Below are 72,089 nucleotides of genomic sequence, written 5' to 3' on the forward strand. Positions count from 1 at the left end.
TTCACCCTTGGGCTAAACCTAATAGGATTAGGGCTTGACCACATTAGGGCAATGCAAACCCTAATGTGGACTAGGGTTTACCAAGAGGGAGGGGCGCAAGCCCCTCCCCCTTGATCCATTGGTGCGGCACAAGAGAGGGGGCCGGCGCCCCCTCTTTGGAAAGATGTCTAGGGTTCCTACTTAGTAGGAACCCTAGATGGCTATAAAAGGAGGTGTGAGGCCGGCGCCCTAAGTATAGAAGAACTCCTCCTTCTCCTTGCCGTGAGCCTCCCTCTCCTCTCTTCTTGTGATCAGCCGCAAGCAAGGAAGACCAAGGCCAAAGGTTGGCGGCATCCTCTTCCTCCCTTCTTCCTTCCAACGCAGGGAAAAGAAAGAAGGCTGCGTGGGGATTCTTCTTCTTCCTCTTCTTCAACCTTCTTCTTCCTCCTCTCAAGCACTTTCAAGAGTTGAAAGAAAGAGAAGAGATCAGCCATCAAAGGAGTCTTTGCAAGGGAGCTAGCACCCCGGGAAGACAAGAAAGCTTTGATCGGTTCTCTACTTCGTGTGGATACCCGTAGAGGCCGGACGTTTGAACGGCTTCAAGCGAACCCTCTCCCATAACCACGAATTCAGATTCGCGGTGATCGTCTACCCGCGCAAGGTGAAGATTTGATCTTCCTATTGTTTTAAAAGCTTTAATTCTTACCTAATTACGAAAGGTCTCGAAACAAGCGTTCATGCGATGAACGTCGAACCCGTGTATGCCGATTCCGCTGCCATCTGAAAAAAATTTTTGAAATATCAGCGGCATGGGCGGGTTCCCAACAAAAATATCTACATCCAAATACTTTAAGATATTTAGCAGTTGGTTTCTTATTCTTTCAAAGTTCATAAGGAGTTTTCTTGGTTATAGGTCGTATTAGAACCCGATTTAGAATATGGCAAGCAGTACTTATAGCTTCTGCCCAAAAGTACTTTGGAAGATTTGACTCGCACAACATTGTGCGTGCCATTTCTGCCAAGGTCCTATTTTTTCTTTCAACAACCCCATTTTGTTGAGGCGTTCTAGGTGCTGAAAATTGATGTGAGATACCATTTTCATTACAAAACTCTTCAAAGTGTTGATTTTCAAATTCAGTTCCATGATCACTTCGAATTGCTATTAAGGTAAGCTTCTTTTCAGTTATTATTTTTTTATAATATTTCACGAATGCTGAAAATGCTTCATTCTTATGTGCAAGAAATGAAATCCATGTATATCTTGAAAAATCATCTACTATAACTAGTCCATATTTCTTCCCTCCTAGACTTGCGGTTCTAGTGGATCCAAATAGATCCATGTGTATGAATTCAAAAGGCCTAGTGGTTGATACTAGATTCTTTGATTTGAAGGATGATTTTGTTTGTTTTCCTAATGAGCATGGACCACAAATTTTGTCCTTTTCAAAGATCAATTTTTGCACATCTTTTATCAAATCCTTCTTGACTAGTTTTGATATTAAGTCCATACTAGCATGTCCTAGTCTACGATGCCAAAGCCAACTTGTTTCACTTTTTCTTTCTTCATTAGTAATTAAACATAATCCATTTTTCTTGCCTAATTCATGAAGATCTACCATGTAAATATTTCTTTGCCTTTGTCCTACAAGTACAATGCTATTATCTTTAGGATTTGTGATTATGCATACTGAGGCTTCAAATGTGACTTTAAAACCTTTATCACAAAATTGACTTATGCTAAGTAGGTTATGTTTCAAACCATTAACTAATAAGACATTTTCTATAAAGGTAGATGGAGTAATAAAAATTTTACCCTTTTCAATGATAAATTCTTTTCCATTGTCTCCATAGGTTACTACTCCACCCTTCTTAGATTCCAAGATGACAAATTGTTCTACGTCACCTGTCATGTGTCTTGAACAGCCGCTATCTAGATACCATCGTTTATCCACCTTATTAGCTGCAAGACACTCCTCATCGTCATTGGCCATATGACAGATTTGGGCCGTCTCTTGTTGATCTTCCTCTTCCGAACTTGACTCCTTACTTTCACTCCATTCAGCCATGAAGTTCTTCTTCTTAAGTTTTCTTGCCATCCACTTCAATTCCGGACAATCTATCTTGAAATGCCCGGGCTTGTTACACTCATAGCAAATTGGCGTTTTCTTTTCCTTTTCTTTGTCCTTACCCTTTTCTTTGCTTGAGCTACCTTTGAAGAAGGGCTTCCTTTTATGAAATTTCTTCTTTCCTCTCATGAACTTTCTGAATTTTCTTCCAAGCATAGCCATTCCTTCTTCATCATATTCCTCCTCATCATCAGATTCTTCTGATTCAGTTTCCTATTTTTGAGTAGTAGACTTCAAGGCAATGGTGTTTCTTTTCTTGACCTCATCTTCTGAATTTTGCCTCATGGTCAACTCATGGGTCATGAGTGATCCTAGAAGTTCTTCCAATTGCAATGTATTGAGCTCCTTTGCTTCTTGAATTGCTGTTACTTTGGCCTCCCAAACTCTTGGTAGAGATCTGAGAATTTTTCGCACTAAATCAGAGTTAGTATAAGACTTTCCTAAACTTTTTAGCCCATTTATGATTTCTGTGAATTGAGTAAACATTTTAGTTATGGACTCAGTGGACTCCATTTTAAACAACTCATACTTATGAACTAATATATTTATTTTTGACTCCTTGACTTGATTAGTTCCTTCATGTGTGACCTCCAGTTTATCCCAAATTTCTTTCGCGGAGATGCATGTAGATATTCTATTGAATTCACTTACATCTAGTGAACAGTAAAGTACATTTATTGCTTTTGCATTTAGTTGTGCTAGTCTTCTGTCACTCTCATTCCAATCCATTTCTGGTTGGGAATGATTGTGCCCTCTATACTAATTGTGGATGTGTGTGGTCCTCTAGTTATGATATTCCACAATTCATAGTCTAGAGCTTGAATGAATATCCTCATCCTAACTTTCCAGTATGTGTAATTTGAGCCATTAAACAGAGAAGGTCTATTTGTGGATTGCCCCTCACTCATAGAACATCCTACTTGGGTTGTCATGATCTTTGTCTCTTGATTGTGAGATCAACAAATACTATGTGAGCACCTTGCTCTGATACCACTTGTTGCCCAAGGTGACAAGCCAAGAGGGGGGGGGGGGTGAATTGGTTTCTCTAAATTTTTTACTATCTTAATTGAGTCAATTGAAGAGTTAGTGAAGTTAAGACAATACACAATGCAAACACACAAGAAGTATAGTGGTTCGGTACTCTCCTAAGCACCTACGTCCACTCCCCAAGCGACCCCTTGGAAATTCACTATAATCCCGCGGATTACAGTTGGATTATTTTCCGGGCTCACAATCCAAAAACCTTTACACTTTGGTTTTCCGAGATCACCAAAAACCTATATTGGTTTTACGGGCTTACCAACGAACCTTCATAATTGATTTTACAGGTTCACCAATGAACCTACACCGTTGGTTTTACGGGCTCACCAACAAACCTTTACAAGATGATTAAAAAGAAGAAGAAAGTTGAAACTTCTAGATGAGCAAATATAACAATTATAAGCTACAAAGAAGAGTTTAGAATATAGTTATCGCTTGATGAGACTTCTCTCTTCTTTGTCAAGAATGCTTCACTCTTCAAGGGTGGATGGAGCTCTTAATGTCTCTTGGAATCTGCTCAACCACTTTCTTTTGACTCTTTGAATGAAGCACTTGGGTGAAGAAAATTAGGGCTCTTGTCTTTCTTGTGTAAGCCTTAATATTTTGCAAAAGGATTCTTTTTCTGATGAATAGTGTCACTTTAAATAGTTTTCCTCACCCATTGGACACCTCCCATTGGTTAGATTTCAAAAACTAGCCGTTACTTACTGTTGGGAGGATAAAAAGTACTTCTGCAGAACTAGCCGTTATGCTTCTGCCCGTGCTGGGGTCGACCCAAACTTTCCTGGGGTCGACTCAAACCACTGTTCATCAGACTTGGGGTCGACTCAACTTTCACTGGGGTCGTCCCAACTTTTACTGGGGTCGACTCATGCTATATTGGGGTCGGCCCTCTCAGGAAACACAAAACCTTATATTTCAGCCGTTTTTTCATTGGGGTCGACTCAACTCTTTTTGGGTCGACTCAAGGTACAGTGGGGTCGACTCAAGTTCCATTGGGGTCGATCCTCTCAGGGATTCCAGAGATCCAGTTTTGAATGACACAGCCTTGGGGTCGACTCATGTTCAGTTGGGGTCGACTCAAGGTGGGGTCGACCCTCTCAGGGATTTCAGAGACTTGTTTTCCTGAGGCTTGAAGATGGGGTCGACTCAACTTTCACTTGGGTCGACTCAAGTACTGTTCATCCGTGTCATTTTTGCAGAAATGTGCCCGATGGTTCCTTGATGTGCCGGGGTCGACTCCACCAATCTTGGGGTCGACTCATTCCACACTTTGCTGCAACTTAAGGTTAGATTCATCCATATAATCAATGAAATATACTTCAAGCAATTTTGAATATATGTCATGGTGGTGCTACATACTCTAAACAATGAAAATTACCATTGCCCCCTTAGGAGTACGTTTCACTTGAAACTTTGCCGAATTAGAATTTAGAATTCACTATCCCTTTTCTATCGCAAATTTTATCTCATTGGTTATCATTGAAGTACATCTTGATCTCATTCTTCTAATGTACCGTGGGTGACGAACTTAGTAATGATGTATCATATTTCCTTGTAATTTTTAATTAGATATTCCCTTAATGGTTGTGTTAATCATCAAAATACCACTATCATCCTCAAGGGGAAATGTAAGACCCCAGAACTGGGCCCGGTCCAAATGATCGGCCCAGTCCCAAAAACCCCGGCCTCACGTGCGACGCACGTGAGGCAACGGGATGGATCTTTCCATCCCGAAGAAGAAGGAGGAGCCCTGTTTTAGGGCTTCCTTCTCCTTCTTCTTCTCCTTTGAGCCCACCGAAGGAGAGCCGCCGCACGCAAAGGGGGGAGGGTCTTCTTCGTGTGGCCACCGAGAGAGGGAGAGAGAGAGGAGCCACGGCACCGGGTGGCGGGTGGTCTCCTTCTTCCTTGCCGCCGGAGAATAGAGGCGCCGGATCTTCGTCGGGGGCTAAGGTAAACTTCTCCTTCTCCTTGCTTGATGCTTAGCCACGGTGTGTGGAGATTTAGAGCCGGCCGATCGCCGGATTTTGGTCCAATGCCCTGTTTCGGCTGAGTACTCTTGCCGTCGGCCTCGTTCGCCGTCGTCAGCCGCCGGGGGTGGTCGGGTTTGCTCCGCCGCCTCCTGCCGCCGTCGGGGCCGGCCACCATGGTCGCCCCGGAGTCCGACCGAGAGGGAAGAAGAAGAAGAAGGGGGGTCACGGGGCCCCCTGTTTCACCGAAAGGAAAAGAGGGGAGTCGGGAGAGAATAGAAAAAAAAGAGAAAAGAAGAAAAAGAAAAAGAAAAGAAGAAGGGAAAAAAAATGAATAAGGGAAGAGGATGGCCTACGGGTATGAACCCGAACCCGAAATCAGGGTGCTAGGCACTCCTGCAGGGTCGGCCATGGGGAAATATTAAATTTAAGTTTTTATATATATTATGATTAATTTTGAAAGAAAATATGATTTTTGGATATTAGGTCCTGCGAGGAATTTGTGAGATTAATTGGATTTACTGTGGATCGCGTTCAATGTAAGTAATGATCTGCCTTCTCTAGACTCTTCATTTATATAATATTATTTTTGCATCGAATAAATTGTTAATGAATATTATATGTGATTTATGAATTTTACGAGATGATGCTTTGAATGAAAAATGGATATGTGAATTGGAATAATATTTTTTCGGACTATTGTTATATTACTGTTCTTGCATCGTATATGCATATTTAGATCGGATTATGACATATCTATTATGTTACAAAAGAATTTTGATGTGCATCAGATTTAGAACTCTCAGCCTGGCTATGTTCTGGACCCTGCCAATAGGGGATTATGCATTGGCAATTCTGGCCCCACCACAGGGTATAAATGTGGTATTCTGGCCCACTCCGCAGGGTATAAGTGCGGTATTCTGGCCCACTCCGCAGGGTATAAGTGCGGTTCTGTTTCTGGCCTAGCCACAGGGTATAAGTGTGGTCGTAGCTAAAGGCTGATGAGATGAATGTGATTTGTTTCGAATCAGATTTATGATTATGTATGTGGATCTTTGAAAGATACGGATTTCAATGAATTTGTGCTTGAAAAGGAATTGATTATGTTATTATGTTGATTCATCGTAACTTGTATTTATATTTTATGTTATTGTATGAATTGACTAGTTAAGGTGTTTATTACTTACTGGGCTGTCTAGCTCATTATACAATTTCTTGTTATTTTACAGATTCTGAGAACTAACCTATCGGGGATTTAAAATGGGAGAGCGACTAGAAGAACTGAAGCAAAAGTTATCCTAGATTAGGTTTTATTTAAATTGATGTTTTATCTTTATTGTTCCGCTGCGTATTTAGACTTGTGAAACCCTATGACTTGAGTTAGTCAATGGAATAAGATTGCATTTATTTCAGCTGAATTATTTTAGTTATATATTTGAGATATTTGGTTTAGATGCCTTGCATGCTTGTAGGGAGAGTTCCCTACGGGTGTGCGGCGATTGGCGCGGACCCCCGGCTCGCGATCTCGGGCCGGGGGCGTGACAGGAAAGAGGGAGATGGGAGGAGAGAAGAGAAGAAGAAGAAAAGGATGAAGGGGAGAGGAAGAAAGGAAGGGTGAGAGATAGATGGAGAGAGGGAGTGAGAGAGCGAAAGCGGGGAAGAGAGGTGGTGAGAATGAGAGAAAAAGGCAGTAGGGTGCAAGAGAAAGAGAACATGTGGGTGATGGGATAAGGAGGGGTGCGGTGGATTTTTTGGAATAGGGGAATTCTTCTCTATTTTTCCATTCGAGTGGAGAATATCGCTATCTCAAAGGCGCGCCTGATGAAGGCCTAGGCCATGGGCCTAGGTATTACATCATCCCCCTTTAAATAAAATTTCATTCTTGTAATTTGCACATTCTGAACTAAAATAATTAGGATATAATATGCTTCCTTTAATTTTATCATTCTCAAGAGATTTCCTCTTCTGAAAGATCACACCATTATACTTGAAGTTTCATGGACAATGACCGACTAGCGGAAGTGAAACAGAAAAATAAAGAAATAGGAGATGAACGTAAATTATCTTTGCTCACAACCGACTCACTAATTGGCGGCCAATGTCTTATCGTGTGGCCTAGGAGCAGGGGAGATGGTGGCCTCAACAACAAGCAGTAATCGTTGGGGCTAAGTGCCACCTTGTGCCATCGCAACCTAGAAACCGAGCCTCCCATCCTCTTCCTCTATTTGAGAAAGAGAGAGATTCCACGGTCTTCTCTCTATATGATTCTCTCCTCTCTCTTCTCTCTCTTTCTTTCTCTCTAATTAAACCAAAGGGTTTGTGAAGGGGATTCAGACGATTGAACGATGGACCTTAGTAAACTTCAATAGAAGGTTTTAGGTTCTTGATTTCCGCTTTATATATTTTTTTTTTATAAGTTTGATGTTTGAGCTTGATTTTGTAGGGGAGAAAAGTTCTAGCTAAAAAGATGTGGAGCACTCTACATTCTTATGTTGAGGTGCGGATCCGCAGCTGAAATCGGGTGGGTTATAATCGACCGTACGATTACAGATACTTTGATTTCCTTTGGATATTCATTTTAATACATATGGCGCATAGGCTCGGTCCGGATCCAGGCAAACCCGATCCGCGTTCCACCGACCCTATTCAAGTTCCCTCGTTTTCCTCTTCGAAGCCATGGGGTGTTGAAGCTGCTAGGGTTCGTTCCCCTTCCGCGTTACTTCAACTTGTACATTGGGTGCATCTCACATGATTTTCTCTTGTTTTAGACCGTAGTTTTTGTTAAAGTGGCTCAGATCGAGATCTCCGGCATCTACCAGCCATGAACAACGGCGGCAAAAGGAGGGAAAGGTCCAGCCGGAATCCATCAAAGCAGAAGCTCCGCCTGAACGCTGAGGAGGTTCTTGAACGCAAGCTAGGGTTCGATCTCTTCACCGAGGGTGAAAAGAGGCTCGGATGGTTGCTCACCTATGCACCGGTAAGCAATTCCTGCATCTTCCTATCTTCTCATATTCCTTTCCTTTCTCTGCTCTTCCGTTCCCTCTTTAATTCAGTTATTTTTTCTTCAATTTTTTGCCTTCCTTATATCTTGGAAATTATATGCCAGTTTTTTTGCTTAAGAACGATCTTTTTATGCGTCTTTTATTCAATAACTACCTCCTTGTCAATTATTGAGTTTTTTTATTCGATCACGATCTCATCTGTTTTCCTTTTGATCCATTGTCTTGCTTTCCATTTCTCTACTTTCCCTTGATCTTGGCAAATTCTTGTAGTATTTCGTTCAAGAATGCTTCCTTGATCGTTCTTGTTTCCCTCTTGGGTTTTGTGTGTCAGATAGCACGATCTACTCTTTCTCTTTGTCAATTCATGTAGTCTTTTATTCAAGAAGAGTCTTTTGCTTGGGCCATGCTATTGATCTGTTCTGTTCTTTATAGTCATCATGGGAAGATCAAGATACCAACAAGATCTACAGCTGCGTAGATCTTTACTTTGTTACTCAGGTGAGTTATTGATCCTCCTTCTGTTTTTCTTTACCCTACAAAGACATCATGTTCTAAACTGTCACTGAAGTTTCCCCCACAGGTCATTCCTGACTTGTTATTCAACTGAATTGTTTTCTTTTGGTTACAGGATGGATCCACATTCAAAGTAAAGTACAGGTTTCCACCTTATTTCTATGCCGCCGCCAAGGTGGGTGGCCAATCTGCCCATTGCGAAAGATACTGTTTTATACATCCACGTATTCTTGTTAATGGATGTTTGGAATCCGACAGTCTATTTTGGTTGGCAGTTTATCATGGTTTCCGTTCTGTTTCAATAGTTATTTATGCTTTCATGCATTGCTGCAGGAAAAGATGGGGCTTGAAGTTGAGGCATATCTCAGACGTCGATATGAAGGAGAAATTGCTGATATAGAGATTGTGGAGAAAGAGGACCTGGATTTGGTAAGCTACTATAATACATTACATGTCTGCTACACCTATCAGTTTCACATGCTAACCTTTTGATTTTGGTCAAACCTATAATTTAGTCCTATTAAATGTTTGGACATCAAATCATTTTTGGAATAACTTCCATATCTTATTACATGTCCCTGTAATGTGGATTCATCTTCTTATTGACCAATTAATTGATAATTGTATGTTATATATCTGCCAAGATATTCAATTGTATGTTATATATCTGCCAAGATATGTGAATATCTTGGCCTCCTAAGCTATTTCGCTATAAACCACCAATTTGAGTCAGACCAAGTAATGTCCAAGTCATATTGTTATTGGTTGCCTACAAAGATTAATGAGACATGGAGTTTGAAAACCTTGTGCGGACACAAAACAAATTCAATAATGATTTATATATCATATCAGGGAGGTCTAGTTATAGAGCTGGGTGGGGTTGACTTGGTGACATGAGGTACACACTGAGAATATATCCAAGTTTTAGAATACAATTAACTTGATTTTACCTTTTGTTTTAGTATTGTTGTGAGAAAACCATTTTGATTCTTTCCAAGCAAAAATACATGTAAGTCTGTTAGTTTGGTAGATCATTGTTTTGAAACATGTATGTGAAATTTAGATATGGTTTGATGGCAATTTCTTTTCATTCTTCTTCTTCTTTATTTTTTTTAATCAAGAGAGAGAGCTAAACTGCTTCACTTAAATGTTTGTTTTATCTAGTCTATTGTTTGGTGAAAGTTCTTTTCATTCTTCTCCTTCTTTTTTTTTTTGAGAAAAGAGAGAGAGCTAATCAACTTCAGTTCTTTTATCTTATCGGGTCTTAAGATGTATGGACTTGTTGAAGCTGCCGTGATCTCTCCAGTAATTTCTAATGGAAAAAAAAACAATAAAACATTCTTTTTTCACCTAAGTTTGTCATGTTGATCATATGCTACATACTATAGATAGTGAATTTTTGAGAACAGTGGTGGGAGTGCCACCACTCATGTAGAAGAATTATCCATGTCAATCATTTCGAAGAACCATTTAACACATGATCTAATACCATGTGGTATAGAACAGTATATACAGTTCATACAATGATACATGTATATCTCTGCCATATATGTATTGGTATATGTCTATGGGAAATGTGAATTCTATGGATTTGCCTCATGCACTACCAGATGGTCATGTCTGTCTCACTTGTGACATGCCCCTTTTAGATGTATCTAGTGTTATATGATATCCCCTTTGGAACGTTCTAACATCTTTTATTATGACAGAAAAACCATCTCTCTGGCTTACATAAAGCATACTTAAAGCTTAGCTTTGATACTGTCCAACAATTGATGCATGTAAAGAATGACCTGAAGCATGTCGTTGAAAGGAACCAAGCAAAATCAGATGCTGCTGAAGCATTTGAATCGATGTATAATGGGAAAAGGTAATGGGAGTCGTAGATATTTTCCTTCACTATTCATTTGCTTTTTTTTTTTTGCATGTTTCTAGAAGGAAGTCCCCACTCTGTGTCCAGGTTTCTTTTCAGACACTTCTCTTCATTGCTAATATCTTGGCTTCATTTTACATTTTGCAAATGCTGATTGTGTAATCTTTTGGCATTTACAGCAAAGAAAGGCCACAAGATTGTATAGATTTGCAGCAAAGAATGTGTATATAGATAATATAGATTTTACATTTTATGTTTTGGCTTCTTTTGGCATTTGCAGCAAAGAAAGGCCACAAGATTATATAGATTGTATCACTGATCTACGTGAATATGATGTCCCCTATCATGTTCGTTTTGCAATTGATAATGGTGGGTTCTAATTCTTAGTGCACTTCATTGCTTGCTTTTCATTAAAAAAAAAAAACACTTCCATGCCCACCCCAATGTTATCATTAATATCTGGAACTGGCTCATGTTATGCAGATGTTAGATGCGGACAGTGGTATGATATTAATGTATCTAGTTCTGGAATTTTGCTTGATAAAAGGACTGATCTTCTTCAGCGTGCGGAAGTTCATGTTTGTGCATTTGATATTGAGACAACAAAGCTTCCTTTGAAATTTCCGGATGCCGAATATGATCTGATAATGATGATATCATATATGATAGATGGACAAGGTTACTTGATAATCAATCGAGAGGTAAGATAATACTTCTCAATATTGCTTTTGTGTATCCCTATAAATTTAGTTTCTATTTCATGCTTTTCATTATTATAATCAAGGTCCACAATCTTGGTACGGGGTACCGTATTAGTACCGGATACCGTATCGATGCCTTGTCGGTTAGGTTCGGTATGGTACTGTATGGTACGGTACACCTTGTATTGAAATAGCTCTATAACCATTTTTTGTCAATTTTTATTTCGGTACGCCTCGATACAGGTCGGTACGCCTCGCTACGAACCGTTCCGCACCTCAGTATGCCTTAGTACAGTTCGGTATGCCTCAGTATGGAGTGGTACGGGGTTTGTACTGACTTGAAGTTAAGTTTCGTACCGGTTTTCTCCTGGTATGGTACAGTACGTTTTGTATCGGGCGGTATGGGTAGTACGGAAGACCATGATCAGAATAGTTATGATACTTAATTTAGATGTTTATATGTTGACCTATCTACATTATTGATGCACTTGAATTGTTACAAACAACTGAAGCTAAGTCTGACCGTAGCCTGTTTGCATCGCTGCCATTGTTCGGTTTCGGGTCTTCATTGATGAAAACATGGAGACTGAGGCTGGAAATTTGTTTAGTTGCCCTTTTGTGTTTTGATTTTCTAAATTTGCTTACCATAATTTTTTAAAAAATTGAAAGTTCTCACGAGTTGCTTTCACTTTTTTTCCCTGAAAATGGAAACCATCTATAACCACCACCACCGCCTCTGTCATCCTGGTCACCACCACCCCCATTGGCCCCCGCCACCACATATTGCCAGCTGCTGGCTGCAGGCACTGGTAGCCACCTGCTACAGCTGCTGTAGGCCACTGCAATTACCTCCACAATCTAAGGGACTACCAAATAAGTTTTGAGATTTGGTTTTCAAAAATGAAAATAAGAAACTGGATTGGATTTTCATGAAAACTGCAAACTGGAAGTGATGCCAAACGGAACCTAAAGCACCCTTCTATCCAACAAGGAACTGCTGTTCATGCATATCTTTGGAGAGAACAAAACTGCATGTGCATTTGCTATGTGCCTGGAAGATTAAATTATTACAATTATGTCTAAATTCCAAGAATTCTTCATATTGCTAAGATAACATTTTCCTTAAACTATCACAGTGGTATGACAAACCTGCTAATGTGCAAACTCTTTATGAAGCATCAGTAGCTTCAACTATTGTGGAAAATATTTTTCTGTTTAGGAATGAAATTAAACAACATCTAAGCTATATGAACGTCACAAGCAAGTCAGGCATTGATACTGTTTGTCAAAAGAATTTAAATTGTACAATTTACCACACAGTTGATCTATTTTGATTGTCATACTTTGCTGCACGGTTGACGCTGGGGTGTGACTAGCATGATAAAAGGATTTTACCTCTTGAATCTTGTTTTGATATGCAATGAAACTTAGTATCACTTCATATAGTGCATCATATAGGTACCCTGTACCCAACAGCTTTTTGGGCCTGAATTGAAAGTTTATTTCTTTATTCTGTGGCTTTTTAGACCATCATAGTGAACCGTGTCTTTATTGTGAAGATGACTCTAGTTTGGCAGGGTAAGGTTTATATTTCATGTTCATATATGCTCTCAGTGGAAAGTGCTGAATGCTTATGAAGTGGAGGATTTGATATGAAAGTAACATTTAGAAATCAGTTTATTTTAGAGAAGTTTGTGATGCAGTTGTACATGCGATACCTGAATCTGGGTACAAATAACTAAATGCCTCTTACATATATGTGTCATGCTTTTGCCTGTAGTGTGTGGGGGAAGATATTGAAGATTTGGAATATACCCCTAAAGCAGAATTCGAAGGCTGCTTTAAAGTTAGAAATGTGAAAAATGAGGTAGCTTGTTTCTTGAACTTGTTAAATTGGCTATTCCAGGTTCAATCCTAAAATTTATTAAGTGTCATGTCCAAAAATCACCATTTATTCGTTTCCTATTATTTTTAATGTTTTGCTCATGGCAGGAAGAGCTTCTCAAAGTGTGGCTTTCCCACATGCAAGAAGTGAAGCCTGGTATTTATGTTACCTATAATGGTGATTTCTTTGACTGGCCATTCCTAGAGAAAAGAGCTGCCCACTATGGGCTTAAAATGAGTGAGGTATGGACATATGATGCTGACATAATTTCTAGAGTGTTGCTTTAGTTTCTTACTGCAAGTGTGATGCTTATATCTACTCCAATTGTAGTTATATTAAATAGCTTAAACTTCTATGCCTTGGCTTTCTACATTGGTCTGTGTCATCACTATTGGTTACTAGATACCTGTTTTAGATAATTTAGGATTCAAATGGTACAGAGCTGCAGTCAAAATAAGCTTTTTCTTGATATGAAGAATCTTTGATTGCTATTTCTTAAGATAAGGATTAATTTGGGATCCACTTGGAGATGATTAGTAGTTCTGTCTTGTTCATCTTTATAAACTCCTATAGATGCTGTGTTGCGAATGAACTTATTTTACTTATATTTCACAATGGCTACTTTCTTAGCCTTTCACATTTGTTTTGTTAGAAAACTGATAACTTGCAAAAGTGTGAATCTGCACATGAATAATGTTGTTTGATTCCTTACCAGTTAGGGGAGTTGAACACAATGTTCTCTTATATGGCCCAGTTAAAGCCAAGTGTGCATATGATAATTGTCATTTTAAGATATTTCACTCGAAGTGGAGCCGAGCTTTTCGTGGACCCATTTTATGTGGACTAATGAATTGGATGCCATGTGCTATGAAAAGGTTGCTAGGTATAAATCATGCTAATCTTTGTGCATGCATATAATTTTCTGTGTCTTCATGGGTTTATAATCAGTTGTTCACTGAATTGGTGTGCTTTGCCAATGAAATTGGTGCCTAATGTATACATGCATTACATTTTCTGTCCTTGCAGGAAATAGGCTTTCAATGTGACAATAATCAAGGAGAATGCCGTGCTAAGTTTTCTTGCCATCTTGATTGTTTTGCTTGGGTCAAACGTGATAGTTATCTTCCTCAAGGAAGCCACGGCCTTAAGGTAAAAATGATCAAATAAAAATATATGGTAAAAATGCATGAGTTTGATTGATTTCCAAGGAAAAAATATTCATAATATGTTTTCAGCCTTTGTTTTGCATCTTTCATGATTTTTCCTCCAGTCAGATTAGGTGTGGTATTACTTCTATCTAGCTCATATCTTCGAAGAGAGATGCATGAACCATGGTGGCTCCCCATTGTATTTGACATAGGTGGGTGCTGGTTGTTGGTAATAGGTGAGATTAAGGTCCGCCGTACCGGTATCGGATCCCATACCGGTGCCATACTAGCATAGTGTCGGCATGGTATGGTACGGAATTTTTTGGATATACCGAGGGTCGGTACGTCATCTGTACCCATACCGATACACCACATGTATCGGTACCGGTACGCCATCCCACCGGTATCGATACGGGATGCTCGGTATTGTCCGGTACGGTACGATACGACATACCATGAGTGAGATGCACGCAAGACCCATGGCTTTTGGGGCATTTTGGGGAAAAAGCTTATCTTTCATGGCGTGTGCAAATTTTGCATACTGGCAGTAACTAGCACTCCCACTGGTTATGACTTGGAAACCAATGTAGCTTTGATATTTCTTAGAAAATTTTGCAAAGACTGTGTACTTTATTTTTCTTTTTTCATGTTTGGACTGCTTTTATTCTTTTTGTTGGAATGGCTGAGTTTTGAAATTTTTGATTACTTTTGTCCCTGCCCTATAGATACATTTCAATTGTATATTTGAGCAGAGTGTAATGTGCCTTTCTTTTTTGTAGTCAATGCATGTATAATTTTATACTGAATGCACATGTTTGTTGAGTGCTACTTGCACTTCCTTTTAGATTGAGTGGTTGGAGTGTATCCATTGGTGCAGGGACAAAAGTGTCCAGAATTCTTGAAACAAGGCTATATCTGAAAAAAAAGAAAATGTCTCAGATCTGCAACAATGGAAATAAAATGGGCCATATATGCAAACATCCCTATTGTTTGTTTACAAGTGCGCTAGATTTGTTTGCATATATTAATGCTTTGTAATGCAAATTGATATTGGTAGTTTCTCTTTGTAGCATATGGAATAGAAATAGATGCTGGCCAATTTTGAATGTTCATCCTTAAGGTTCTCAATGATTATTTTTTAGGTTTTGGCGGTCACCTTGTGCCTAAAATGATAGTGTCCAAGTATGGGATCCTAAAATGGATATAGCTACTTGAAAGTTTTCTTAGTATGCTACTGCCGTGATATTTATTTGTTTCTAGACTGCATATAGTGTGTTTCTAATTGGAAACTTTGCTTTTATTACAAATCCCTTCCCTCTTGCTAGCGATGCTCAAACTTTGAGGTTCTAAGTTTGGATAAATATTTTTTTGTACCTTTAGATTAAAAAAAAATGATAAATCCAATTATGTGTCATGCCCTGAACCAAGAACATAAAAGATGCCGCATGCTTGCAAGATGAATCACACATACATGCAAGGCTACTTGAAAAACAAATTTAATCATTTCATAAAAGTTTTAGATCAATAATGAAATAACCTCAATCCTCAAGAGTTAATGTAACAAAATCTCATAAATCTAGTGCGCTCCCTCAAGTTCCATAGTTAATGATAGATCAGAATATGAAAACAGAGGAGAAGAAGAATAATGAGCCAGACAACCCAGTAAGTGACAAAACACTTTAGAGTGTGTTAGAGCATGTCAATAAATAACAAATCAAATATAATTTATAACATATCATTGATTGGGCAAAATTTCATTTTTTTCAAATTTAGAGAATAATGCATACTTTTCTTTTCAAAGTGTGCTTTTCACAAACTGATACAAAATTCAACGTTGGCTATGGCCATGTAACCAAATGGCATGAGTCAGATAATAGATAACAAATAAGGGGCACCTACGTACAATCCCCATTGGTGGGGCTAGGTCATAGTTATGCTGAATATATAAATACAAAATCATTTTCACAAGACCAGTCAAATTTTTGAATTCTTTTAAACAACTAATGTGCTCGGAATAACTCATTTCAGAAATATAAAAATGCGCATTTTATTCTTTAATCGTTTTCAAAGATGAAATGTAACATGTTCGGCCATTTAATCAAACAAAAGCAGAAACCATAAAAGCTATTTTATCAAGCAATACAACCATGATTTTGCAAGATCTCTTAGAAAATACACGGAAGTGTTAGGTTACCTGCCTTGCAGATGCCAATACTTAGATAATATAATCAGATCACAAGGATCCTTCGGGACCTAATTACCGCAAAATTACATATTTATCGAATCAGTGCCACAATAGTATTTTAAAATCATTTCCAAAATTCTCTAAAATTTCAAAATTTTCATTTTCTGCACTAATGACCGCTATTACAGGGGAAACAACTGCTACAGCTAACATTGCCCCGTTTTTCTCCCCAAAAGACAAGGGGCGGCACAGTGCTGGCCCCTCTAGGTTTAGCTCAAAGGGCAGGGGGAAGAGAGATTATCTAAAGAATAGAGAGGGTGAGTGAGAAGGGAGAAAGAGAGGCACAGTTCCCTCACTCACTACCACACACACATGAAGAGGAGTGCTAGGAAAGGAATAGGAAGAAAGAGAGAGACGATGGAAGAGGGCATGGTACCCTCTCACCATTACCAGCGGAATATTGTTTTATTCTATCAGATCTGGCAAACAGATTTGAAATATGCTACAGAAATCATCTAGTGGCTGTTGGTATTCAATTCTCCCAAATCAGATCTAAACTGAAACATTTGCTGCAGAATCAAATTGTGAAGACTTTATATCTGAATGACGCTATATCAGATTGGTATCCAAATATCAACGATGCTCGTCAGGCATGTGGGGTTAAATTTAATCATCCTGGTGAGCAGTAGAAACGGCAGTGAGTGCCTCTGGCATCATGAAGAATGTCTTCAACACACCAGTTCGGTAATCAGCGGTTTGCAATGAAAGTTTTGTGACATAGAACTAATTTTGGTGTTATGCAGCAATACTTGGAGATACAAAACAATTCTGTGAGATTATGGAGATCTCAAAGCAACTAAAGAAAGATAAATCTGTTTTACTTGAATCTTCATATATAGAAGATCAAAATACACTACGACACTTGGGCAAGTTACCTTTCAACAAGATTTTGCCTAGCAACTTTCAGGACAGAATCTTGCTGATTTTCAAAACCTGGGGCAGTAGTATATTTCCTGCAGAAAATTAGTCGTATGTCATGCCTAGGCAGAATACAAGCGGAAGAGAGGGCTGGGGCATGGTGGAAGGAGGGAGGCAAGCTGGAGGCGCTTGCCGTGCGAAAAAAGTGGGGGACAGAATGAGAAAGGAACAGAGGTGGCGAGAGAGGGCGATGGGATAAAGATGAGGGAAGGGGGCGAGGCACGTGCAAACGAGATCATGCGGGAGGGCACCTCATGGTCAGGAGAAACAGGGGTTCGTTTCCCCCATTTTCCACTGGGATAAGAGTGGGGCACTGCCCTTTTGGAGGGACGAATGCAAGCTTGGGCCTTGGGCCCAGGTATCCCATTATGAGTTATAAATCTTGTTTGTTCTTGTTTATGCTAATTTGTGAGTTAAGGAATAATTGCTAATACTGTGACAGATCATGGTTTTCATGATTTCTATTTTATGGAATAGTTATCAGGATCAAAGAACTCGTAAATAGGATTTGTAAATTTGTAGTGGAATTAGGATTTTCATAAATAAAAGAACTTTGGCCTCAAACTATGTTGTCTTTTCTTAAAGCGCTCCCATTAGTACTATATATCTGCCAAAACTCTTAGTGATCAAATTTTAATTTTTTATAATTAGATAGATTAAAGGGACATAATTTTGAAAGCAAAAAAATCTCCATATGCAGCCGTAGAAGAATCTCACAGTTGGTTATTATTTCGATATTCAATCAATTATATCGGCTCAATTGATACTATGTCTTTATGTTCGTTTCTTTTTTCTGGCAAGTATATCTCATCATCCATATCCTGTGGTAGGATTTTAAGATCATCTGTCCCTCTCCATTTGACTGAAAAGCAGGAATTGTTTTTACTTTTGCATTGAACATGCAGAAATTTATTTCTACTAATTACACCAAGGACCTTTTCTTGGAATTTGATTCTGATTCATTGTTTTCCAAATCATCCCTTTTGCTTCAAATCAGTCTGAAAGAGGATATTTAAAACAACTCGCATGAACATATATCTAATATGTACTCTGTTCACTACCACATGTTTTACTTGACATGATCTGAACCAGTTAGGCTACTATTTGCATTCTGAAATAAAGACACCCCATGTAATGCCTAAATCTAATTCGCATTAAGGAAAATGCAAGTTAGAATCTTATAGTGTACAACAGAACAAGCATGCGAATACGGAAAGGTATAAATGTGAAATATAGTGCAGGCTATCGTAGTATCTTTCTATGACAGGATTTTTTATCATCCCAATAAATATTAGACTTAAGCAGCTTGCACTGATAGTCCTCCCTTAAGAGATACAACATAGTAACGCTCATGTTTTGCAGCACTGCTAATTAGGAAGGTATAATACTGATTTTGCTCTAATGTTTGGGTCAAGGTACGCTGAACCGGTACCGGTAGGCGTACTGGTAGCGACCGGTTCGAGACCGGAATCGGTCCGGTACGAACCGGTCTTTTTTTTTTTTTGGTTTACGAACGCGCGCAGAATCTTTTTTTTTTTGCTTTGCGTCCGTGCCTGCGCCCGCGCAGATGCGCGAGAGCTGGCCATAGTGGCATTTATGACCCGCCGGGGTAGCACGCTGCCCCGCGCGGATGAGCTGGCCCGCGCCCGCGAGCTGTGAAATTGCGCCGCACGCGAGTGCACGGCCTTGCACCTGAACAGCTGGTACGGGCCACGCGCTCTCACACCACAGCGCGCGCGCTGTGGTTTAAAATCCGCAGCGCACACGCTATGGTAAAAAAAAAGAATTGGTACCGGTGTGAACCGGCCGGTTCCCACCGGTACAGGCTGGTACGAGACCGGTACGCATGCATACCGGTCGGTACCAGTCCGAAAACAGCTGGGACCGGTATCCACGCTGTCCAGATATCGGTTGTCTGTACCGGGCTGAACCGGCCGGTTCGGACTGGTTCAGCAGACCATAGTTTGGGTAGCTAAACAGGTTAAAAGTTATGAATGGTTTGAGATTATAGTATCTCGAGATATATTAATGCTACCAGGTTATAGGTTATGACCAATGCCTCCTTCAAAGCTTGTTAAGTGTTAACCATCAAAATTTTGTTAAACAATGCCTGCTTTTTTGACAGGAAAAGTCTTTATTGCAGGGAGTAACAGACAAAGAAGTATTACCTTAGTACCGTTATAGCATCTTAGAATTTACATGATTTAGTTCTCATATCTCTTGCTTTTTTTATTAACTTTATGAGTTTGGCCATCTGAAAAACCTCCATCATCGAATATATCTTCTATATCTTCTATTGCTTTGCTAATTGCTTCTGGGGCATTTTTGCAAGTTTTTGGACCACAGTTTCTCTACTAATTCCTCATAGATTGTGATTTATACCTGTGCAATCTTCTCTTTTTGTCTAATCTCATAACCTATTTGGCCTTTCTATCATATACTGATTTATGACCTTTCTGTTTCTGTTGTCACAAGGCTGTTACAAAGGCTAAGCTGGGTTATGATCCATTGGAGGTGAATCCTGAAGACATGGTTCGCTTTGCCATGGAACAACCTCAGGTACATGAGATGGGAAGTTATTTCCCTAATTACGCTAATGATGATAGACAATAAAGCATTAAAATTTATTGAATAAGTGGCGTTGATCAAACACATATTTAGGGCTTATGATTAGCATGTGACATGGTATATACTGTAATAGATTGCAGAAACAGCTGCCTAATGTTGCCATTGCATGTCATGCAACTTTTTCACTTTATTTTTTTAATCTAGGTGCATATTCCATGACTGTATTGCTTCCATGAAAGATTTCTAATTTTTCCCTGAAATATTGATGTTATTTCAGATGATGGCTTCTTATTCTGTATCTGATGCTGTGGCAACCTACTACCTGTACATGACATATATTCATCCATTTATTTTCTCTCTTGCAACTATAATACCTATGACACCAGATGAGGTCCTGCGCAAGGGAAGTGGAACACTTTGCGAAATGCTTCTCATGGTCCAGGTGAGATTTCAGAATGTTTTATTTTATTCAGCTCATTCTTTCGAACAGATGGGCAGCTGAGTTATAATATTTATCATGAGTAATGCAATGGATATCCAAAATCAAAAAAGATTTTTTTAATTCTTTTCTATTAATAAAGATCATCCAGATGTTTGTTTATAAGTTGATTTGTCAACATTGATGATGACTTACAAAAACTTGCAGAAAGTTTGCCAAAAAAAAGCCTTTGCATTGCATTCTTAAGGCAGTCTCTTTAACAAAAGTGAATATGTTTCATGATTCTTGATACTATTTGGTGAACTGTAGTTATTACAGATTGCTCTTCTTTTTGGTTCATATTTCTTTCTGTAATATTGCAACAAGTAATATTACAGAAAGAAATATATCAAAAGCAACAGTGATTCTCCCATTTGATACTTTTTAATAATCCTGCATCCAAGTTTCATTTTGAATTATCGATGGCCATGCCAACTCTGTGATGAGTGTTGCAGAAATGAAAGAGCTGAGATGGATATGGTGTAGACTAGGAAGGATAGACGGTAGGATACTATGATTACTCTGCCGAAAGCTTAGGAATTGTTTGGATAGAATGCTGCTCAATGGAGCACTGACAGAAATGGCATGGACATGTGCAGCAAAGTCTGGAGGTCTAACAATAACTTGATGATTGCGGTCTGATTGGAACAATTATTTCCAAACGATTGCGGTCTGATTGGAACAATTATTTCCAAACGCAACGTGCTTCAAACATGAGTAGAATAAGGGTTTTTCTTCCTCCCAGTGTTATGGCATGATGAAGGATGAGGGAAAAAGGAATGTCTCACCATGTTCATACTTCTCGCAGAGGGATAAAGTAGATAATTCATCATTATTTTTTCTACTTAATATGAGATAATTTACGTCAACAACTTTGTGTTCTCTTCAAAGCAGATCAACCTAGTGATATTCCACTACATATCTATGCCTGAGAAAGAAATTAGATCTTCCAAAATGGACATCCCATTTACTTTTTTATTGCGATACTTTTATTAAGTAATATATGATGACTAGTCCGTAATATTACTTGCTGAAATTATGTTTGTTTGTTCTTGTATAGGTATTCCACAGTTTAAGCATCTTTAAAGACTAAATTGATTTAGTAGATCACATTGCTGTTTTCTGGGCTTAATTCTTTTACATGGTAAAAAGTATTGTGGATAATAATGCAAAAGAATTTCAAACAACCGGGTGTAAATGTTAGTATACAAAGTTCTGGGTCTCTTCCTTTTCTTTTATGCAAAATAAGAGAGAGAATTTATTATCAATGGAATTTGGTGCTCCTGGATATATTTAATATTTATTGTTTTTTACATATGTGATGTGCTTTCAAACTCATGGGGCAGTCTAATACTTTAGTCACTTGTTTTGTTAAAATTTTACATGACAGTTTTTAACCTGGCTCCTTGTCTTTTAACACATATTGTGCGTGTTGTTGATTTGCTCTCAAAAATTTCCAAGAAATGGATGATTCTAAACTTACAAGTACCACAATGATGATTGTTACTTTTGTTGGTTTGACTCCCTAAGCATGATGTATAAACATGTTTAACAAGCTGTCACTTTGGGGACATGAATTCATGTTGATATATCTGACTCTTTCAATATCAATTTTTTTCATCTTCAGAATCAATTGTAAGCTGCTTTGCGAGATAATCATTTCTTAACTGTATTCTGTCAATCTGGTTTGCATGATTAAAATGAGCTTTTAAGATATGGTGTTAGTTTCTTTACGGAAATTTGCAATGCTTGATCCTTTAAAAAGTCTAAATATTCTTTAGGGTAATGTACAGATCTCTGTGCATAGAACCAAATTTTTTGTGCTTTTAATGGTGGCATCATTTATAATAGAAGGGTAAGGCCTTTGATATCAGTCATAATAGAAATTTTTGTTTGTAGGATTTTATTTGCATGTGACAACCACATGGGGCAAGACACTAGTTTTTATGATGTTGGGTTTACGGTTTCATCCGCTGTCTTCATGATCTATACATTCATTGCACTTACTTTGAATTTACAGGCTTACAAGGCAAATATTATTTGTCCTAACAAGCACCAAGATGATCCAGAGAAGTTTTATAACAACCGTCTTTTAGAAAGTGAGACATATATAGGGGGCCATGTTGAATGCCTTGAAAGTGGTGTTTTTAGATCTGATCTTCCGGCTAAATTTCAGCTGGATCCATCTGCATACGAGGTAATTTGCCATGTACTAGTCTTTCATATTTGCTGAATGGTTGATTTATATGCAGTTTGCTATTTCAGAAACTTATAACGTTATAATAGATATTTGCAAATTGCCTCTCACTTTGTAAGCATTTTTGCTGGTAGTTTCTTAATCTGTATTTATTTAGAGCAAGATTTTCAGTATTTGTTTCAGTATCCATATTGGTACCAACTGGTATAGTGTTGGTGTACTACAATTCATGGTGTTGAAACTCAATACTGGGCAGTGTACAGAGCATTGGTCCCTACTGGTACAAATCAGTACACCCAGTACAGACTGATATGGTCTAGTTCTGAAAACCATGATTTAGAGAATCCACCGCCAAGTGAATTTATATGCCCTTGTTTTTTTACGGGGCCATATAATCTACAATATGTAGGAGCTAGGTTAATAGTTATCTACAGTGTATATTGTATTGGTTATTTACAACCCATGTCCTAGTTACTTGATGCCTCTGATTACATGCATGGTTTCTTCCATGAGCTGACAATAGCTAGTTTGGTCATGTATCAAGTATTAACAGAACTATTATTCTTGATGACTCAAATTCCTTTATAGTCAAGAATATTCATTCTCTTTATTTCCAATTACATTTTTTTGGCTCTATGGTTGTTTCACGTTGACTTGGGGACCTTGTCTTTTTTTTTAAAAATAATTTTAATTTTTTTAAACATTGAGCCATGTTTAGATAGGTTGTTCGTGTGTTATGCCTTTTGGTATGTACATAATGATCAACGAGTTAGGTCTGGTCTGGTTTGGTCTAGATAAACATGTAGTATCATGCCCAAGGTTTTAAATCCTGTGGGACGGACTGAATAGGATGCACAACCGTTCCACCCCGTCCTGACACTTGGGACAGGAGATGTCTCAAGACGTGCGAATCGGGATGGTAGGACAATGGCGGGACGGTTTGATCGTGATACTTGGGATGGTACTTGATCCCATTGTCCCACTGGGACTTGAATCCTTGATCATGCCAACTTTATCTACTAGTGGGTTAGAATTTGTTGAACGAAACCCATAACTTGGACCCAACCTAGAGATCCCGTATAAAGGAGAATATTACAAATAGAGAAGGAAGAATGGAAAAGGGGAAGAAGAAGATGGAAATGAAGAATCAGGGCAGAGGTAGCTGGAGGTACTAAACCTAGTGATTGATGTAGCATGGCAAGGCCATAGCAGCTAAACCGCATGTGACTTATGGTGAACTACACATTTCCTGCCTATACCTTGGCCATTGAATAGATGGTGGATTGCAGTTGTCTTGGATGGTGGCCTCAATAGGGGGTGAGGAGTAGTTAGGGGTTTTGCCGTTTTGGGTTAAAACAAGGGGTGGAATCACAAGGTAGTAATGTGGCTACAGTAGGTAATGCTAGTTGCTGACAACAGGAGTAGGATGTGGTAAACGGAGATGAAGAATGGAGGAGGGTTAGGAGGAGATGATAGAGTAGGAAAGAGGAAAGGGGAGGAGGAAAGAAATGAAAGGAGAGAAGGAAGTAAGGGGAAGGAGAGATAAAGGGAGAATATAGGAGATATTATTGGATATGGAGGAGATGTGTAGGATTGGTTAGGTTTATGGTTAGGGATCTAGAATTCTAGGATTAGGTATTTAGGTTTATTTCTTGTACATATTAGGTTTTGAATATTGTATATATAATAAAAGATAACTATAGTGGATCAGAACCTTTTGACCCATGAGTTGAAGAAGCAAGGGTTCTGACTAGATGGGTAGCTGGTACAGCAAGTCTGGATGCATTTGGGTTTTGGTGAACTAAGCTTATATTGCCCAGACCACTGAACAAATCGGGTGTGAACTGAGCCTGAACTGTTTGATACTGAGCAGATTCCTTTGAAACTTTTTTCCCCCTCCATTTGAGGGTCGGAACTGTAGTGAGAAGCACTTGGGAGGTTCTTACAACAAGGATCTCCACCCTTGTACTACTAAATTATATTTCAATAGCTAATGCAAAAGTATAAGTCAATGTATATTTATAACCTTATGCGAAATTATGTATTACACAATAAAACACATGTCGCATAGCAAGTAAAAGACTTAAACAGGCACCAAATAGGAAGATTAGAGCATTACATCAGTACATTTACCATATTTACACACATCTTGAGCATTAGAAGAATAAAATATTAAAAAGGCAAAAAGAATTTGGAGGCTAAAATAGGCCATGCAATGATCTGCCAGCCTGCGTAAGCTTCTGGCTGATGGAGTATAGACTGTATCAGTTTCTTATGCATTACGATGAATATTGTACCAACGAGGGATTGGCATGGTCTTGATCGTTGATATTTAATACCTTGTAGTTTGGCGCTAGGTGACTTGACCTGAATTATATGGTTAGTATTCAAATCTGAATTTGAATACTGCCTCGAGATTTAATACTTTGTAGTTAGATGGGTCACAATTTAAATCTAGATAAGATCTGGTTGAATAGTTTGGTTTGGGTTGTTCCAACCCCTAGTTGTGATGTTATAATCTTTGCTTTTAGGCTTCATATCTATTATATAACAGTCCATGGGCCCATTAAACATGACCAAGTATTGAAATGTGACTAATTTTATCATAATATCAAAAGAAATTCAGCAAGCTTTTTGTGTCAGTGAGTTGCTGAGTGATTGGTATTGGATTTTATGCTATTGGGTCTTAACTTTTGGCTTTAAGTTACTTATATAACAGTGCCTAAGCCCTTAAATATGAACTGGCAATGTACACATAATGAAGTTTGATCACATCTTGAATACAAACAAAGCAAGCTTAAATTTCAATGTCAAGCTAAAGCAAGCGTTAGTGTGGTAAAATCGTAACAGTCCTCCTATTAAAGTTGCAGCAGTCTTGTGGCCACTGGCCTGCTAGATCATTGGGATTTTAGTCTTCAGGCCATCCAAAGTGGATATCCTAAGTAAATAAGTAATGATTGTTGGAACTTGGAAGTTTAACCATTCAGTTTTGGCTAAATCTTGACTTTTTTCTTTTTCATGTTCTTTTTTTCTTTTGCTTCTTCATCTGTGCATCTATCTGAACTTTCCCCCCTTTTTTAAAATCATGTATCTTTTCTAGCACTTTCAGTTTGACAAGTATATAGAAGATTGTTGTTGGCTTTCAAGGCTTCTTTAGTCCATTGTACCAAGACATACAAAGCGTGTGAATTCAAGGTTCGCCGTACCGGTACCGAACCCCATACCGGTGCCGCATTAGTATAGGCGTACCGAGTGTCGGTACGGTACCGTACGCTCGGTACCGACCGTACCGACATTGGTGTACCGATACTGGTACCCATCGGTACCGATCGGTACCGACCGGTACAGCAAACCTTGCGTGTGATATATTTGTGAATCACATATCCCCTGATAGATATGCTTCCACGTTGTTCTTGTTTTGCTTAGTAAAGTTGTTCATGTGTGAGTTCGACAATTAGATCTCGCTGTGTGCTCCCTGTGTTATGTCCTGTTCACTTGATATATCCGAGGAAAATGTAAATCATTGTACTGTATATCGAAATGTTTTCCGCACTCGATCATTTTGTTTGAGAATACTCTCTTCTGCCTTTTCAGGTGCATCTTTACAAAAGTTCATCTCATATACTTAGTTTATTAATCAAGCACTGACTGACACTTCACTCATGTTTTGTTATTGCATCATTATTAATTTTGAGTTATTGTTCTGGAACCAAAGGAATATTATCCATATAATATTATTTATGCACATTTGCATGTGTAAATGGTCTTGTTGACGCTAGATATTGTTCTGTTTCCAGCAATTGATCAGCAATCTTGATCGTGATCTGCAATATGCCATAACAGTTGAGGGGAAAATGGACATTGATTCAATCTTGAACTATGAAGATGTCAAAAATGCTATAATGGAAAAGGTATTCTGCTTCCTGATTTTCCCCTTACTTTTTATCCCCATATTTCTCTCTTCTTAAGCCTTTCCTTCAATCAACTCAATGTAATTGATTTACACCCTATTGTACCTGCTTTGCTCTAAGCTATTCATCCTCTTGTTTCCAAAGGAAGGGGGAAAGACATGCTTCTCTTTTTAGATTTGTCCAGTGTGTATGCATCTGCAATCCTTTTTTAAGAAAAACTTAGATTACTTTTCTAAGAACTTTTTTTTCTAGATGCTGAAATTATATTAGTTACTAAATATTCTATAATAAAGTTTTTGCTTTTACCAATATCTATCTGTAGTCCATACTGTCTACTCAAAAAAATAATCTGTTTGTAGTGGAGAATATTTGGTGATCTGGTGAACACTGTTTTTTGATTTAATGGTGAATCTTTTTGCTTTTTTAAGTAGCAAGTATTTCTAAAATATGAGCATATGAATGCCTAACTGTTGAAGTTCAATGTCAATTCTTTTATATAAACTTGCCTCTTTACTTGCAGCTTATCTTGTTGCGAGATCGTCCAACACGTGAGGAGTGTCCTCTTATTTATCATCTTGATGTTGCTGCAATGTATCCAAACATTATTTTAACGAACAGACTTCAGGTATTGTCTTGTACTTTTAGAAGATATATGTAATTTGATGTTATTTTCATGTAATAGAAGACTTCTGTTATTATTTTTTTAAAATGAAGCATCTTGCCTATTTTTCTTCTGTATTGTCTTCTTCCCTTTTTTTTAAAATAAATTATATTGGATCATATTCGTACGTACAGAAAAGTGTTTTTGTTATGCTAGCAGAAAGAATTTTAGACTTCAGTACTGTGCATTTGTTTGGAATCTAATTGTTAAAGCTGCTATTTGTTACATTGTTTCAAATCAGGTTTAGAGACCTGCAGTAGAATAAGCATGCTTATTATTACCAGCTGGGTTTAGAAAAAGAGTTTGGGAGGCCTAACTCGCTTCGTTCAGTATTGGTACAAAATAATGTTGAAGAACAGGAAGGAAGAGTAATTGGGATGGAAAGAAGGAGAGTAAGGAGGAGGAGAGATATTTGTGTTCACATGATGCATATGTTCGAGACCATCAAAATACATGATTTTTATTTTCTAGACATTAGTAGCATAGATCATGATTAACCATGTGAATCTTAATTTGAAAGCCCCATTATTGATTTTGGAGTCAAGAGTTGATAGATACCCTCTCCTCTTGTGAGGGGCAAAGTCCATGTATATATATGTGTATATTTACACTACATGCCTTGCATACAACATGCAAGGGGCAAAAGTTTGCCTCTTGTGTTACCAGAGCATGACTCAACATACCTAAGCCCAGTCATATGACGTCAGCTTAATGAATCCTGATTTACCAGTAACCTGTTAAGAGTAACATATTTTGAAAACAGAAGCTTTATCAATATATTTTTGAACTTCCTCCTCTCCTTTCTCGCCCTTAGTGGCTTTAAAAACTCTAGCTCCTCTTTCACACTGCTCCAAATCTTCATTACATAGGTCAGTTCAATCTTGTTTGGAATTCCAACAACTCATCCTCAATGAGTGCAGCTCCGACACTTCAGTACATCTGTTCGCCCCCGTCCCCCCCAATATTTTCATGGTTTTACCTCACATCAGCTGAGCACTTCTTGTTGTTCATTTAACCGTCCAAGCTCTTACTTTTCCTAAACTGTGACTGATATGAAATTGCTGGTGTCTTATTATTACTATTAATATAATATTTATATTTTTATGTCTAAAAGCATGCAAGATGTTTGATCCCTGGGAGCACCTCTCCAAAATGTATGCCCCCCCTTCATTTTTAATTATAAGAAGGTGTCTTTCATGTGCACCACATAATAATAACTACTTAAGCCACTCTTATTTCAAACGTAGATCTCTGCTTTGGTCAATGAAATATTTGGATGTTATGCTTTATTGCAGCCACTGTCGATAGTCTCGGATGTAGTTTGCACAGCATGCGATTTCAATCGTCCAGGAAAAAATTGCCTGCGTAAGCTTGAATGGGTTTGGCGAGGAGAGACCTATATGGCAAAAAAAAGGTTCAAAAGTAGTGTCTATTCTGTTTTGTGATGAGTTAAATAGGACTCTTTTGATCTGCTAATCTATAAGTCATCTATCTTTCAATTTTTCAGTGATTATTATCATATAAAGAAGCAAATTGAGTCAGAACTAGTGGAAAATGGTGAAGGTCAGACAATAAAGCCCTTCCTTGACCTCCCCAAATCAGAACAACAGTTGAAGCTGAAAGAACGCTTGAGAAAATACTGCCAGAAGGTAAACACAAGTGACTTTCTATAGATTCTCCCTAAAGGAAACTTTTAGATAGTCTGATGCTGATATCTAACAGGCGTATAAAAGGGTTCTTGACAAGCCCATCACAGAACTTAGAGAAGCTGGGATATGCATGCGTGAAAATCCTTTTTATGTGGATACTGTTAGGAGGTTTGTAGACTTTTAATTTCTTGATTATGTAATGATTTTCGATATTTTCTGTAGAAGAAACTTGTTTCTTTCTTATTGTATGTCCACTTGTTGTAGAGTTTATCTTTTCTCAAAAGATTATGCTAAGTAATATCTGTTGCACTTCTCAAATTCCAGCTTTCGGGATAGAAGGTACGAGTACAAAAGTCTTAATAAGTTGTGGAAGGGTAAACTGGCAGAGGCAAAATCCAGTGGGAATTCTATGAAGATTCAGGAAGCACAGGTGGGAATTACATATACATGTATGTATATATATAATATGTGTGTATGTACTTATGTATGTATGCATATTTTAAATATCGCCACAGGGCTATCTCATTGGTTTTTTCCTCATGTGGTGTTTGCAGGATATGGTTGTTCTATATGATTCCTTACAGCTTGCTCATAAATGTATACTTAATTCGTTTTATGGATATGTCATGCGGAAGTGAGTTTTAGTTGAATCCATTTGACCTTATATCTTGCATGTGATTGGATTTGATTACTTTGTCATACTTGATGGTGACTAGGAAATAGGAATTTGACATTCTTTACTGTGCATCTTAAAAGGGGCGCAAGATGGTACTCAATGGAAATGGCTGGAGTTGTCACATACACTGGTGCAAAGATAATTCAGAATGCTCGTTTACTTGTTGAAAAGATTGGGAGGCCTCTGGAATTGGACACAGATGGCATCTGGTGTGCTCTTCCTGGATCATTCCCTGAGAATTATGCCTTTAAAACAAAGTAGGTATATAGTTTCTGATTTTTCCTATTTTTGAAAAAATGCAAAATGCTTAGCAAAGCATCATTGAAAACTATTAATTTTCATACTTGAGTGAGTATGTCAGCCCATCTCTCTGGCTAACCCATTTCAGATTGAAGATTGTTTTACTTAAGTTGCATAGATTTCAATTAGTGTGAATTCACAGTTGTGCCCTACATTAATCTGGGGCTTTACCATTATAGGTTCCTTGTGGCGGGTCTATTGTTTCCTTGTGATTGCTTTGTATCACAAGAGTCTAGTACTTAGGCCCTGTTTGGGGGAGCTGTTAGTAGTAGAGCTTTTGGAAGTAGAGCTGTTGGAAGTAGAGCTGTTTGAAGCAGAGCGTTTATAAAAAGTTGTTTGCTGTTTGGTAACTACATTTCTAAAGTGCTGTGGCACTTTAACATGTATTTGGTAAATAAATTGAGAAAGTACTTTTGTGTGACAAAATGACCATAAAGGACATTACTAGTATTATACAACAGAACATAATAAAATATAATACGTATTAATACATAAATATATGATATAATATAATATTAATGTAATGTAATATAATATTATTATAATATAGTACTATAACATTATGTATTATAGAATAATAATTTAATATAATATTAAATTATTTAACATAATATATCAATGTATTATGATATAATGTAATATAATATTATATTTATAGTATAATACAATAATAAAATTAGTTAAATAATTACTAATTTATTTATTTATTTATTTATTTAGATCAGATTATTTGCCACTCACTCATTATTTTTCTTTTTATTTATTTATTTTATTTATTTATTTATTTATTATTTTATTTCATTGAAATATAGAAGGGTCGCCGGCCATGGGTGGTGGTTGCCACCGTGGGCAGCCACGAGCTTCCAAAAAAAAAAAAGAAAAAAAAAGAAGAGAAAGAAGGAACAGAGGCGGCGGCGTTGAGAGGAAGAAGAAGATAGAGAGGGAGAGGGAGAGGATGGGTGAGAGAGGAAGAGGTGGGATGAGGGTTTTGGGGAAAAAAGTGAGATTTAAATGGGGGTATTTTGGTCCAAAAAATAGCTTTCCGATAAAGCTGAAAACAGCATTTTCGGAAAGCTCCAAATTGGAGCTTCTTCCCAAAAGCTGTTTTCAGCTTCCCGCAAAAACTGAAACAGCTTTCCGAAAATTTTACCAAACACCATTTTTTATCTAAAAGTACTTTTAGAGGGTTAGAAAGTGCTTTTTGGCCCTCCAAAAGCTCCCCCAAACAGGGCCTTAATCTTTGTTGTCTTGTTAGGTAGATCACATTAGGTTTTCTCAAGTCGCTATCATTATGAGCATGTTAGCGTGTGTGCATTTTGCTTGAAGTTGGCACATTCTGTTCTTCTTTAGTTGCCAAGGAATGCAGCAAATCAATTTTCCTTAACATATTACTTTTCAAATGCCACGTTAAGATTCATTTATTCAGTCAATCCTCTGATGCCTGAGTTATGTTTCTCCCCCATTATCATAGATATCTAGAAACTGCTTTCATGTTACCAATGCCATATTCTTCTTTTAACTGTTTTTCATGTCTCTTCTGCCATCTTTAAATAAGTTCCTTTCCCTTCTACAAGAGAACTAGGTTGTTGCATTGGAGGGGTAGATGATGCCTTGGTTGCATTTCTAATTAGGACTTGGTCTGTAAGTGGCTAGAAACTCATTATCAAGATGCTGGATTGGATTCAACTTTTGAATGGATAAGAAAACTTTGTTTGTTCAGCAATTTTGTGTATCAAATCCAATAATGATTGTAGCTGTGTTGACAACATATTGTGCATTAATTCTGTGACAGAGGCAAGGAAGGCCTGATGTTTGCTTTAGAGTGAGACAGTGGAAGAACAAACTAAAAATGCAATGACCAAATTAACTAGAGAATAACCTAAGCCTAGAAGTATTAAATTTTAAAGATCTATGGGCAAGGGAACTAAACTAATCTAAGTGATAGCTAGTAGCTTTACAACCTTGCCACCAGGAGGGGTTCTCCATTCCAAGGACTCTACCAAAGCGATGCCTTGAAGCGTGTTGTGACAAGGACTCCAATTGGCTTCACTGTCATCCCCAAAATCTGCCAAGACTTGCCCAAAGTCTACCACACAGAAAGAGGAACATGCAATGCCCGAAAGAGAACTTTTAATTCATTGATCAAGACATGGTGTACATAGGAGGTACTTACACGGTTTGGGACCCCTTATAAGTGATAGGGTCAACTAGATGTCCTCAAAGTTTGAAAACAAATAAAAAACAAGTTCCTCCTAGAACTTACAAACTAAGTATTCTCACTATTGGAGAGCTTCTAGAAGAGATTTTCTTTTGATGGTGAACTAATTACCAATTACCATCTGAAGGGTTCAGATGGTAGCTACATTGCTAATAGATGCCATTTGGCGGGTGGCAGCTCTATTATCATATGCAAGGTTCAACATACCTATTTGTACCGTACTCTAATAGGCATACCGTACCATACCGGTGTCGAACCGGTATGCAATCTCGTGCCGTACTGACATTTGATAGGCCTCGTTGTCTCGTACTGTACCACATACCGCTGCTGTAATAGGATGGTGCCGGTATGGGGTCTAATACCGATACAACGAACATTGGTCAGATGCCTTAGTACGTGTCTTCGAGTTGAATTCAGCTCCCTAATCTTCGGAGTGTGCTTCAGGGTCTTTACATGGTGGATGGGACACAATCAAATTTGGTGGAGTTCATCTCAGATTTGGTTACTTCTAGGGCATGCCTTCGAAGCTTTCTTCTGATGATGTCCTGGGTATCATCTGTTATCTTCTGATAGTAGTTGTAGCGCCGTGGAATAGTATTGGTTGGACCCAAACCCTCTTGGTTCTAATGGTGATTGCAAGGTCGCTCGAAGTGTTCTGATGGTCAGAGTGGTGGTGTTAGTCACTTCTTCTAACGTAAAGCATTCACCATTAATTTTCTTTTGATGGCATTTAGCTAGCTGTCAAAACATTTCTGAATGAGGGATATTTGCCATTGGATTAGAGCTCGATCCATGTTGTTCCTTCAGAGATCTCGACCAAGATTTCAAATACTGCTGGAGCAGTATAGTACAAAGGGTACCATATCATTTTGGTAGGTTTTCAACACCGATACACTATGTTGATGCAGGATGCACTCAGTACTTAGCATTGTATCATTCTAGCAAGAAACCGGCACGTGGTCTAGTACCAGTATGTGAAACCTCGATCTTGAGCTTTCATACAACCCTTCTGATGGGTCTAACTCTTGGGTCCCCAAGTAATGGTAGTCAAACCATAGGGTCGGGTGTCTTTGGTCTGCATCACTATATATGTACAAGTTTTTCTTTTTTGAGTCAAATTAGGATATCATATGGACTTATATGATGGCATATTGCTATATCAGACAATTTAGCATTGTGCTTGCTTCTTGAACATTATGTATATGAGCTTATTAAATTGTTGAAAAATGAATCCTTATATGATGGCTGGCTACTAATTGTTTATTCAATTTACAATTAATCATGGTCCCTAAGTATCATTTTTTGTCCTTTTTTGAATGCCTAATTGCAATTAGAGAGAATCTTGTGATATATGACCCGGCCGAGTCCAACTCCTCTACAATTTATGACACAATCCTAGTCTTGAAAACAAGAGTTACACATTCAGAATATTGTGGAATAGACTAAAGGGCTAAGGTTAAGAAAAAGCTATTCTAAATTTTGGTCGGTTGAACTGTGGTTCGTCCTAGCAATCATCAGCAACAGTGACTCCCTTTTCCATTCACCTCTTCCTCTTCTCTGATTCCTGGTTATTCTCCTCATCCTTTCTCAATGGCCGCAGCCTTCGTCACCTAGTGTGCCTACCAAGCACCAGTTGCTTCCTTGAGAGCCCTTCTTGGCTAATTGTTTATTGGATGTGAAGCATGTTAATAATGCAAATAAATTTATGAAGTTGCTTATTTTGGTCTTATCATTATATCTTCTGGATTTGTGGCCTCTTTCCTTATGCTGACCATGGCTGACATTTCTTTCAGAGATCGAAACAGGAAACTGACAATCTCATATCCATGTGTCATGCTTAATGTGGATGTTGCAAGAAACAATACTAATGATCAGTACCAGGTGAGCAACAAAAAATTACAACTTAATGCTAAATCTCACCCAGAATTAATATTTATTAAAAGATATCTATTTCTCCATTTGAAGTCATTTGCTCTGCTTTATATTTGGGTAAGATCTGTGTTAAGCATAAAAAATATTTTTACTCATATTTTGCTCCATTCTGTTTTTCATCAACGCCATTCCTCTCAGACACTTAAAGATCCTATTACTAAAACATATACGACGCACAGTGAATGCTCCATTGAATTTGAAGTGGACGGGCCATATAAGGTAAGTATATTGCCATGGAATAATCTCTATCTTCTAGCTGTACAGTTTTGTTGGTCCTCAATGCATGTCAAGGTGTTCATTTTGTCATGGTTTCTTTCAACAGGCAATGATCCTCCCAGCTTCAAAGGCAGAAGGGATCTTGATCAAGAAGCGGTATGCTGTTTTTAATCATGATGGTACACTAGCGGAGCTCAAAGGTTTTGAGATTAAACGTAGAGGCGAGCTGAAGCTCATAAAAGTTTTCCAGGTATGTGTCTCTTTCTCTGAGGATGTTAATTTTGTGTTTGTTTAGTCGCATGGCACATTTAGGGTGTATTCAAAGTAGTGAACATGTATCTGAATGGACTGTAATGCTTGGATCCCAGAGATGTACTACCCAGGCAATTTCCATTTTGTATTTCTGGATATACATAATGCACCAATCAAACGACCAAAACACCCTTGGACTTCACCCATTTTATGTGAATAAAACAAAGTTTAGCACCTTTACCTGTCTTAAAAAGCTATCCACTAAGTCACCTAGGCACCTGCCTTGGCTTAGGCAGTCCCCCAGCTTCCACACTTCAAGGCCCGAAAGGTGGGCCAACTTTCTAGGTGTTTGTAAGTGCATGCTGGTCATCTAGTGGGTTCCAAGCAGGCTAACCTAGGTGACCTAGGTTGGTTAGATGTGAACTATCCTTTAAAGAAGACTGAATCCAACTTGTTTGATGGGAAAATTATAGCCCTATCCTTTAAACAAGACCGAACCTGACTTGTTTGATGGGAAAATTATAACCCAGCATCACATGGACTTTCTCTTTTGTTCCCAAACTCATTGGCTAGTTAAAACTGATAACTGTTACTAATTCTTTTAATTTGTTTATTTCCAATTATATTTTATTATCTGTCATTTCATAGAGTTGCTTTGCATTAACGTAATCGAATTGTTGAACATGTTTCTTCAAATGAATAACTAATTTCTAATGGTATCATTGACAGGGAAAATTTGTTATTTACTAGTTGACATGTCATACTACTTTAGGTTGAAGTGCTAATTTACCTCCTTTGCTCCTTGATTTCCTTTGTTTTATTTCTATTTTAATAACTGTCATACAATATGAATCTTATTTATTTTTTATATATTTATAAGACCGTGCAGGCATCACCTAAGTATCTACTTTCCACCTAAGCACCATGCAGCCCCTACCCACCTGTATTTTGTTACTATCTTTACAATGGTTGCTGTAATTAATGCATTGGTTAAATGACCAGCATAGCCTTTCATTTTACCCTTGTGAACAGCCATTTATATGTGCAGGTATTCGTATACGTATATGTTTATGTATATGTGGATACAACAATAGATTCAACATATTACCAATTTAGCAATTTAGCATCCTGTGTCCCAATGTGCCCTCAGGTTCTCGTATGCATGCATGTTTTTGTGTGTATGCATGTGTCCCCATGCTCGTGTGCAAGTGCTAGTCCACGTTCATCACGTACTTATGATTTTCTTGTCAAATATGATGCCCTTATACTGCCATTGATTCTTAATATTTTCACTTTGCTCTGCATGAAAAGCGTAAGTAGACACATCATGCGAATACAAATATGTTTCTTTTCTGTGGCTCCTGGTTTGTGAAATATGATGCTCCCTAAACTTGTTAGGGGATGCTGTATCTCACTCTGCAGGTGCATGAAAAGCATGTGGGGATGAGGCTGTCACCTGGTGCTATTGATTAAGTCTTTGAGGGTTGGTGCCAAGGACCTGGATTTGACTCCGACACCTCACCTCTATTTTGTATGGGATTTCTCCCTTCAGAGTTCTCCAAAAAAAAGCATGGAGATGATGTGTGCAAGTACAGATATGTTGCATTAGCATGGTGATGTATGACCAATTAGTGGACCTAAAGCATTAGAGAAATTAGGACTTGGGTCAGGAAATTTCTTTGCCATCAGGGAAATAAAGGTTTCCTCTTTGAAGGCTACAAAATTATGAGATCAAGTATTCTGTTTTGTTCCTTTGGGAAAGGTATGGATGCTAAGAGTCCAATCACTAATGGTTCATGGTTGTCTTATAGCAGAAATTATATTGCAGAAATAAAATTAAATTATGCAGAAAATAAAATTGAAATTCAGTCTGTACAAGCATGTATTATATCAATGAAGATAAGAAATAATAGATGTGAATGATAGAGATCAAGTAGAAAGGAGAAGAGAGAGAGACAGAGAGAGAAGAAGGGCCAAGCTGACCTGCAGAAATTCTTTCATTCTTCCAATAGAAACTACATGTGCTGCTTCTAACACCAGCCATAAGGCATTTTTATGGGGTTTAACATGACTATCTGCAAATAACATCTCCAATTTTTTTTCCTAAAACTGCAAAATTTGGGATTATGAGTAACATTTCGTTGAAAGAAACATAAAACAACCCACAAAAAGAATCAAGTCTAAATGATTCTATTAGTAATTCACTCAAACACATGGTTTGCCGTACTAGTTAGTACCGTACCATATCGGTCGGTACTGTTCCGTTCCGAGCGTACTGTACCATACCGGTACTGAACGGATACACAGTCTTGTACTGTACCGATACTCAGTACACCTTGCCTTCTCGCACCGTATCACGTACCGACGCTGTAATAGATTGGTACCAGTATAGGGTCTAGTACCGAGATGGCAAATTTTGCTCCAATATATATCTAAAGTAGGGCTCTTGTGCACTAATACTATTTAAAATAGGGCTCTAAAATGTACTTTAAAAATTTCCTTAAAAATTCTAAAAATACAATGAAACCAAAATTTGCCATCACATGACTCCTAGTCTTTCTGCTGTAGATTTTCTCTGTGGGGCCTATATGGCCAACTGTTTTGTACCATCCATTTTCACACTGCTCTATATATTTATATATAACTTTACCGACTAATCTTATCAGAAAGCGCTGATTTTAGTGAGGTTTTGTTCAATTCTTTCTCATTGCTTTCTTTAAGATTGTTTCAGTTTGCCTCCTTTTCTTCACGTCCTGATACACCTCCTTTTTTTCTTTGCAAATGCTTATGTCATTGCACTTAATTTTCAATTACTTTTATTAATTCAAATCACATCCTCAATGTTACTTCACTTTTGTCCCGCTTATACATTTCATTTGTTCCTTCCTGAACTAGTTTCCCTCTTAACAGGCGGAGGTCTTTGACAAATTTCTCCATGGATCAACCTTAGAGGAATGCTATGCAGCTGTTGCTTCAGTTGCAAACCGCTGGCTTGATCTGTTGGATGTAAGTTATCAACTTCTAGAAAGCTACTTACCATCATCCTTCAGTTATTAATTAGTGTGTCAGTCTGTGAATGTTTGTGACAATACTCATGGCTTATATTATTTTGTCAGAATCAAGGAATTGATATTGCTGACAGTGAGTTGCTTGATTACATATCAGAGTCAAGCACGATGAGTAAATCTTTATCTGATTATGGAGAACAGAAGTCATGTGCTGTGACTACTGCAAGACGACTTGCTGATTTTCTTGGAGATACAATGGTTAAAGACAAAGGGCTACACTGCCAATATATAGTTGCTCGAGAGCCACAAGTAAGGCATTCCTTTTGATTTATGATTAGTTTGAAGAAGTATGCCAAATTTCCAATCTGCAACTTCCATTCCTCTATATCAATACTCATATCAATCATAGAACATTAATAATTACTTAACAAATTTTTCTACATTCTAATAGGTGTCTTATCTTTCATCATTCTGGGATTTAAGCTCTTAGGTTTTTTTTGTTATCTGGATAAATTCTTACAACTCATTTGCACAAATCAGTCATTCTCTTAAACTTGTCATGGACAAATCTTTGTTTAATTTTTTATTTTGTTCTCCCAAAGATCCAATGAAACCATGAAACTTAACATTCTTCATGTCTGATTTGACGTGTCAAGTGCACCGGCCTGTACTGGTCAGTACGTACTGTACCAACTTGGATCTGGCACTTGGCATCCCCTGGCAGTGGTTCCTGGGCAAGCTGCCCTGAACTGCCATCTTCTGAAAGCATATCAGGTAATATCACTTGGTACAACTTAATCTTTTCTTGGCTCATCACAACCAACATGTGCTGGCTAGTTCCCTTGTGATGGAAATCATGGAATGCTACATACTTGTGGTGGACAACATGCCTGCCAAGGACCAATATGGCTACCAGAAACAGTATTCAAATCCTTGGTTATAACAGTGAGCAACTAACGAAAATATCTCTGAATGGTTACTTTTGAAGTGTTCATTGCCTGGTTTACTTGTTTCATATGTACTGTCATTTTGTAAATCAGTTGACGTGAGGGTCATTTAGGTTCGCTTGTCACCAGGCTTCTTTGGTGGCCAGTGGGCACCATGGATAGGTTTCTGATATAGCAAGTGCAAAATTACATTAAAGCAAATCAAGATGAAAGCTAACAGTGTTGCAGCTAGTCTTGCTAGAAGAGGTGTTTGAGAGCTAACAGAGTACTATGTGTGAGGCTAATACAATGACTAATTCTTATCCATCTTGTCCTCTTTTTCTTCTCCTCTCTCTCTCCTGATCATAGGCATAAACTTTTTTTGGTAAGAAGAATTTCAATGACCCTTTGGTGCAAGCAGAAGTATCCATGTAAATGATATCTGACAACCTCCATTGTATTGTATGCCCCTGCATGTGAGAAAATGAGTCGCACTAATTGCTAAACAATTTATGGCTTGGTTACCTTGCCTGTAGATGTGTATAATCAAGCATTCCCTAAGCTGCTGAGTAGTTGCTAGTACATCTAATAGACATGGGTGCCTGTGCTCCAGATGTGATGCGATGAAGGCTGCTGAATCTGCTGCACAAATTCTTACTTATTGACAAATGGATCTGTCATTTTGCTTCATTCCAAAACAGTCTTTTCTTTTGAAGTTACCAAAAGATTTGCAGCTTTCTTGATGTAACTGTTATTTCTTTTTTCCTTCCACCACTTACGCATTCAGGGAACTCCAGTAAGTGAGCGCGCCATCCCTGTTGCAATATTTGAAACAGATCCAGGTGCTGTTATTATCCTTTGATTCTTTTAATTTTAGAGTTTGAGAAAAGTGTTAACATTCATATAATTTATGCATTCATCCTCCTATCTAATCTTATGTGCAGAAATTGCGAAGTTCTATCTACGGAAATGGTGTAAAATTTCATCTGATGTAGGCATTCGATCCATTGTTGATTGGTCCTATTACAAGCAGCGTCTTAGTTCAGCTATTCAAAAGATTATCAGTATTCCTGCTGCAATGCAGAAGGTGTGAACCCTAGATTCTTCTCTACTGATCAAAACAATTTGTCCGTTAACTATCTCAGACCAAATATCAAACTTTCCCAGGTTTCTAACCCTGTTCCTCGAGTACTTCATCCTGATTGGCTGCACAAAAAGGTACGTGAGAAAGAGGACCGATTTCGCCAGCGTAAGCTAGTTGATATCTTCAATACAGTGAACAAAGATGAAACCATGCAAGATGGGACAAATGTTGGAGACATGGAAGACTTGGTTACCAAAAGAGTTGTTTCAGAAGTAGGACTCCGACCAGTAGCTCATAGCTATGAAGTTAACAAGGAAAACTGTTCATCGAAGCAGTCCTGTCCAGAAGCTGGAGTAATCTTAAACCACGGGCAGCAAAATGCAACTTTGTGCAGACCTCTCTTGTCATTCAACCAAAATGACATCTGTAGTGAAATTGTTGACAGAAATGTCAATTATCAGGCATGGCTCGAAGTCAGAAAAAGGAAATGGAAAGACACTCGTGAGGAAAGGAAGAGACGCAGGTAACCAGGAGTAGAAAAAACTATATATTAGATTACTTGTTAGTTAGACAGAATAGCTTGTGAGAACTTCTGTTTTCGAGTAAAACACTGACCAGTATGTAAGTGTTTCTGATTTGTTTTATATAATTATTTTCTAGTAAACAAAATTAGATATTGACCAGTGATATAATTTTGTTTTCTAAATTTTGAACTTGTCAGAAAGCCATTTACAAAAGCATCTTTTTATTGGTTACTAACATAAAATGGTGAACTCACAAATTTGGAACTTACTAGGGGTGCATGCAGTAACCCGCTTGCCATTGCCGAGGGATGGCAGATGACGCTGCAAATACCAGCCTCAGGGGCATCTGGTTTATATCAATTATAGATAATTGTATAGCAGAGAAAAGGCTTCAGGTGCTTCAGAAAGTCGTTCCCATTAATACATCATTTTAGTGTTTTGTCACTATCATATTTGTACGACCGTACCATGCGTAACCTTTCCCAGTATATTGTAAGGAATCCCTTGATGACTTCTTACTATTCTAGTGACTATTACCTCATAAGTTTTTGGAGAAATGCTAATATTTTAAATTCTATTTATTTAATACTGTGATCCATAGTCATAATTAAGTGCAAGGCCGCAACAAACTTTTTAATACATTATTATGACATTTATCATGGAAAATATCAACTAAATTCAAAAGCATGTGGATTTCATTGGTGATGTTACTTTATGGTAAAGAAGACATCATATTATTTTTTAGTATCTTTAACTTCAGCATACTAAACATGTCACATGCTACCAAATTGTAATATCGAGTGTTGACAGCTAACAAAACAAGGTACAAAAAAGACCGACATTACATGTTTCCAACAACTAAAAAATGTTAGGAAAAAGAATTTAAGGAGGAGAATGAGAGAAGGGGAGTCAGGACTCGGGAAGAGAAACAGACTATAGTAATGGAGTAGAAGAAATGATGAATCTTCCTTAAGATTTGTAGCTACAGATTTAAGGAGAGAGGAATCCTCCAGTGAAGCAAAAGGAAACTAATTGATCTCTTATCTAATTTGTTATCATTGGGAAAGGTGTTTTGGTTCCTGTTTTGCCATATGCTCTGGCAACAATTGGTATTCTTTGCACTTAAAATGCAAGTGAGGATAATTTTTACAGTGAAAACATTGTAGAATAATTTTTACAGTAGATAATTATTTAAGTACCATTGCTCAATTTTTCGTGGTACTATGCATCATTTTCAGGTTAGGTATCACAAAGATGTCGCAGCAATCTGCTGGTGCAGCTAAGTTGCCTGCCTCCATGTTCAACTATAGACATAATCAAGACAGAAGTGGGGTTAGTTCATTCTTCAGAAGACAAGAGTTGGCTCTTGTGCAATCTCACTGGCAGGTAGTTATGCTTCGGCAAGCATTATATTCTGAATGTTGGTTTTTTCTTTCTCAGTTTAGTGATGATTGATTAGACCTAATATTTTGTGGACCAGATAATACAACTTAATCCGAGTACACAACCTGGGCGTTTTTTTGCTTGGGTTGTTGCAGATGGAATAATGCAAAAGGTTCCCATAGATGTTCCAAGAGTGTTTTATCTTAACACCAAGGCCCCTGACACAGAAGAATTTCCTGGACGGCATGTGAAAAAGATTCTTCCTCATAGCAGACCAAATTTCAATCTCATTGAGGCAATCCTGGTCTTTTGAAGGGCTTTCAGTTTCTTTAGATTATGATGGCAAGAAGTTTTTTGGTTTGTTTCAAATTTAATAATAATATGCCATATTTTATACAGGTCGTTATTAGTGAAGATCAGTTCAGGGCTGCAAGAAAGAAACTTGCAGCTCACCTAGCAGGCCCAGAAGTTGAGGTAAAAGCTTATGAATATGTTGACTGTTTCCCAACATGGCCTGAATCCTTGCCTGTATGGCTTGATTACATTTGCAATTTTTGTTTACTTTTTTGTGTCCAGTATCATGTTATAGGATGTCAATGAATTGTTTGCCTCATGCTATGTTGTTTATGCTCATTGGGGTTGTTATGGGGTTGATGAGGAATTCAAGCTTCTGTTCCTTTAGGTTAGAAGATGTTATTAAAAAACACTTATTTTTGGTGAGACAGGCTGCTGAACCGATCGAAACCGACCGGTTTAACCTGTACCGTACCAGTACCGGCCAGCACCGGTACGACACAACCATAGAATTCGGTTTCGACCCCAAAGGTTTGGGGTTGGAACCGAATGGCTCCTTGCCCGTACCGGTGCGGTTCGCATCGGTACAACCTAGTACCGGTGGGAACCGGTTCGGTTCGAACCGGTTCGGTTCGAACCGGTTCGGTTCGAACCGGTTCGGTTTGAACCGGTACAAGCCCGGTAGCGACACCGGGGAAGAAGAAGAGGAAGAGGAAGAAAGAGAAAGAAAGAAGAGGAAGAAGAGAAAGAGGAGCAGAAGAAGCCTACCTATAGCACCGAGCCTCGGGCCGACGAGGATCACCCGTCTTGCTTACGGTTTCGGCTCCTTCTTTGCTCGCGGGACAAGGGGGAAATAGAGGAGAAGAGAGGAGGAGAGAGGGGAAGAAAGGAGAGGAAGAGAGTTCGGGAAGAAGGAAGAAGGAAAGGAAAAAAAGAAAAGAAAAGAAAAAAAAGGGCGTTTGCGCGCGGGGCACCCTGCCCGCATGGGCGGGAGTGGGGAATTGCTTGCGCCCGCGCGTGGGCATTTAATGCCACTCTTTGGCTAAAACGCGGACGTGCGCGTGTCACGGATTTTTTTTTTTTGCGGTTCGGTACCGGTCCCCACCGGCACATTGGTTCGGTCAGTTCCGCGTACCTTGGGTGAGACTTGTGTTAAATGCACGTGGAAGGATGCTTAGAGGAAAATACAACATTTGAAGATTGATGAGCTTGTAACTTTGTTGGCTATCCTTGATATAGTCTTCATAATATGGTAAAGATTTAAGGGAGGACTTTCGTGTTTGAGAAGTTTTTGCTAAATCATGTGAAACTTTCTTGGATATTTTCTGCATCTGTTAGACTTGGGCTCTGTATAAAGGGGCAGGGTCAGATTGGCTCCATAAAGATCCTAATATAATTTTTTTGAGTTGATAGATGTTGATATCCTTAAATATTCATGGTTCGCCATACTGGCCCGAATCGAGTGCTACGGGGCATACCGTACCGGTATATACGGATGGCGTACCGAAATCCAAATCGGGTGTTACGGAACATACCGTACCGTACTGGTTTGGTACCAGTATCCGGTACGGATGACATATCGATACTCGGTACGTCAAAAAATTATGTACCGTACCATACTGATATAGTGCTAGTGTAGCACCGGTACGGTGTCCGGTACTGAGTCTGCGAATCTTGCTTAAAGTAAATGCCTAGCATCATCGAGGACTAGCAATTTACTGCTGGTATTTTGGTGCATGGTGCTTCATTGTGCTAGGTGTTAATATCCAATTATACTGGTTATAAAGTTCAAATGCACTTGTACTTCTCTAAACATTTAATTTTTCCTAATATCGTCTTCTAACAGAATATAAGCTTTGTTAGTGCTATGGGTACAACCATGGTCTGCGGTACGGGCCGATACATACCGTTCCGGCTTGGAACCGGTACCGGATCAGAGTGGAATCCGGTACCGGTAGCTTATCGTTGGAGAACTGGTATGGAACCGGTACGGAACCGGTATGAGACCGGTACGTACCGGTCCGGGCCGCCACCGGTATGCCAACCGGTACCTGTACGGCGAACCTTGGGTACAACACTATATTGTGTTAATGTGTAGACATAGTTAGATGTCCCTCTCAAGTTCTCATCATAATTTTTTTCAGGTTCTTGTGTTTTTATCTTGAACAAAATTTTCCAAAGTTAATTTGTAAGACAAGCCTGGAACTATGAAATGCATATGATAAGGAACTACAATCACAGATAACTAGGATGATTCGATCCTACAATAATACAATTTTATGGACTAGTGTATAACTAGACTTGTCACGGATGCTTAAGGAGAGTCCTTTTTAACCGGAGGAGCCAAATTTTTTTTTCTATGGCAATTTATTTTTGATTTATGCCTAAACAAAGGCAAATTTTGGAATGCCTAAATATGGTTTCTTTTTTTTCTCACGTTTAGGACTCTTATGGGACACCAATATATGGTATTTTTTCTTTCTTATGGGACGCCTACTTAGGGAACGTCTATTTATGGCATTTTTGTCTTTCTCTAAGTTTAGGATTATTTGTAATTGCTTAAAAAGCATTCCAAATGTGCTATATAAAGACATGCCCTATGTTTTGTTTTTAATAAGGTCTGACGAACCGGCCCGTACCGGCTGGTTCAAACTGATCCGGCCTGTAACCGGTACGCCGGAGCAGTAAAAATCGATACGGGCCGGTTCTGTGCCGGAGACGAAGAGAAGGAGAGAGCGCGGGGAAGAGAGGGAGAGAGGAGGCTGGGGGGCGGCGGAGCCCGCGGGGGAAGGGGGGACCGCGGGGGCGCGGCCTCGGCCTTCGCCGCGCCCCTACGGGCTCCCCCGCCCCCCGGCCTCCGCGGCTCTCCGATGGCGGCCACGGGTCTCCTCCCTCTCTCTCTTCTCTGCCTTTTCTCTCCTATTCTTCTTCTTCCCCAGCTCTGGCGAGGAAGAGCTGGCCGGTACGCCGGTTCCAGAACGATCCGGAACCGTACCGGTCCAGTAGGCGACCGGTACGCCTACCGGACTCGGTATGGCGAACCTTGATTTTTAGAGAGAGAATTAATTCGAGTTTTAGTGAATTAAGGAATTAAGCCTTTGGCTTGTTTTTCTTCTTTTGGGTGTTCTATATCTCTAGGCTTTTCTTTGGGTTGGGAGCGTGTTCTTGCTCTGTATCTCAGGGAGATTGTCTGTAAGTGGTGATCACTAGAACTCTGTATCCCTAGGGTAGATTCCTTTTGGTGGTGAGTTTTCTTTTTCCATCAAACTCTGTATTCCTTGGGTGGATTCCTTTGGGTGGTGAGTTTTTATCTACCCATTGTTCTTGTTCTTGAAGATTTTGGGTTTACCACTATTCTCAAATTCTTGGTTGGTGTTGGAGTGTTCGTTGTTGCCTTCTCTTGTTAGAAATGCTTGTATTAGGGATCAATTTTTCTCTCTGTTTCTTTGTTTAGGAAGTTACATCTTAGAAGTATTCAGTGCCCTTTGCTTAGAAGCCTATGCCTGTCTAGAAGAAAAAAGCTTATACTAAATTGAAGGGCTATATATAGATCTGAGAAGGAAAAAAAGGTCTAGGTTGTGGACTCATGGGAAGAATGTGGTATTCAACCAAATTTAGCTTTCATATCCTCGAAGAGTTTTTGATTTTTGTCATGCACACAATGTTGGAAGGAAGCCAAGATAACTATTTGATATGGAGGTGTGGAAAACATAGTAGCGCCATAGGAAGAGCTCACTTGGAAAAAGGATTCTTCAGTTTATTTGGTGCATGGACTATCGATTTACTTACATCTTGGTGGAGAAGTTCAGTAGAATAATCTTTAATATTCTACTTTACAATCTTCTGAATTTCCCCAACTCCTATGTATGCTAAATTAATCAATTTAGCATAATCATCAAGCTGATTGTTAACTAGTCTTGTCTATGTCCCTCTGTTGGCTCATTATGTCTGCATTCCTTTCTTCAATCTTGTCAATACTATTCTGATGATATGTAGGAAGGCAAGCTGTTGTGCAACAGTAAATTTGTTCTATTGTGACCTGAGTGTTATGGATTTGAAACATTAAACAGCTTCGCTCCATGTGGTCTAAGGCTATATACATCTGACCCTTTCCAAACCTTGCCATGGCCGGAGCCTCATCCATTGGGCCGTCCTTTGTTATTCAAATGATATGTAAAATTCCCAAAGCAATGCTAAGAACACTCAATTAGTTCCCATTTTTTTATATTTTGTTCTGTATGTTTGATCCAAATTTAGATTGTGGCAACTTCTAGAATAATTTATTGACATATTTAATGCATATACTGATTATCAGTTCTCATCATTCACTTTGTAATGCTGATCAGTGAGCTACACTTCCACTTTTCTGTTTATTTTGATTTGAGATAATTTCCTTGTAACTCTGTCTAGGGGATATATGAGACAAATGTGCCGTTAGAATTTACTGCTATCCTCGAGATTGGTTGTGTGTGTAAAGTGGACAAAACTGCTAAGCTTCGAAATCTCCAAGATGGATGGAAACTGAGCGAGCTGCATATGAAGACTACAGCAGAATGCTCTTATCTGGAACAAACTCTCTCCTTTTTTTACCTGTATCACAGGTATTTTATGATATTGTTTTACTCTATCATGTGTCATTTATTTATTCAATCTTGCTTTAAGCTAACTGCTTCTTTGTTCTTCCAAGCTGAAAGCAAGCAGGCCATGTATCAAATTTAAACATGCTTGTCGTCCCGAATATATGAATTAGTTTTGTAAACTTTTTAGACTGAATTTCTTTTCTCTTCTCAGCATGTCCGAGGGGAGGGCGATATATGTTATATATTTTCCTGTATCATACACAATATTTGCTGTGGTTGTTAATCCTTTTCAAAACAAAGAATTGTCATCATCACTTCTTGAAAAGCTGTTCCGTGAAGCTTGCCAAACATTGTCCATCGAACCACCAATGCCAGGAAGTGCTACTTATAAGGTATAATCATAGTTACATATGATCTATAATTCTGTTTTCTTTGTTTTGATCTTCACTCTTGTTGATCACTGATATTCAGGTGGACTACGTTCGATCAATTGAAGCTGGCAGCAAGCTTTTGCAAAGAACATTGATTGATTACAGGTTTATTTCATATTTTCCCAATCTTGAAAGTCTATTTCAGATATTCATGAAAAGTGGACGATCAATTGTTTTTGTCAATGATTTATTCTTTTTTCAGTTGCACTTCCCTTCCCTGAACCTTTCTCTTTTTATGTTAAGGAGTTATATTTGATAGCTATAAGCCTATATATTAAAACTTCTAGTAGGGAATGAAACTTGAAAGATAGTTGCACCCTGGATTTTCTTTTCTTCTCTTAGTTGATAAGAGATCATAATTTATCACTTTATGATAAAGAATGATCTAACTTCAAAGAAGGCTCCCTGGCTCTCTTTTCCATTCTTAGTTGTTGAAGGGTTTTAACTTATATAACATTTTCTGATAAAGGATGAGCTGCAAAGAAGGTTCTTGAAGCATTTATTTTTAATTTAAGTAATCTGTAGTCATCTATTTGCTGAATGAGTGGGTTTGGTCTCTATCACTATGGCTAAAAAATATCTGCAGCCTCGAGGTATTCAGATCAAACCCGTTTAGAAAAAAAAGGCTAGGAACTAGGAAAAGATCTGAGCTGCCTTTAATTTGGCAAGCTTATACCATATATCTCTTTGCTAAGCTAGAAACTTTGGTATTTCATCTGGCTTATTGCATGACAAATCTGTCCGAGATATCCTAACAATTCTTATACAGCTTTGGTACCTTAACTGGTAAATTGAACCACAATCCCATGGTACCAAGCTCAGTAAAACTAGCTAGTGAGATATGAATTGCCCTTAGTTGGTGAGAGTCGTACAACTTTGGTAAATTTAGTTGGAAAAGGTAGGAGGTGTGTTTTAATTACAGGTATGGACATCTATGTTGTGTTGGGATGGCAGTAGTACATTCCCTGGTATGACAATTGCAAAGTGTTTGATCTATAATCATTAGTATTTTTTTATATTCATAGATAATCATAAGAACTCGATGAACCATTTAAATGTATGTGCATAATACTATTTGAAAACTTAGTACAAGATGTTCTATTTTCTTTAAAATCCATTATGAAAAATTACATGAAAGTGGAAATGCTTTTTATTATGTAATTGATAGAAACTTGGCGTCCCGCAACTTTACAATACTTTACTATTCTGACGTAATACCATTCTGCATGGGAACAGTACTGCCACCCCCCTAAGATAAACAAAAATTGCATTTTTTTGGTTTATATAATCACTCTAGTTTTTCTAATTCCATGATCATGCTGGTTGGGTTATGGGTCTGTTTGGTATCCAGAGCTAAACCAGTTGGAGTATGGGCCTACATTTGGTATTCAAAGCTGTGCCTGCAAATTGCTAATTAAGGCTTAGGGTTATAGGTCCAGATCTGCTTGGGTATGTGTTTACCCAAGCCATTTGCACCTGTTGTTAGATGAATTTGTCAATCCTCATGGTATGAAGATAACTTGGAGTGAGGGAAAACATGATTGTACTGCAATCTAAACTAACTGACATGCAGTTAGCAAATACACTAAGTGACAATATTGTTGATGTTTTCTTTGGGACAATAATCTTTCAAATGGTGTCTTTACTAATGGAACTCGAACAGTTTTTAACTTTACTTTTTCTGTATTTGAGTTGCAATTTGGTCTGCTTGAGGCTAGTTTAGTGTTTTCTGACAGACATCGACATCCTGGCCCTGCAATTGGTGTCATAGAATGCCCAAACATTCAAGTTATTAAATCAGGAATGCGGATTCTTGATGATTTTCCATGCATCAGTATTCCTTGCAATGCTCGTGACTGTAATTATCAGGTACTTCTTCGTGCTTAATGTATGTCCCTTTGTGCTTTATGTTAGTCATATGGTTTTGTGGCTAATGTGGTTTCACTTTCATTTCTTACTCAAGGCTCTTGGATGGCAAATCATGGCCGGCAAAATTGGCATGCAACGATGTGCTGCATCATCCCAGTGGTTCAGTGAGAGAATTTTGCTATCTAGATATGCACATGTAATATTATTTATAACTATTATGCTTCATTGTTTTTACTAGGCTTTAATTGATATATGTGAAAATTTGCTATCTATAACAAGCTATGAAACAGGTGCCTTTGGGGAATTTCGAACTTGATTGGCTTCTTTTTACTGCTGATGTCTTTTATTCTCGGGCATTACGTGATCAGCAGCAGGTTGGATCTCTCCTGAATATTGATGTAGTATAATAAAATTTTCCTTAACATGCTTTTCTTATTGATTCCTTATTTCCTGGATTTTGCTTTATTCTGTTGCTTATGTGGTATAATGATGTGATTCTTCACAAAGTTTCATGTTTACTAATGACCATTTTTTTAAAACATATATAATGCAGGGAATTTAGAAGTTGGTAATAGGTTTATGTGTGAAGGATGTGCAATTTAATATGGTATCTTTATAGAATCTGGTTTAAATAGTTTTAATGTTTTCACATCTTTGAAAGATACACTGAAAATACTTTCCTTCTAGAGGATAGAGTTTGCTAGCACCAATAAGCTCTATGAAAACTTTAGAAAGACAATGATATGTAGTTAGAGGTTAAAGGTTAAAACTATAAGTGGTCCGCCTTGTTGATGACAAAATTTTGTTAGTTTTAAGTTTTAACCATTCTGGGAATCAAATTTCCTAGTTAATGTAAACAAGTGTGACAACGTATCATGTGTATGAATCAGTACAGTTTCTTCATATTTAAACGCTTTCTTTTGGAAGGGTTAAGCTTCAACTGCCTCGGCAAAGTCTTTAAGAATGTTCGCAATAGCCTCATCTTTCCAATTATTATCTTGAACAGAGTCAAATTTGTTTCTTTTTATGATTAATGCTTCTTGACTCTTATTTAGGTTGTTAGATAAAAGGCAGAATCCATTTTTCACTGATTTGTGCCGTATTCTCTATTCTTTGGATACATATGATATTTTTTTTCCTACCATATGAACATGTTGTGTGTCATCAGCATGTATATTGCCTCTGGCAATGATTATGAAGAATATTCTAGACCTAGTTTACTTGAGAATTCTGGCTCATATTGTTCCATCGTAAACTATTTGGGATTGATAATTTGCTTTCATCATGTGGTATAACTCTTGGCCTCTATTGGTTGCTTCTATGATATGCTGTTCTTTTCTTCTGCAAATACAAGCATTTAATTTATGTTTTAACTTACTCCCTTGACTCTGTTGCCATAGATACTTTGGATATCTGATGATGGTATTCCGGATTTAGGAGGCACTTATGAGGGAGATACATGCTTTGCTGATGAGGTATGCACCTAATGCATCAAGATCTAGGCATTATTTGATTGCTATAGTTTCTTTATTTTCCTTTTTTTTTTTGGTGGGGTGATAAGAAACTGCTATTTCACCTTTATATTTGGTGATCTTACACATTCATGCATGCATGCACATTTATGTGTATGCATGCATGCATATGTACATACATCACATACAGACAGATACACATATGCTGGATATACTTTTTTCCTTGCAGGATTTTTTTTTTTTTTTTTTGACCATGTTTCTTGTTTTATGACCAAAAAAAAAAGGTCGGTCAGCCAGCTCTTACTTATCCTGGGGCCTATAGAAGAGTTGCAGTGGAACTAAAGGTTAGAGAATTACATTTTACCTATATATACGAAATTTTGGAAGAATGCTTACAAAAGTTTGGAATTGTAATAATATGCTAACAGACATCTTGATAAGTTTATGCATGTCCTTCTGCAGATTCATCACCTAGCTGTAAATGCTCTTCTGAAGAGCAACCAAGTGGATGAAATAGAAGGTGGATCTATGTTTGGATTTGACCATGAAATGCATCATGGGCCGCATGTTAGTGAAACCGACTTTGATGAAGCTAGCGCATGTGCACCTGCATTTTCAGTACTAAAACAACTCATTCAAAGATGTACTTCAGATGCAGTGGCATCTGGAAACGTGTTTGCTGATGCTATATTGCAGCATCTTTACCGGTGGCTTTGCAGGTTGAATTTTTCACTTTTCTGCATCTACTGTTTAGTTATTGCTTTCGCTTAATTATCTCACAATGTCTACATTTCAGCCCACTATCGAAACTCCATGACCCTGCTCTCCATCGTGTACTCCACAAGGTCGGTTGCTTGCATAGCCAAATGGACTACTCATAGCTACATTTTAAAATAGAAACATGCTTGCACTGTCTCGAGTAGGAGTAAAAAGATTAGATACTGTCTAGTTTATTTTGTTCCCCTTTTCTTTTAATTTTGGTAATGCAAGATATGCTTTCTCAAGTACTCTGCCCCCAGAGACTTCCAGCAATCATGATGTTATATAAAACTAGGCTGACCAGGCCTGGCAGGATTTCAAATCCCTAATCCGAACTTCCTCTAGTGAAGCTTCATAGCCTGTGATGCAGTCAGCTGGGCAGTTTCGTTCCCTAAAAGTATGGGAAATTGAGAGCTCTTGAAACTGTTGCTTCATGGCGTGAACTGAAGAAAACCATGATTGTATGATTCCTGTTTTATTTTCAGGTGTATGTATGTGTAGCGGAGGCTTTCAGATTGATTGGCAGATCAACTGCTTAATTTAGTAAAAGTATCAGTAAATGATGAAATCTATCATAATGTCTTACTAAAGACATTACCAAAAATTCCAGATCTATTTAAATGAACATCATGCTTGATGCTTACTCTTTACCTTTCCTATCTTATTAGTTGCAGTTTCTTTTCTTATGGCTCAATATTGACAGGTCATGAAAAAATTATTTGCATTACTGCTAGCCGAGTTTCGAAAGTTAGGAGCCACGATTATCTTTGCAAACTTCTCTAAGATTGTCATAGACACTGGAAAGATAGACCTATCGGCAGCCCGTGCTTACTGTGATTGTTTATTGAAAACTTTACAAACGAGGTATGCTATTGCTCACAGGTAAAATTTTGTAAAGTGGATTGAGCTATTATAGGGATTTATTCTGAAGATCTGGTCATTGTTGCTATTATAGGGATTTATTCGAGTGGATTGAGCTTGAACCTCTGCATTTCTGGCATTCGTTACTTTTTATGGATCAGGTTTGCCCATGTTTTTCTTTTCCTTTTTCCCCTTTTTTTCAGGGGAGGGGCAGATGTAGAGTGCAAATTTCTCTTATTGGCTTGGGCAGGAATTTTGTCATTTTCACCTACTTATCCATGTTTTTACTTAAACAAATAGTTGAATGCATTCTTAGAAATACCATGGTATGGGGGCATGTAGGGGTCATGTATCGATGCGGTTTGTACTGCTGCATGCCCCCATATCTATTCATGGTTTGTTAAATGCAGGCCAGTATGGTATGGGGGAGTACTTACCACAGTATGGCTCATTTTTCAAACCTTTATTCTCACTTCATGTTAGCTACCAATGTGCTAATTTCCATTGTTATTTTCTATGAATAAAGCCATCATCATCATCATCTTACCTGTATATGGTGTGATTTTCATTGTTTCACTCAATTTTAAAACACTTTCAGGTCAACTGTTTGTACTCTGGTTTTCTTTCAATTGGTAAGCCGGGTTTTCATTTTCGTTAATAAGTTCTAGTTACATGTTACAGTACAACTATGGAGGAATTCAGGCAAAATCCACAACTCTGTCCCCTATAGAGAATTTAGAGGATGAAGCTGAAGTGGACATCGTGTCAAGCTGGGATATAGCAGAATATTTACCAAAGATCACCCAGGTAGATCATTGATGGAATTAATTTATCGGCCTATCTGGAATATATAGTTTATTTACTAACCTGAGATTCCTGCTCCATTTGTTGTGATTGATCTGAACTATTTTTGGAATGCCAAGCAGGATCATTTTGTCTTAATTGTCTCTGAGTTTCTGTATATCCCATGGAAGTATTTAAAAGAACAAGTTGCAACTCGGACAACTATGAGGGATGATAATGCTTGTACCCAATCAATCACCATCCCAGCTGCTGAAGCTCTCGAAGTTTGTGTTACAGAATACCTTAAAGACCAGGTGATAATTTACTCATCCAGCTGTACCATTCGGCATGCCGACACTTGGCACAATTTGGCATAATATCTATTTAACCCTTTTTGGCTTTTCCAATATTCATGATCAAATAAATTACTTTTTGTCTTTTTAGTTTCCATCTGTCACATTTGTTAGTACATCGCAGCATGTACCATGCTGGCAGCTGCCCAGCACACACAATGGCACTGATACGCTCATCTGTTAAAATCAGATAAAGATCAATTCTTCAGCTTCAATATTTATCACTTTATTGTGTATTGCAGATCAGCAATTATTTTACTGAGAAGCTTCTCAGAATTGTACGCGATACACTTCACCATTTCAAGGGAAGGAACAAAATTGACAACAATGAATCTGCATATCATGGACTATCCCAATCAACTGATTCTCGAGTACATAAAGGAGATGCTGCATTAGAATTCATTAAACATGTCTGCGCTGTTCTTGCTCTCGACCAGAATGTTCAGCATGATATTCTGGTACATTTTACACCTAATTTATCTCTTAATGACAGGTTAACAATCTAGTCAGTCCTTGCAATTACTTTATAAGTGTAAACTCAAATTTTTGGCATTTTAGGTAACAAATCTTTAGAAAAACAGATGTCAAGCCAAGTCTCCAACGTATTCATGTATCAACGTCTTTCAGCAAGCATGTGTAAAAGCATAAATGCTTCTTCTAGAACCTGCACCTTTTAATGGTGTTCTAGTTCTGAGAGAATGTCTAATTGATAACAATTTACAGACTCATGAGGTCTATTCCTGTCTAAAATGTGGACTGGCTATCATAGAACATTTGAAATTCCCAATATTTGTTGCATCATATGGGATACTGTTAATTTGGTTCAGGCAACATTTTAGGGGATATGGTTTCATAAGATTTGATAATGGAAATGAATGCTGATTACATGGAGAAAGTTACCTACATATATTTCTTAATGTGGTGGTTGTTGATTGAACCCGGTTCTTTCCTTGGGAGAAATGGATACTGCCAGCTGAACTAACAGCTGTTGGCTGCACCTTCATAAAGTTGGCTTACAATAAGAACACAATGAATTTAGAGCAAATTATGACTGTTGGCAAGACTTGAGATGACAGTCGATGCTTATTTAGTTGTTCCTGTCTAGAGCCAAGGACAAAATCCAGATTACTCATCCAAGTTCAGAAAATCTGCATCATCATCAGCTTATTTCTTGACAACATCCTTAACTTTTTTGAAATTCCCATCTGCCATAGTCACCTCAAAATTAGTTTTTTGTTTTTTTGACATTAGAATGTTGATGTTAACATTTTCTCTGTTTTCTTATATCTCTTACTATAGCTTTTTGGCATATGTGATTCATTCTTACCTCACCGTTCATGAATTACTGACAAAATCATTAATGTACTATTTGACAGAGGATGAGGAAGAATCTGCTAAAATTGGTCCATGTGAAAGAGTTCGCTCCGGAAGCACAGTTTCATGATCCTAGTCCATCATTTATTCTTCCAAATGTTATCTGCAGGTATGGCATTGAAGTCCAGGTTATTTGGTTATCCTAATCATCATTAGAGCAACATAAATTAAGATGCCTCCATCATCAGCTGTTTTCTTTGCTATCATAATTCAATGTTTGTTCCTATAAATTGTACACAGGATGCTCATGGCCATGCCAGATCTTTACCCCCATTTTGTGAATTGTGACTTGAACTGGTTCTCTATCAATCATGTGTCAGATGCTTGTTATCAATAAGGATTGTACTTGAGATGAAACAGGGGATGATCTGCATATTGCCATTTTTCTTAATATTACTTTTGTATATGTTTATTTCTGATTCAAGCTTCCTATTTGCAGTTATTGCAATGACTGCCGCGACCTTGACCTCTGTCGGGATTCAGCTCTTTCGGATAGTGAGTGGCGTTGTTCTGTGCCACAATGCGGACAATCATACAATCGTGAACAAATGGAGAATTCTCTCCTTCAAATGGTTCGACAAAGAGAAAAGCTATATCACTTGCAGGATCTGGCGTGCCTGAGGTGCAGACAAATTAAAGCTGCTCATTTGGCTGAGCAGTGTGTTTGCGGTGGGTCATTCAGGTGCAAGGAAGATTCATTTGAATTCTTGAGGAAAATGCAGGTGTTTCTGAAAATTGCAGCTAACCACAAATTTCAGCTGCTTCATGACTGCACATCGTGGATCCTAGAAGTGAGATAATGCTAGTATAAATTCATTACTTAAAAAAACAACAGCAAAAGTGATATGCATTAGTCATCGAACCAATGGAAAAGAGATCACGGATGATGCTAAGTTGGGTTGATAGGGTAAACAAAGCTTGAGATCACTGCACAAACATAATGAAGGTGCAAACCTTTGAAGATTAGTTTTCTCATTACCCTACCGAAGTATTTCATGACTATGGATGATCATGGCTTGGAGTTCACAATGGAGTGCTCCAGCTGCAGAGAACAGAGCTTGCAGCTTATTTGTGTAGGGCTTGCAACTTGTATTGTCTTTTTTTTCTTGGTATTACTCGAAGTGTTGTACGATGAATCGGTTGATCCAGTTCTAGTTCTTTAGTTTTCAATTTACATAGAGCCCACTTCAGATCAGAAAAATTACACAGCTGTACTGCAAGTTGCCACTTGCCAGCCACTGAATGTGGGACGGGTGTATCTTTTGCGCCAAAGAATGGTTAACCTTTTCTTCATGCCAAACCACTATTGGATTATCAGCTGCCTGCTTTGAGAGCTGAGGCTATGGATGAACGACGGACTTTGGAGTGCTGAGATCTGATCGGTAGGTGATCCAGTGGTGATATTGCATGAAGGTTAATCATTCTTTTGCACAAAAGATACATCCTGGTCCCATTAGTAGTTGCTTCGTTAAAAATGCTGAAGGAGAGCATCTGATGTTTGATTTAATTGCGAGAGAAGCAATTTGATCTATGGTAATATCTGGCTACAGTTTTATTTGGAAGGAACATGTTTTTATCTGCAGGGAATGGCATATGACATCATCATGGAGAAGCCAAAAACAGGAATTTTTTAGGTATCCCAGCTAATCCTGCCATTTCAGCAGTTGAACCATTAGCGTCCTCTTTGTATGCCCAATTATGGAAAGGTCGCTAAGAAACAATTGATTTTGTAAATTTTCTTTATATGCTCAATTATGGAAAGGTCGCTAAGAAACAATTGATTTTTTAGAAAATCTAGACTATTTGATTAGTCTGGAGAATAGCACGAAATCTTGATATAGTTTTGGCTGGTCTAAGATCATCACAAACAAAATATCGAAAGATTCAAAACAAAATATAAAAGAGAATTGCAAGAAAAATATATAGAAAAAGAAATTGAGGAATAATTTTTTATTAATAAATAAAATATTTTTTTGAAAAAAATTAATGCTTTAAACTCTCTCACGTACCCATGGCTCCAATAGCATATTATGAAGACCTTGACTTCCTACTTTTCTGAGAGAATTATCGGTTGTCATTCTATAACTGGCTCAAAAAAATTGTGGACCACCAATAACTCATATCACTCAATATATATACTCCCAATATCAGCTCTACTATCACTTGAATAGGAACACAGCTCTACCAGGACCTCTTCAAGACTCATAACCCACACCTACTGTAGTTGGATATTGACATAAATCAATAAAAACAATGTCTAATCAATATAATTAACTAAAATAATCCTAGAAGGCCTAGCACTTAAATAACCCAATAGATTTATGGCCGTGCTTAATATAAGACGCATATAAAATTGATCTTGTACATGTATATTCATCATAGCACTAGCTCAGATTCAGTCCTAGTATCTAGTATTAAAATGCTGTTGTGTCTGGTAAAAGGGCGAGTAATCAAAAGTTAGGGCATCTAATGCCATAGTGGCAAGTTCTCAAAATCGGGCCACGGACATTAGGTTGGTAGGGTATAAGTGAATAGGAATGTTAAAATTATGATACGTTAGACCGATTGTATCGTACTATACCAGTGTCGAGCTGGTTTATAGTATGAGAAATATACAAATGTTGGTATGCCAACCAACTTCATATTGGAATACCAATATTGTACCAAGATGATTTCTGAAATAGGATTTTGTATTGAGATGGTGAACCTTAATTTAACTTCTTGCAAGTGGCATCAATATAAGCGAGAGATTAGAGGAGCGTACAGGTAACATGGTAAAGATAGGAGTGACATGTTGCATTGGGTGATATAGATGAGGAGGTCCAGCTGGGTGACATGGTCGAGGTGGGTTATAAATATGTGGCAAATTGTTAAAGCAATAATACCCTACACCACATGCACCATGTGGCGGTGCATCATGCCAATCATGCATTTTGAATCCTACGCTCATCTCGGATTGCCACATGTGCATCTAGTCTTGGTTTGCTCCTATGGTGTACCGCTAATGGAGCACACGTGGTGTATGGTATAATTTCTCAAATGGTTGGGAGTGAGATGGCAGGGACATTCTTGGTGACTGGTTGCTTGTACCAAATTTGTATAGGATAGTTTGCAACACATCCCACCCTTGGACCACCAGCTCTAGTACCTACTTTGAGAAAGCTGATGCCCCAGCTGGTAGGAATTTGCTACCCTCTTGGATTTGATTCTGTCACGCCCCCAATTCGAGATCGCGAGCCGGGGTCGTGGCAATTGTCACATATTTATAAGAAACTCTTTTCACGAGCATGCTACGCATCTTATCATGATACATAATCAGACAACGGAAAATTTTAAATAATAATGTTCAAATTCTAATTAAATAACAAAATTAAAAGTCTTACAAAATCAATAATATTCCAAAATCTTGCATCAACTCTAAAACAAATCTAGTCTAAATAAAGATATCAAAATCTCATCTCTAATCGCTCTTTTATAATAAATCCCAGAGTCGAGCTAACTCTTCACATCCATAAAAATAGTAACAAATCATATAATGAGCTAGACTAGACAGCCCAATAAGCAATGAATAGTTTAGCTAGATAAACCAGACGATAAACTAAATAATCATTTATAGAAATAAGCATATACAATTCATTAATTTAAAACCAAATTCAGATATTCAGCATTATCAAAACATTATGCACGCTAAATTTAATGTTTCTCAAAATCCAAATATCGTTCATATTCATATCATCAAATTCAACTCGATAGCTAAGAACTATGACTACATCAAAGTGTTCATAACCCCTATTGGCAGGGTATCGAAGTGCCAATGTATAACCTCTATTGGCAAGATATCGAAATGCCAACATACAACCCTCCAATTGTAAGATACGTAAAATCATATGATATGGAAATTAATCGATCATAATCTATATCGAAACCAATACATTCAATCAAGAATCATATAATATTCTAAAAAAAGGCATATATAATAATAAAATACTATGCGTCAAGTTTATAAATGAAAAATAATTCAATTCAGAAAATATTTATAATTTGTTGATAAATCTAGAAAAAGGGTAACATTACTTATCTTGCGAGCGCAATCCAATTCAGATCTAATTAATTTCAAAAGTCCCTTTTAGAGACTAATATTAAAAAGTTATATTTTATTAAAATTTTAGCATGATTATTCTAAGAAATAACAAATTTTTAATTTCAATACCCTCATTAGGCTAATCAAGCAAGAGCGCCTGGTATCCCGGTCAGTCCGATCAAGGTGATTTTATTGAATAATGCTCGGAGTAGGGCACAGTTGGTTTAACAAAGATCGAGGGTGATCAAATACAATAATAGTATTTGGCAAGGGCTAGGGTGGGTTGGTGCCCCACCTGCCGAATATGGATCAGGGTCCTTCACCAAAGTTGATCCAGAATCACAAAGAGAGGTACTATACTAGATTCAATATCTTTAGAGAAAGAGCAGAGAGAGAAAGTCCAGTAAAGAGAAAAGTAAGAGAGAAAGGATGCGGAAGAGAGGAAAGAGAGAGATAAAGCAAGCTTCTCTCTAACCAAAGAAGAGGAAGAAAGAAGTGGTTCCAGTTGGTGCCCGAGGTTAGAGACCCATTGCCAGCCAATAGGCGGCTAGCAACACCAAACCCAAAAAAAAATTAGGGGCTTCGACCCCTTAAACCAGAATCGAGACATCTCAGCAACCAGAGCCCTAGACATGGTAGAAAACTATTGTGAGGAATCGAGCGGAGACCTTGGTGATAAGATTCGGTGGCGTTACCGGCTAGAATCGAGAAAAATAGTAGCTAGCCTACCAAAATAGGGGAAACCAGACATTGCCATATTCTGCCAAAAATCTGGCAATCATTGGCCGAATCGGGGCTCCCAATGGCCCCAGAATAAAGAGAGAAAGATAAGCTCGAGGGAGGTCGGGTCCTTACCCGATTTTTGGTGACAATTGGCTGCGGGAAGGGTGCAAACGGTGACCGACATTCGGAGAGGAATTTGAAGAAATCCGACAATGTGCTTCGATCGAGGGTTTGGGTTCTTCAATGGGATCAAAGAGAAGGTCGACGGGGCTCTAAATAGAGCCGGAGGAGACTAGAATCTGCCTCGACATAGGATTTCTCTAGTTGGAAGGAAGTAGACTTCCATTGGGAGTCTTCTTCTTTCGTCGCACGTGCGTCCCTTTTTCTTTTCTTTTCTTTCTTTCTTTCTTTTTTGGGCCGAAGCATGCTTTTAGTCTGGTCAAATAGGGCAAGTTTGTAATCAGGCTCTAAAAGGGACCGAGTATTATAGGTCCTCTCTATAATTGCTTGGTGTGGCACATCGGCTCTTGAGCTTTAAAAGGCGAACAAACAGCGTTCTTTTCTAGCTGCCTTTGTTTTCAATCTACACATTTTCTTCACCTTAGGAACCCAAAGTTTGTTTCATGGGTTGGCTTTTCCCCATTTCTGTAAGCATGACAACCACGGACGTTTGGAAACTTTAGAAGCTTTAGTCTCCTTTTCAATTTGAGATTTTTTGCATCTTTGTAGTAGTCTTCATTTGATCAAGAATGTACCTAGGAATAAGATAAGAAGAAACAGTTAAATGAGATCCAAGTGTAGAGTGTCGCATTTCACGAAGTATAAATATGGAGTAGTCAATGTCATGCCCTAGATCTAGAACATGACATGGCCGTGCCACTGAGGGATACAATCCATGATAACACGAAGCCTACATTAGCTTTCAAATCCATCTTAAATACAATAGAATAAATGAAAATTCAATTCCATTATCCAATAAATGCACTAATATTGATTCAGAGCATCTAAATCCAAACATAATACTGTTGCATTATGCCCCGTACGATGCGACGATCGTAGCAAAATTTCAACGGGATGTCGTTCATCGTATAAACGCGCTACAGATCGTAGAGTTCAAAATTTTTTTGGCTCCAAATCCAGAAGACCTTTGAACTCATTAGGAAGGGGAGATTAAGATCTGAAGGAGGTTGATTAAATATCATATAAACCAAAACAAAAATCAGAAATAAAGAATTGGAGAACCCATCTTCAAACTTTGTGCGGGTGAAAAACACCGGAGCCTACTGATCTTTGGAGGTTCCTGTTGGAGCCGCACAAGCGTCTGGCCTCTACAGGTATCCATACGAGGACTTAACTATTTGAGATCAGATCTCACCGGAGTGCTAGCTCCTTGCAGAGATCTCTCATGACTATCAATGATGATTAAGAAAAATCAGCAACATACCTCCTTGAAGAAAAACTCTTTCTTTTTCAACTTTGCTCGCGATGGAGGAGGAGAAAAGAGGAAGCTTGCACCATGGATCTTCCTTGCCTTGCTACCGTGGAGGAAGAGGATGGAGAAGACCCTCTTGCTGCCGTGGAGAAGGAGGAAGAAGATAGGCTTGGGGCGTGGGAGGAAAGGACTCTCCTTTTCTTGGCGTATGGCTCTCTTCCCTCTCTTCTTCCCCTTCCAACACCTTGGAAGAGGTAGAATGATGGAAGCACCTTGCTGCCGTGGAGGAAGAGAAGGAGAGGGAGAGGAGGCGTGGAGAAGAATGCTCCAATTAATGCTCTCACACGCCTCCAATGCCCCTTTTATAATTGATGGCCTAGGGTTTTTCCAAGGCTTATCATGACAAGAGATAAACTCTTCATAACCGCCCACCCTTGGATCAATGCCAAGTGTCCATGGTGCCATGATCATGTGGATTAGAATCCACTTAGGTGGCACCTCAAATCAATGCATGACATGTGTCCTTGGATCTAGAGATTTGAGCCTAATCACATTGGGCTTGGACCTCTTTCATGGTGCCATGGTTGAGTCCTAATCACATTAGGACTCGTCCCTTAATTAGGCTAACTCCTAATCACATTAGGAGAATTAGATGGGGCGCCATGCATCCTACAACGCCATGCGGACTTTGGTGTGGACACGACTTAATGCATTTTCATCCTACGATGCCATGTGAACTTTAAAATCCGCATAGTATGAAAATGACTTAAGGCATATACCCTGATTTAATCAGGGTTGACCCAATCATGAGCCCAACTCAATTTGGGTCGAACCTAATTTGATTTGGCTCATCAAATCAGCCCAATTTCAATCCAATTGCAATCAATTCCACTTAATTCTTCTTCCATTAACTCACTAACACTTAGTGGGTTAATTCAATCACCAATCATATAGATAATTGACATCTATTGTGATTCTAAATCACAATTATGATAGTCTGACTAATCAAGTCCTCTATGTGTGTGACCCCGTAGGTTCTATTCTGTCTGGTAGTGAGACATATTGAGATCCCCATCTTAATATTATTGAAACTCCTTTCGGTGGATTGAAACAATTTCAATTCTACTCTTAGGGTTCATTGATCACCAAGTGAATGCCTTCGAGTCTCACAATCCACTAGTGACACCTAGCAGTATATGGTGGCAACCTAGCAGAATTGAATGTCTGAACCTCTAAGTGCAGTTAGTGTATGATACAGTCCCTCTATCATGGATCCCTATAGGACGGAGGTTTTGGATAACTCGTCAAACCACATCGTCCGTCATATGTCAAATTTATTCGACTTCCAGTTCGAGATATGAAAAATTCTTTTTCCAAAATATATGGCTAGAAATTTATTGAACTCAGTCTCATAAATCATATAGGATCACTCCTAATCTATCAAGATCGATAGATCCTATTTAGATGCAACCCTATTCCAAAACGAACCTACTGCAACCAATCCGCACCACAAGGATCCAAATGGCTAGGGCCTAAGTTCGCTTGCTCGTTAAACTTCAGTAACCTCACAATGAATAGCTGAGGCATCGCAGGTCAAAGGACCAGTCATACAACTGCAACATAAGTAGTCACTGATGAGTGGATAGACATCCATGTGACTACTTTCTTTGGTCACGCTCAGTACTTTGTTCTCTAACAAGTACTTGCACAATCACTCCAGTGTCTCTACACTGTGGACTCGAGACTCATCCATCTGATTAAGTAATCTGTGCACTAATCTCAGTGGATCGATCACCGTCCCTCGTGATGGATCCATCGATCAGGGGCATTTAGAAATTAATCCCTAATGATACATGCCTCAAATTCTCAACTCTTTGAGAATATGTATCACCATCTTATTAATTTCTTGGACGATTCATGGACACATACAAACATGAATGAATAATAAATTGCCCAATCTTATTACACAATAATAGTCAAATTACAAATTTATGCTCAGATTATAAATATATGTCAAACATATTGGCTTCTAGGGCATACTTCTAACAATTTTCCACTTGCACTAAAGCCAATCAGACATGTATCTAAGCCCCATCTTCTTAAGATGGACTTCTAACTTCTGCTGACTCAGCTGCTTGTGAATAGGTCTGCCATATTGTCAGTGGAGTCTACTCTCTGCACCTCTACATACTTCTTTTTGAGGTAGTTATGAATTAAATAAAATCGCCGCTCTATATGCTTGGACTTCTGATGAGACCTTGTCTTCTTAGCCAGTACTGTGGCACCGTTGTTGTCGCAGAAAAGGGTTATGGCATCTGATGACATGACACCTAGCTCCTCGACAAACTTGTACCAAATGGTTCCTTCACAGCATTCGATGCAGCAATGTACTCTGCTTCCATGGTAGAATCTGTAATAATTGGTTGCTTGGAACTCTTACAATTTACCGATCCTCCATTGCATAAGAATACATATCCTGATGTAGACTTTCTATCATCAAGGTCAGTTGATGAGAGAACAAAAGTGCAATCATCATACCATCTTAATTAGTATTATAGCTAATCATTAATAATAAAATTAACTAATTAACGTTGTATTTGTGTTTGAGTGCAAGTAATCCAAGAAACCAATTAACATTGAGTTTGAGCCCAATGCCCGGCAGCCCGAGCTCAAGTCAAGCCAGCATCTTCACGTGATGGAGCTCAGCCCCACGATGCAACCGGATCTCTTCCGTCATCAACGATCTTCAGCCTTCAATCCCAATGTGCTCCCAGAATTTCCCAGATCTGTGACACATCCGGATCAAATCCCAGCTTCCTGCATAGCCAAGTCCCAACTAGCGTTGCAACCTTCCATTCCAGCTACCATTCCGAGCGATTCAAGCATCCCAGCTCCTCAACCGCACCGTGTCCAGTTCCTTCCATTCCCAGCCATGCGCCCATTCCGGATTTCTAGCATCAACCCATCCGTCTCCTCCGCATCTACAAGCATCCTGTGATCCAGCCGCATCCGCACTAGATTTCTTCCATGAACGTCTCCTCCCAAATGATCCCACAGCATCTCCCTTCCGGATTCAAGACCCCCACCTCTGCCTCTACTTCCGCCCGTTGATCGCGAGCTCCTAGCCTCTTCTCCCATCCGTATGCATCCGCACCAAATCCCTTCCGAGTTCCAGCTCCTCCCAGCGATCCCGCAGGCCTTCATCTCTTCCGTTTCTTGCCATCAAGGAACCGCACCAGATCAGCATCTCAGCCTTCCATTTCCGCATCCATCATCCATGTCTTCCTCCTCCCGTTGATCGCGTCTGCCCTCTTCATGCTCCCGGCTCCTCCCAGTGATCCCGCGGCCAGCCGTGAAGCATCCCGTTCCCAGATCCAATCCGGATTATTATCCTGTAATCCAGCGATTTTGTGGCCAGCCAGATGGGAATCCACGTCCTTCCTCTCGACGATCTAGCCTCCACCATGGCCGTGATCGGCTCCTCCCAGCAGCCCAAGAGTCCGCCTCTTTCCTTCCTTTCGTGATCCCAAGTATCCTCCCCCTCCCCAGGGGGGTTGATCTATAAAAGGAGAGGGAGCCATCAAAAGGGGGAGCTCTCGGTTGGGGTTGGGGCCAAGAAATAGGGGAGGTGGTCGGTTGGTTCAAGAGGGAAGGAGGGGAGCTCACGTCCAAAGAATAGGGGATGCTCTGTTCTTGGAAAGAAGAATGAAAAAAAAAGTATTTTATGTTGAAAGTCCACCGTGGGAGAGAAAGGGAGAGAAAATGAAATTTTTTATTTTTATTTTATTTTTATTTGTAGAAGAAAGAAGCATTAGGCTTCATCTTCAATCTTTTTACTTTTTGTAATCATTTCTTTTTATGAAATCAATTAATTTTCTTTCATGCAATCCATGTTCTAGGTTCAGTTTAATTTCTACTTTTTATGCAATGCATTAAATTTTCTTTTACGCAATTTATGTTCCAGGCTTTGATCTTCTTAGCACTGTTTTCATCCATTTTAATTTATGCCAAAGCTCTTCTTTGATTATTTAAATATATAAATGCTCTTTGAATCCGACTACCTGTCTTGTAGTTAATTTAAATTAGAAAACATTCTCTGGTAGACCAGAGAATCATTCAACATCCCCAACGTAATGTTTTTCTTTTGTTATTCAAAAATCGATTTTGAATCCGAGTGAATGTTTTAATTTTTATGCAACTCCAACCGCCTCCCTGTGGATCGACCTCTTACGACCACTATTCTTCGAGTAGAACAGGTAAGAGTAAAATTAATTTAAACTTTGTTTATCGGTTCTAACAACGATCTGTTTAGCATATTTTGAGGTAAACAGGAATCGGACAACATCAGTCATAAAGTCTGAATCAGTGTATCCTTCTACCTTTAACTTAGATCTTCCTCCAAAGACCAAAAATATATCCTTAGTCCTTCTCAAGTACATATTTTTTACAGTTATCTACTGCTCCTCGTCTGGATTCGACTGATATCTGTTCGTGACAATCACAACATGTGCTATATCAGGTCGAGTACATAGCATGGCATACATGAGGCTCCCTATTGCCGAAGCATAAGGGATCCTACTCATGCGCTGAATCTCTTTATATGTTTTGGGGCACATCTTCTTGAAGAGATTTATCCCATGCTTTAGGGGTAACAATCTTCTTTTAGAGTTTTCCATGCTGAACCTCTTTAGCACTTCTTTTATGTACATTTTCTGTGATAGACCTAGCATCCTCTTAGATCTATCTCTATAGATCTTAATCCCTAAAATATAAGATGCTTCCCCTAGGTTTTTCATGGAGAACTCCTTAGGCAACCATAATTTGACCGATGTAAGCATGGAAATATCATTCCCAGTCAGGAGTATATCATCCACGTACAATACAAGGAATACTATAGCCCTCCCATTGACCTTTTTGTATACGCATGGTTCTTCTTCGTTCTTGATGAAATCAAACAATTTGATTACATCGTTGAAACGAGTGTTCCAACTTCTAGATGCTTGCTTTAATCCATAAATGGATCTTTGCAGCTTGCAGACCTTGTGATCACCATCAATGGAAGTGAAACCCAGAGGCTGCTCTATATAGATATCTTCCTCAAGATATCCATTAAGGAATGCAGTTTTCACATCCATCTGCCAAATCTCATAATCATGATAAGCTGCAATAGCAAGCAACGTTTGAATGGACTTTAGCATGGCTATCGGTGAAAAGATATCCTGATAGTCAATATCTTCACGCTGACTATAACCTTTTGCCACCAACTTTACTTTATAGGTCTCTACCTTACCATCCGAACTTAATTTTCTTTTGTAGATCCATTTGCACCCAATAAGTACTATACCTTCAAGTAGATCTACTAAGATCCAGACTTGGTTGGAATACATGAAGTCTATCTCTGACTTCATTGCATCAATCCATCTCTCGGAGTCCATGTCTAACATCGCTTTATTGTAGGTTTTGGGATCATCACCATGTTCCCTTTCTCCCATGAGGAACTCTTCCTCTACTTCCTCTGTAAGCATACCTAAGTATCTTTCAGGAGGATGGGAGATCCTACTGGATCTACGAAGTGGACGAGGTTCTTCATGTATTGGCTCAATGTAAATAGGTTCACTAGGCTCAATTGCTCGTTTCTTTTAAGAGATTTTCTTTTCGAGCTCAATTTTCCTCCCACTGTCTCTATCAAGGATAAACTGTTTTTTCAAGAAGATGGCATGTCGGCTCACAAACACTTTGTGATCTTCTGGAATGTAAAAATTGTATCCTAACGACTCTTTAGGATATCCTATGAAACGAGCACTAATTGTCCTAGCCTCTAACTTGTTCGCTTGTTGTCGCTTGATTTGGGCCTGACATCCCCAAATCTTGACATAACCAAGATTCGGTTTCTTTCATACGGTGTGGTAGGAATGGACTTAGAGGAAACTTTATTCAATATGTAGATAGCTGTAAGTAGGGCATCTCTCTACAGAAATAAGGGTAAGTTAGTGAAGCTCATTATGGACCTGATCATATCCAATAGGATCTGATTCCTCCCCTCTGACACTTCGTTGAGTTGAGGTGTACTAGGAGGTGTCTGAGGATTCTAGTATTATTTTGATGCTTACAAAGCCATTGAGGCCATATGGAAGTGCTAATACCATTAACTCAAATGCGTATGTACATAAGCACTCAAGAAAGAAAGAAATGATATATTCTCGATACGCTCGATACATACTCAATACATTTATAATACATCATGGATAAAAGATCAAAACAACTCTCAAGAGTAAATTTCGAGATAAGGGTTATAGTAGAGCAAGAGAGAAAACTTAGAAATTGATCATGACAAAGTTTCAAGTTAAGATTACCTTAAAGGGTAATTCTATAATTTTCACTATCAAGAGAATAAAATCTTATTGTGTCTAGCATCCTAATTTGCTTGGAATATCATATTGTTGTTTCAATGTGCATAACTAACCTTCAAAGTGCAGAAAAATATGGTTAGAGTCGACCCCAATTAGTTTGGAGTCGATCCCGATACATTTGGCACATCTTGGAATGAAGTGGCACGCTTTTGGAACACTTGGCACAGAGTAGGAGTCGGCCCCAGAAGAGATGGAGTCGACCCTGGCACGTTTTGGAAACATTCTAGCACATATGGCACAAATGAACAATAACTCGGGTCGACCCCAGAAAAGCTCGGGCCGACCCCAGCTTCAGCCACTGCAAAAACAGCTTTCTGGAATTGACTGAGAGGGCCGATCCCAAGCTTCCTTGAGCCGACCCCAGAAAAGCTTGAGCGGACCCCAGCCTGATGAACAGTAACTTGAGCCAACCCCAGCCTGATGAACAGTAACTGAAGCCGACCTCAGATTTGCTCGGGTCGACCCCAGCACGGCTGACAGCATAACAGCTAGTTCTGCAGAAGTACTTTTTGAGCTCCCAACGGCTATAAACGACTAGTTTCTCCATTCCAACGGCTAGGAAGCCATCTTTGGAGGTTGGAGAAGTATTTAAGAGCCATTATTCATCAAAGGAAGGGATCTTGGTGGAAATTGAAGTGTACATTCAAGAGAAAAGAAAATTCAAGAGAGTTTCATTTATTGCTTTATTTCAAAATCTGAAAGAAGGTGGTTGAGCAGAATTCAAGAGACTTCAAGAGCTCTACCAACCCTTGAGGAGTAAAGCAATCTCAACAAAGAAGAGAAGAGGATCTTTCAAAGCGATAATTATTTTTTTATCCCATCTTGAAGTGCATATTTGTTATATTTGCTCACTTAGGAGCTTTAAACCTTATATTTTTCATTCATTGTAAGGTTTGTTGGTGAGCCCGTAAAACCAACGGTGTAGGTTGTTGGTGAGCCCGTAAAACCAACGTAGGTTGTTGGTGAGCCCGTAAAACTAACATAGGTTGTTGGTGAGCCCGTAAAACCAACGGTTAGATTAATTGGTGATCCCGTAAAATCAATTGTAAGGGTTTTTGGATTGTGTGCCCAGAAAAACAATTCAACTGTAATCCGAGGGATTATAGTAAATTTTCAAGAAAATGTTTGGAAAGTGGACGTAGGTGCTTTGGGGTGCACCGAACCACTATACTTGATTGTGTTTGCATTATGTGCTTCTTGGTTTATTTTCTTTGCTTAAGCAATTGCTCTAACTTAAATTCTAAAAGTAACTTAATCATAATTTTTTAGAGCTTTACTACTATTGCTTCCATTGCACCTATATTATCACATAGGCCAAACCACATTCACTTAAAAATTAATTTGAGGCCTTAAAATTTAGAAAACCCAATTCACCCTTCCTCTTGGGTTGTCACCTTGGGCAACAAGTGGTATCAAAGCAGATGCTCTATAATTTCTTGCCTTGTGACTTTGACCTAACCGTCAAAGAGGCAAAGATTATGACAACTCAAATAGATAGTTTTCTAGGAGAGGAACAATTAATTAATAGACCTCCACTATTTAATGGTATAAAATACACACATTGGAAAGCACGCATACGCATTTTCATTCAATCACATGACTACGATTTATGGAGTATCATAGTCAATGGGATACACACAAACACTAATCATGATAAGAAAATGGCTCAGCAAAATACAAAAGCCATGAATATTCTATATTGTGCATTGGATGATAGTGAACTTAATAGCATATCTTTTTGCATAACTGCTAAGAAAATATGGAGTATGCTTGAAGTTGAATATGAATGCACTAACATTTCTAGTGAATTTAAAACTAGCTCCGAAGAAGAAGAGCAGCAAACTGAAATTGAAAATCTATGCTTTGTGGCACATCAATATGAGGTATGTACTCAAATACAAAGTAATTTTTCATTCAAAAATCAAATACATACTGAAGCTCAATCTGATTTTACATTTGATGAACTTCATGATGTTTTTTCTGATTTATACTTAGAATACAAGAAGCTTAATTTAAAGAATAAGAAGCTTAGTTTAAAGAATAAGAAGTTACATCTGATAATGTCAGAAGAAAGAAATTCTACTGCTGAAATGAAAGACAAATTAAATTCTGAGAATGAACACTTAAGGTTAAATTCAGAAGAATTGATTCAGAAAAATTAAAATTTAATTGAAGAAAATCAAAACTTAAGTGAAAAAGTTAACCAACTAAAATATTTTATTAATAAATTCACTGTAAGTTCAGAAAGATTAAAAACGATGTTTGAAAGCCAACATGCTATTTTTGATAAATCAAGACTTGGCTGGATTTCTTTACTTAAACCCCTAAATAAAAGAGTTATCAATTCACCAAGCAAACCATCAAATAAGATAACTTATTTCAAACATGAAAAGGTTGGGTATAACAACTTTGCCTATAGTTCCAATACTATTAAAACAAACGGTAAAGTTGTTACTATTAAACAAATTTGGGTTCCAAAAGGAACCATATGCACTAACCATCAAGGACCCAAGTAAGTTTGGGTACCTAAAATGAAAATATGAGGGTGTAAATATAGGTGTGCCAAGTTACCCATGGAATAAATGGAACTTTCATACAAATGGGTGCGTTGACATATAATTTAAGATAAGTCTCAACTTATTCATTAAATCTAGTATCAGGTTTAACATTCTACATCATGTATTAAAATTACGATACTCTCTGCATCAAAGCTTTAAATGCCTTATATGTATATTAAATTTTTATCTCAACGATCTTAGCATAAAAATTTTCTAGTGCTTGCATGATAATAAGAAAACAATGAATGAATATGTATAACCCTCTCCTTTAAGTTTTTCAAAATCTAAATTTCATCTTTAGTATAAATGTTTGATGCTGATTTCATGCTAAAACTTTATTGAGCATAATACTTATGAGATCTTATTTTATCTTTTATGAAGGTATGAATGTAATTCATCATGTTATTATTATACTATTCATTCCTTATATGATTATTTGAAATGTGTTATGATTTGCTTTATAAGTCTCAAATATGCATCATATGTTAAATCACAATCATCTCAAATTGGTTCAATTATAAATGATTAATGTGTTATGATCATAATGAGAAACTTACTTAAAAGTTTTTATAATAAGAAATCGTTTTTCCTCTTACAAGTAATGCTCAAGACTATTCTAAAATTCAAAATCAATAAATCTGATCATTAAAATATTTCATTGAGCATAATTATTGTATCCATGATTAATATCTTGTTGGAATTTGTATCCTAAGTATCAATTGTCAGCATATTGATGACTGAATTTTGTAAATAAATTGATAAATTAATAAAGTGTTATTTGGCATTATTCATTATTTCATTGTACATCTTCAAATGAACTCTTATATGATGAAGTCCTTAGGACTTATTTTATGATAAAGAAGGATTTATCTTTAAGTCCTTAAAACTGTTTGCGATCAAATGATATGCTGTTACTAAGATTACAGCATTATCGAGATTAGGTCGTTGTGTGACATATACGTTAGTTGTCCTCTTAACCAAGGAGTGTGGAAAGACTGAGATGTCACACAGGTGAAGTGTAGAAGTACATTTCACTGAACGTGACCAATTTCGAAACGCTCTACTGTTAAAAGATGATCCGAATGGATATGGGTATAAGTCTGGCCCTCTGACCTGAGACCGCAACCTGTGACTAGCAAGCAACTCACTGTACTTTGGTAATGGACTGCTTGAATTTCTAATTCAATGACAGAAGGTCACTGAGTGCAGTCAAGTACTTGCATAGTCAGTTGTGAGTCGAGATAGAATTGACCCCTCCTAGAAACAGGAGATAATGTCTTGTGATTAATTTAGCAAAACCTTGGCCAGGATAATCCCAGTGAGGAGTCACGGGATATCTAAAGTTAATCACATAATGGATGTACTAATTATAGGGTTGACAGTGAGCTCTAAGTCATCCTGGCATTAGGAGTCAAAGGAATGAATTATACGGTAACCATAGTCCAAGGGTTCTTGAATGTTGGTTTGCAATCATTCGGCCTATTCAGACGTCGGGTACCATTGCTAGATGGTCATTTTGATTAGTACAAGAAATTGTTCTTGTACTACTGGCTTAGGTTCGAACCTATGAGGTCACATGTATAGAAGTTTTTAGGTTGATAAAATGGCTGATTGATGATTAAGAATCATTCAGGGATAATTTGGTCAATTCGATTGACAAATTATCCTAAGCAAAAGTTGCATTAAAATAATTATTAAATTATTGGATGATAAATTAGCAATTAGATTGCTAATGAACTTAATTTGATTGAGTAATTGGGCTTAAGTTGAGCTAAATTGAATAGGATTCAATTTGGGCTGCATCAGGGTTTGATCTAATTGGATTGGGTTCAACCCAAATAGATTGAGCTTGACCCAATTGATGGAACTTGACCCAATTGGATTAGGCTTGATCCAAATCAATTAGAAGACCTTATTTTATGAGGATTATGAGTCCAAATAATCAGAATTGGACAAGAAGAAGAATCCCTAAATCTTAGGAACCCATCCTTATCTTCTTGGAGAAGAATGACACCTTGATTTATCCCCAATATTTTTCATGCCTATCCTCTTTATTTTTGGCCAAAAATTGGCGTGAGAAGAGAGAAGGCGTGGGGATATATTTTCTATAAAAATGACACCTCAAATCTTCCTAAAAAGATTTAGATGAATTTCCTAATTTATAGGGATTGCATGGCGCATGAAATAGGGTGGTCTGCAGCTGAACTTTGGATGCATGAATTCTTATCTTTTAGGGATCCAAAATGTACTAAATTTGGATATGTTTATCTTCTCTTATCTGCCAAATCACCAGAATTTTTTGGGGATTTTATCAGCCAAATTAATTTACTAAATTAGGTGTGAGGCGTGGGGTGGTATTTTGGCTATAAAAGACCCCCATGCCTAGGGTTCAAGATATACAATATTTAGAGGTTTCAAAAAATTCTGAAAAAATTCTCTGAGGGCCTCCATCCCTTCTTCTCCTTCTTCCTCACATCCATCCTCCATCTCCTTGAGGAACAATCAAAGGTTGAGTGTTTAGAAGGAGAAAGCTTCAGCCATTGTAACGTTCCTGCGCGAGCTAGCACTCCCGCGGAAGACGATCTACTTAGAGCTTCGCGTGTACTTCTCATAGAGGCCATTCGTGTGCGTGGCTGCGAAGTCAAGGATCAGATCCACAAGTTTCTTCCATTATAAAAGGTATTAATTCTATATTAATCTTTTATTTTGGAGTCAGGGTCTAGGT

General features: G+C 38.2%; 1 protein-coding gene across 5 annotated transcripts; it reads left to right on the forward strand.

Annotated features, from left to right (window-relative positions):
* Positions 1-7,540: 7,540 nt before the first annotated feature.
* Positions 7,541-55,334, forward strand: LOC103719838 (DNA polymerase epsilon catalytic subunit A). 5 transcript variants are annotated; one of them, XM_026809525.2, is made up of 51 exons: positions 7,545-7,637; positions 7,715-7,814; positions 7,885-8,093; positions 8,551-8,616; positions 8,747-8,806; positions 8,965-9,060; positions 10,341-10,501; positions 10,785-10,873; positions 10,988-11,205; positions 12,986-13,072; positions 13,198-13,332; positions 14,117-14,239; positions 19,877-19,960; positions 20,247-20,411; positions 22,468-22,644; positions 26,442-26,555; positions 27,076-27,180; positions 28,512-28,630; positions 28,724-28,865; positions 28,939-29,033; positions 29,190-29,295; positions 29,420-29,499; positions 29,622-29,798; positions 33,853-33,940; positions 34,130-34,210; positions 34,314-34,457; positions 37,370-37,465; positions 37,576-37,776; positions 39,181-39,235; positions 39,338-39,480; positions 39,561-40,000; positions 41,240-41,387; positions 41,482-41,688; positions 41,784-41,858; positions 46,089-46,279; positions 46,470-46,650; positions 46,730-46,794; positions 48,426-48,558; positions 48,653-48,754; positions 48,849-48,932; positions 49,959-50,033; positions 50,315-50,374; positions 50,493-50,749; positions 50,827-50,875; positions 51,493-51,653; positions 51,745-51,811; positions 52,332-52,457; positions 52,577-52,747; positions 53,029-53,244; positions 54,163-54,269; positions 54,600-55,334. In XM_026809525.2, exons 3-51 carry the CDS (start codon positions 7,938-7,940, stop codon positions 54,958-54,960), a joined length of 6,639 nt encoding a protein of 2,212 aa, XP_026665326.2. In that variant the 5' UTR covers positions 7,545-7,637; positions 7,715-7,814; positions 7,885-7,937; the 3' UTR covers positions 54,961-55,334. The 5 variants fall into 5 exon arrangements, with proteins under 5 accessions (XP_026665328.2, XP_038989804.1, XP_026665326.2 ...); XM_026809527.2 differs by lacking the exon at positions 54,600-55,334 and adding an exon at positions 54,401-54,593 and having other exon boundaries at positions 7,541-7,637; positions 7,715-8,093; XM_039133876.1 differs by having other exon boundaries at positions 7,544-7,637; positions 7,715-8,093.
* Positions 55,335-72,089: the final 16,755 nt, after the last annotated feature.

Source organism: Phoenix dactylifera, chromosome 14 (assembly GCF_009389715.1).
Source record: "Phoenix dactylifera cultivar Barhee BC4 chromosome 14, palm_55x_up_171113_PBpolish2nd_filt_p, whole genome shotgun sequence".
NCBI lineage: Eukaryota > Viridiplantae > Streptophyta > Magnoliopsida > Arecales > Arecaceae > Phoenix > Phoenix dactylifera.

Coding starts and splice junctions, on each gene's coding strand:
- LOC103719838 (XM_039133876.1), top strand. CDS start 7,938: ATGAACAACGGCGGCAAAAGGAGGGAAAGGTCCAGCCGGAATCCATCA. Junction 28,631..28,723: donor ACCTATATGGCAAAAAAAAG/GTTCAAAAGTAG, acceptor TCAATTTTTCAG/TGATTATTATCATATAAAGA. Junction 48,755..48,848: donor TGCTATCTAGATATGCACAT/GTAATATTATTT, acceptor GCTATGAAACAG/GTGCCTTTGGGGAATTTCGA.